Below are 68,297 nucleotides of genomic sequence, written 5' to 3' on the forward strand. Positions count from 1 at the left end.
AGGGGCTGTAGTTGCAGGTGTCCCTGCTGACAGCAGGGGGTGTACTAGGTGAGCCTTTAACCATCCCCACCCAAAGCACTTTGATTACCCACCACCCTCACTCGTGCCATGGCCCAAAGAGAACACTCTGAGAACCCTCTCCCCATCCTCCTCTTCTTCCTCTTGAGGCCCAGAGAAAGGCATATCTCACCCTGTGAGTCTGGCACAGGCAGCTGTAGAAACAAGATGGATTGTGCTCTGGTGTTTATTAACACAGCTATGGCCTGGAGCAAGGAAGCTGCTATCTCACCTGGCTCCCCCCACTTCATCAGGAATCCTGCATCAGAAACTGTCACCTCCAGTCACAGCTGTGCTTCAGGCACCAGAGAAGCCTAAAAGACTCTTGATAAGGATGCTGTGAGAGGCCTCAACCTGGAGCCATCAAGCAGCAACATGCAACAGCAGGGGGACGGTCCTGCCCTTCACCTCCTCTTCACAAACTTCTTTGTGACGGCGTTGGGGTTGAGGCGCCTCCTGCCAGCGCCCAGCGCCGCATCCCGGATCTGCAGGTTGGCAGCACGGCTGTAGACGTCGTTCTCCACGAAGGGCGAGAGCCCAGCGATGTAGTCTGGGTCGAAGACATTGGTCTTCTGCCTGGCCTTGCGGGACAGCCGCTGCTGTGGGAAGGGCTGGTCTTCCACCAGGTGAGGGTTGTTGGCATGCTTCCCTCCTTTTGGGGCTGGCAGTGGGTACTGTCAGAAGACAAGAGGTTGTTAAACCTGTTTCAGGAGGCCCTTGAAGAAGCCTCAAAGTCAAGTGGAACGTCTAGGGGACAATCACAGCTTTGCTTCAGCTGCCACCTGGCAAGGGCTCCCTCCAGCCCACCAGCCACAGGTCAGGCTCTCTTGTCCCAGCTGCTGTCACCCAGCACAGCACCTACAGTTACTCACCCTGAGCCCTCGGGGGTTCAGCACCTTGGGGTTGCGGGAGAAATGCATGTGCAGACTCCCATCCTCATTGACGCTCACCGACACCTTCTTCAACGTCTTGTTACCACAGTTGGGACAGAAAACCTTGGTCATGTCTGAGGTGGTCCTGCAAGATGGGGACAGAGAGGGTTTACTGCTTTCTGGACAACAGAATCCAAAGGTGTTCCTCCAGCAGGACCTGGCCCCAGCAGGCAGCGCACACTCACTTGAAGCAGCCGTGGCAGCGCAGGATGTAGCTCCTGGCCTGCCGGATCAACATGCCATTGACTGCCAGCACGTGGAGGCCCATCTGCAGCAACACGTTCTGCAAGGAGGCAAAAACCAGGATACTCTGAGCTGGGACCAGGCAGGAGCTTTACCTGGGGGCTGGCAGCCCAGGCAGCAAGAGGCTGATGGATGTGATACCAAGGGCCTCTGCAACGGAGGGAAGCAGCTGTTTTTTTAGGTACAAGAGGCTGTCAGAAAGCTGGTCTCATGCTGCCCAGGGGATTCAGCAGTGAGCTTCTCTGTCTCTCTGCTGGTTTCATCACCCCTCAACATTCACATCCCCTCAGCCCCCACCTTGTGCTCTTACGGGTGGAGCTGTTCTCAAGCAGAGCAGCACCCAGCACCAACCTGCATGGCGAAGTCAGTGGTGACACAGCCGACCTGGACATCTATAGGAGCAGTGTTGCAGTGCCCTGTATCCTGTTGAACTTGCTTGAGGTTGCTGGGGGTTATCCAGCCCTCATTGTCACTCTCATCCTCATCTTCCTCTTCCTCAGCACTGGCCCCATCCTCAGAGCTCTGGTGCTCCTCAGTGGTCTCAGGACTAACAGAGATAGCCTGAGCTTTCTGGTGGGGAGATGACAGTCAGCTGTGTCACACACAGCGCTCTGGTCAGAAAGCAAGGACAGGGAGGAGGCTCCAGGTCTTACCAGCAGCTCTTGCAGCTCCTCCTCGATGCTGGGCAGGGGGGCTCGCCAGTAGAGGAAGGAGCTGAACTCGTCCCTCTCAGATGGGACTGTTCTCTTCTCAGGGCTGGGCTGACTCTGGCCTTTTCCTGGGTGCTTGTGCTGTGGGGTACACAAGACAGGGGGCCCCTTGCCTGCTACTGCCTGTAGGCTCAATGGGGCCACAGCCCTGTCTCCAGTGGCATACTTCAGGGTACTGCATCACTGTCCCTTACCTTAGTGGGCAGGTGAAAGCCAGCAAGGTGCAGGGGGGCCTCAGGGTGCCGTGGAGTGGAGCTGAGCTTCACCTGGGGGAGTGGCATGGGGTGTCAGGGAGGTAACTCAGGCACAGAGCCCCATCCCTGGCAGTGGGTCTTACCTTGTCCTGGGGCTCCCAGCGGAGGCAGCCAAGGCCGTCAGTCTCATCCTGCAGCTGGCAGGTGAGAGCAAGAACCTGCAGGTCAGCAGCTGAGAGGCTGGGGTAGTCCCCAGTCTTCTTGGAGAACTCGGTCACTTTCGGGAGAAGAGTAAAGCAGAGAATGGTTTTGGTTGGAAGAGTTGATTAGCATCATCAAATCCGACTGTTAACTAAACCATGTCCCTCAGCACCACCTCTCCACAGCCTCCCAAAATGAGTATTTCACCACTGCCCTGGGTGGTCTGGTCCAGGCCCTGGCAACCCTCAAGAGGAAGAAATCGTTTCTCATGTCCAACCTCAATCTTCCTTGTGCAACTTAAGACTATTTCTTATCCTGTTGCTTGTTCTCCAGGAGATCAGACCAACCCCCACCTGGCTCCAACCTCCTTTCAGGGACTTGTACCACTCCAGAAAGTCTCCTCTCAGCCTCCTTTTCGCCAAGCTAAAGAACCCCAGTTCCCTCTGCTGCTCCTCACAAGATCTGTGCTGTAAATCCTCCAGCAGCTTCGCTGCCCTTCTCCTCACTCACTCCGGCACCTCCATGTGCTTCTCGGAGCGAGGGGCCCGGAAGAGAAGGGAAAAGGAGGGAGCCGCCAGGCCAGAGGGACAGGCTCTACGCTCCGTTCTACAAGCTCCCTACGTGCCGGTGAGGTACTCACCGAGGCGCAGCAGGTCGGGCCGCGGGCGGCGGAGGCGCAGCTCACAGGGTAGCGCGGCCAGGCGACGGCGCGTCGGCCTGTCGCGGATCTCGGCTAGGACCTCGGGCACGGTGTACAGGTTCTCCGCGATGTCCTGCGGGCAGCGCCGTCAGACCGGCCCGGTGTCCGCACTACTCCCGGTTCCTCCCGGTCCCTCCCCATCTCCCCCCACCCCAATCCGGTACCTGCAGCGGGGCGGCGCTGAGAAAGGCGCCGGTGTCGGCCACGACGTGCGGCACCCGCGCCACGTCCGCACCGCCCATGGCTCTGCCGCCCGCAGCCGCCACGCGGGACGCGCCGGGCCCGGGGCTGCTCCGCGCGGGGCACGCCGGGAGCGGCGGCTCCGCCACCCCGTGACCGGTTCCGGGCGGCGGTCAGGTGACCGCCGGTGTCACATGACGGCGCGCGCTGGAGCCGGAAGCGGGAGCGGAGTTGTTGCCGGTAACTCGGGCGGCGGGACGGGACGGGGGTTTCCGGTACGGCTTCTGCGTCCCGGCCGTCCGGGAGCTGGCTGGGTGCCCCGGGTGCCGGGAGCTATTCGGCCGCGGGTCCCGCTCGTACTGGGCCGGGCCTCGCCTCAGCGGGCCGGTACCACCCTGAGGTAGCGGGGCCCGCGCAGAGGTCTGACCTGGCCACCACCTCCCCGCGCGTCGCCCCTAGGGCGGCAGTCACGGCCCACAGAGCCCAGCCGGGCCTGCGGTGCTCTGGCCCCTCTCGCTCTCCCCGGCGCCCGCGTCTCTTCTGTTCGCCCCTCTTCTGTACAGGGCAAACCAGCACGCAGTGGCGGGGCACGACCCGGCCCGATCCCGGTAACGGCGAGGGGGGGTGTGCCCGGCTCTCGGGAGTGCTGCCCTGACTCTGCGGTCCCGCGGGTAAACGTTGCGTTAGCAAGAAGACAGGAGGGCTCTTGGCGTCGCCGGGAGGCGAGGCTGGGCCGTCGGTAGAGGGGAGCTGGGGGGGGAAGCCTTGACCTTCAGGAGTGGAGAGCCTTCGCGGGTGCGGGGCCGCCCCGGGCCTCCACCAGTTACAGGGCGACCAAGCAGTGAATAGAGCGGAAAGAGGATATGTGAGAGGAAAGCTGTGCCTGGGGACAGCTCTGAACATGGAAGGTGGTTCTGGTAGTGGGGAGGTGTTTAAGCTGGCCAGGAACATGTAAGCAAGGGACAGCAAAGTCGTGTAGGAACAGAAAAAGAGGATCTGGGGAAGCGAGCCAAGGTTAAAAGACAAAAGGACATGTACAGCCCAAGTGGGACAAGTCTGTGCTGTCACCTGGGGTGCAGGGGTCCGTTGAGGAAAACAGTGATCAGTCTGGCCTGGAGCCCTCTTCTGTCACGGGGCGTTCAGGCGGGTCTGTGAGCACAGACAGACATGTTGGGGTGGCACTGGTCTGTGACTTGCCTTTCGGTGGAGAGTGGCAGGGCTACAAGGGAGTAAGGTCTGGGGCTGGGAAAGGCTCTGTAAAGGCAACATTCGGTGATTAATGAAGCCACCTTCTCTGGCGGAGCTGTCAGAGAGCAACTGGGATGGTGAGGATTGTGTCCCTGTGAGGGCAGCTGGAGAAGAGGAAGAGCCAGCACCAGTGACTGTGAGGGAGGATCAAGGACCCAGAGTCCTACCGCTGTGTTTCTCACCACAGTAGCCCTGAGGAGCAGGTCACTGGTGTTGGAGTACAAGGTTCTTAAGGACAAGTTCACTGGTCTGTTGAACCCAGGGGCTGGCCAAGGGCTGGTGCAGGAGGTGCTACCTAAGGAACACTGCCTGGCCTTTTTCTGTGGGCCTGCTTAATGGTGTTAATGAAGTAAGTGGTGATGTGGAGCTGGAGAGTCATAACAAACACAAGGAGGAACAATATCCTAAGGGAAGGCCGAGGTGATCTGTGGGGCAGGATAATTGGGATAGCAGTAGCAGTAACAGGAAGTGCAATTAGCCTGGTGGAAGCCCTCCCTGCGTAAGTCAGTGCTGCTCCACTTGTGACGGCGAGGAGGTGGGTGTGTGTCAGCCTCTGGTCACCGCCCAACAGAGCTGACAGCAGGAGGTCTGATACCAAGTGAGGTTTTCCGTGCAGAGGTGGAGACTGCAGGGGGCACCGGCCAGGGCTTGGCTGTACCTGGTATGCTGGGAGGGATTTACCATGCTGGGGGGATGTGGGTGAAGTCACACAGGAGTCGTGTGGAGAGTGGAGAGCCCGGTTCACAGGAGGGGGTTTAAAAAGGAACGTGGCTTTGGGATGGAGCTTGGGATGGTCTCATGAGAGTGTGGGGAGAGGGCAGGGAGAAGAGAGACACGTCTGCATGGGTATGGATGGGGCAGGGACCCGGTCGTGCTCTTGCCTCCTCTTCACACGTCCCTCCCCCAGATGGAAGAGGCAGGCACTCCATGGTAGGACTGGGCAGCAGAGGTGCCCTTGTTTTTGATGGCCTGAGAGAGGAATCAGGTTTGACACTGTCTGTGCTCTCACTGATGTCCCAGACAGGATTTGAGTTCCTCTCTGCTCCTGCCCAGGAGTGGGCAGCAGATGCCCCCGCATCTGTGTCTGGAGTTTGCACAGACAGGGACCCTCCAATCCATGACCTTGACACCCACTACAGCTGTCCACACTTGGCACATCCTCTCCACCTCCTTTGCCTGGGAATTGCAGAGAGGATGGGTGCTGCCCGCAGGCTTGGGAGAGTGGTGCCAGTTGAGAGCCGTCTGCTCCCAGACGGAGCACCTCGTGCTTCTGCATGATTCGTGACCTCATCTTTCTGCTTTGTGGTCGGTGGTTTCAGCAGAGGCACCCAGCCACGTGTGCCACCGGCGTTCCTCAGTATTACAGCTTGTGTCCTTCCTACCCTTGTGGGCGACTCCAGGGGAGAACTGCAGCAGAAGGGGCAGGGGGAAGCACTGTGCCTGTGGCGGCAGTGACAGTGTGAGAGGGTGGTGAGCACCTGGGAAAGTGGAGGCCTGGGCTTATAGCCTGCTCTGCAGTGTGATCCTTCTCTACAGTCCCCATCCCCTCCACAGTGCGTTAGAGTAGCTGGGACCAACCTTCTGTGGGATTTTGATGCCAGGAAGAGGCCCAGACAGTTGATGAGGGATGTGGCTGTGTATGGACCTTCCTCTCTTCTACTGGTGTCATTGTCTTGTCTTTTCTGAGAGGTCCCTTACTTGGTGGCCGTGCAGGCTGTTTGTGAGGCGCTGTGGTTGGTCAGCAGCACAGAGCAGGGCATGAGATAGCTGAAGGCTTTGGAGAAGGCTCTGTCCTTGTGCTGGCTGCAGTCATCAGTGACCTTTGGATCGGGGTGAGCTTCAGGCATGCAAATAGTGTGTCCAGGGAGCTAAGCACTGCTCAGCTTGCTGTCTTCAGGACATGGTGGTGCTGTTGAATGGGGGTTTCTCTGCCTAGGGTGCAGCACTGCTATTGTCTGCAGTACAGCGCTGGTTTATCAGGAGAGGGAGCCTGGTAGAGGGAGCCCTCTGCTCTAGTGAGACCCCATCTTCAGTACTGCGTTCAGTTTCGGGCTCCCCAGTTTAAGAGGGACAGGGATCTGCTGGAGAAGGCCCAGCAGAGGGCTGCAAGGATCATTAGGGGACCAGAACACTGCCCGATGAGGAGAGGCTGAGGGACCTGGGGCTGTTTAGTCTGGAGAAGATTGAAAGGGATTTAATAAATGTTTATAAATATCTGAGGGCTGGGGGTCAGGAGTGGGGGGGACAGGCTCTGCTCCCTCACTCCCTGGGATAGGACAAGGAACAATGGATGGAAGCTGCAGCACAGGAGGTTCCACCTCAACACAAGGAGGAACATCTTTTCTATAAGGGTCCCACAGCACTGGAACGGGCTCCCCAGAGAGGTTGTGGAGTCTCCTTCTCTGGGGACTTTCAAGGCCTGTCTGGATGTGTTTCTCAGTGACCTGAGCTAGATTATGGTCCTGCTCTGGCAGAGGGGTTGGACTCGATGATCTCTTCCAACCCTTGACGTCCTGTGGTACTTGTGTGCCTGTCTGTTGCCGAGTTGCTCTGCCATGTGGCCAGGCTGCTTTTGGACCGAGAGGGGGTGACCTGTGATCCCAGTGCCACCCTGCCTTCCCTTCTGTGGTGGGAGTGGTGCTGAGGTATCTCCTTTCTCTCTGCTTCCAGCCGGGGGTGATGCCATGGCTGCTGCCAGTTCCAGCAGGGCCAGGGCTGGGCCGCCCAGCGAGAAGTCTCAGCTCTCTGTGAAAGGTGAGTTCTGCCTCCCTGGAGGTGCAATGGAGAGTGGAGATTCTGGGTGTGTCTTGTCCAGGTGTGTGCTCTGCCTGAGCTCTGGGCTTGGAGACCTTCTAGGGAAGAGAGGGGGCTGGGGGTGACCAGTGCTGCTGTGCATCCCCTGGGCACCCAGGGAAGCAGAGTGGCCATCACTTGGGTTCTGCAGCCATCAGGACGTGGCTCCGTGGCACTGCCGCGGAAATGGCCACGAGGTGGCTCCTGTCCCCATGAGCTCCGTTCCCTGGAGCTCCATCCTCTGGGCCTGACCTGGGAGGTGGCCTTGCCTTCCTTGGTGGGTGCCTCTTTCCAGCAACGACCACGAAGTCCATTTGCCCCACTTTACCCACAGTCCTAGGCAGAGTTTGTGTGGAGCATGACACTCCTACAGCCCCCAGGTGTGAAGCCGAAGCGTGGGTGAAGTGGGACGGGCAGTGGTGAAAGGGCTGCCCATAGGAGCACTTGGATCTAGCCATTGCTGCTGCCAGGAGAATCTGTCCTTGCTGCCCCTCTCCCCAGAGCAGTTTGACTCTGCAGTGAGTTGTGCCCCTCCCCGAGCTGGCAGGGATGGGGAGTGTGGGTGTGTGCGGAGCAGGAGCCAGGGTCTCCCCTGCATCTGCCTGACTCCCCTGCTGTTCCCCCTGTCCAGTGGTGTCTGTGAAGCCCAAGGTGCAGAGCCGCCCGTCGCGGATGAACTGCTTTGTGGAGGTGGCAGGTGATGGCCTGCCCAGCGAGACCAAGAAGACTGGGAAGCAGATGGGGAGCTCTGAGCTGCTCTGGAACGAGATCCTCATCGTGTAAGTGTGCCATGGGGCTGGTGCTGAACCTGAGCTCCCCAGTATACCCCATGTCAGATGGGGTATGTCAGAGATGTCAGAGATCTTTGCTCCCCAATGAGGATGCTGCTGGGGACAGCCAGACTGGGAGGGTGGCAGGGGGGAGGCCCTGTGGCCTTGCCTACCTCTCTTTGCTCCCTGGCTTTGGCAGGCTGGGCACTGCCCTCTCTCCCAGATATGGAGCAGAGATGAGGCCATGTTGATGTCCCTTTTCCCTGGTCTCTGCAGGAATGTCACAGCTCAGAGCCACTTGGACCTGAAGGTGTGGAGCTGCCATACCCTGTGGAATGAGCTGCTGGGCACCGCCTCTGTCAGCCTCAGCAGCCTCTTGAAGAGCGGTGGGAAATGTATGTATGAGCTGGACCCCACTGGGGCCCTTCAACCTTTGTCCTGGCTGAGGTCCATGTGGGTCCTGCCACATCCCCTGCCCGTGGGTGTGTGGTGGGAAGAGAGGTGGTGGCCACAGCAGCTCCTGTGCTGTCCTCTGCCCCAGGAGGGAACGAGATGCCGTTGTGGGCTGCCTGTCAGGGCTGGGGTGTGACGGAAACTATACCTCCATTAGCCAGGGTGCTGCAGCCTGCATGGAAACACAAACCCCTCAGCTATTTGTGGTCACCAGACTGTGGCTCATGACAGCAGCTACTGCATAAAGGTGGCCATTCAGGGCTTGGGCTGTGCAGGGTTGGAAGAGGTTTGCTCTGTCTTTTCCAAGCAAAGCTTCACCACTCACAAGAGACAGAACTGGTACTGAGGTGGTATTGAGTGCTCTTGCCTCAGGGAGATATGGGGCTGGTTCAGACTCTCCCCTGTGCTGGGGGCTGAGGTGAGCTCCTTTCCCTGGCACTTGCAGATGCAGGCTACAAAACCTGTCCCCACTGTGGTCTCTGTGACGGGCAGGCTGCCATTCCTGTGGGTGTCACCTCGTCTTGCTGGGACAGTGAGGGCCATGCAGGGTGCTCTGCGGCTGCCACCACCAGCTTGCAAAGCCTGTGTGGACCTGAACCTCCACCCCAGGCAGCTGCAGGGCTGGGGCTGCCAGTTGCTTGGGCTGCTGTTGTATAGCAGTCTGCAGCGAGGGTCTCTGCCCCAGGGCTCCTTCCCCTGCAGCTCTTCCCAAGTTGTGTGAACACCCCCTCTGTGCCATGCTCCTAGAGCCACTGCTGCTCCCACCCTACCTGCCTGCTCCTGGGCAGGGGCACAATCAGCTCTTTCATTAGCAGCTGTCCCAGAGGGCTGTGTGGAAAATGAATGGAAAAGGCAACTGGCTGTGCTAGCTCCTCCGTTTACATCCACCAGAAAAAACGTGTCAGATTTTTCCTTGACACCGTGGGCTGGGAGGGAGGATTCTTAAAGCTGCAGAGCCTGCCTTACTCTGCCAGAAAGGTACTGCCCAAGCCATGTTCTCTTGTCTAGCCTGGCATCTGCTCCCTCCTCGACAGACTTGCTTCTTGGCCTTTGAGATTTGCCACAGCTCCAAGACTTCTGCCAGTCCCATGGGAGCCTGCACCCCTGGGAGACTCCTTCCTTAAGGAGAGGGGAGCCAGGCTGGGGAAGTGACCAGCTCATGCATGGACATGCAAGGGGCATTTCAAGCCATCCCAACTGGGACACTTCATGCCCTAATGCAGCCTGTGATGCTCTGCCTGGGAAAGGAAACAAAATGCATGTGCCTGGAGCTGCTGGCAGGGTCCCAGCCATCCTCTCCCCATCCTGGGAATCAATTGTCAGGAGTGTGCCTTCCCCAGGGCTGCTCCTGCCTGGCAGCAGACCTAATTTGTTCCTTAGTTGGATTTGTTATGGTTCTGATGAAGTTTTTGGTAGGTTAAATTGAGTATAGCTCTGGCTTTTGGTTTATGTTTCTGTAACTGTTCTGCTTGGTGTGGAAGGATTGTTCTGGTTGTCTGCTTTTGGACAGGAGTAGAGCTCTCTCTGCCGGTGATGTCTGTGGCAGTCCATTGCCGGTCAGCAAGACACTGCAGCTCTCCCTATTCTTTCTGTTGACTCTCCTGCCAAGCATGTCTCTCTTCAGGTGGAAGAGTCTCAGTTCTGAGGCTTGGAGGCTGGAAAAACAGTTCAGTGACAAGCCTGCTCAGGCCTGAGCTTCCAGGGAAATGGGGAGAGCCTGCTGGAGCTGACAGCGAGCTGTTGGATAGGAGCTCCTTCTCCAGGCAGGTCCAGCCTTGCTTTGGGCTCGCAGCGCTTCCCACTGCTTTGGCAGCTGCCTTCGGGGCCTCTCCTCTGGCAGGCAGCACCCTCCCACTTTTGGAAGGGATTGGCCAGGGAAGAGGAGAGGTGGGTAAGAATGGACTCAATCACAGAAAACGAGCTGGAGCCTTCCACAGAGCCGACCTGCTCCCAGGGCTCACATAAAACAGCTCATTTGCGATGGCACAGCCCCCTGCCCTGGCCCCTGAGCTGCTGCCTGCTGCAGAGGCACTTCTTTGTTCCTAGGCTCCAGTAGCTCCTCCTGTGAGGCCCAAGGAATGTCCCTGCCACGGTCTGCATGGAAGCCCATATTGGGCCTTGCTGGTTTTCGCTGGTCCCACTGTGTGCTGGGCGCTGGGTGTCTGAGCTAGACTGCAGCTCATGCACAAAAGCTTTGGCTTGCATTGCTTACTGCTCCACTTGCCAGTTACATCAACAGGCTCCTATTCCTGAAGTGGCACCACATGCCAGGGCTTCACAGGTCCTGTGGAGCCTTTTCGTTCTCTGCTGCTCCAGGCAGAGTTGGTGGAGTTGTGGCCTTGCAGGACCCTTTGGGAAGCCAGCAGCAAACATTGAAGCTGCAGAGATGCAGCCTCATCATGGATGTGCTATCAAAGGAGCCCTGCAAAAGCTCTTAGTGAGGAGCTGTGGAGGCAGACACATGGCATGGCTGAGGTGACTTTTCAGTGAGCTGGGCAATAGTCCTGTAAAACTGGTTGTCCAAGCTAGTAAGTCACAGCAGGGGTCAGACTGTGTCCATCCTGTGTCACCCATCAGCATCCTACAGAGCTGATGGGACTATAACCACCAGGGCTGTCTCTGTGCCCTGGCTGCTTCCAAGCTTTCCTTGGATGGGAGGGTCACTCTTGGTGCCCAAGTCATCAAGCAGGCAGAGTCCGTTGGTTCCAGTCCTGCTGTGCCCTGGCCAGGCTGTTTTGCAGCTGGCCAGCAGTGCTGCTCGGAGATAGTGGCTTTTTGGCTTTCTGTGCCATCTTGGCTTCCCTCTCAGAGCTGTGATGATTCAGAGGAAAGAAGCAGAAGTCTGAGGTCCTCCTGGCAGATAAATGGAGTAGGACACAGTTCACTCTAGTCTGCTGGTGGCTGAAATTGGGTTAGCAGCATGAGCAAAGCTTTTCACTGCCTGGAGAGACTGAGGAAACAGTAAAGATTATCCCTTCCCTAAATTGTGGGTTCCATCTTGGTTTAGGGATAGCTGTGGCAGGGTCTAACTTGCCCCCTGCTTCTTTTCAGAGGGACTCTAGCCACATCCTGGAGTCTTTACTTGAGCTGCAGCCATGCAGAGGTTAAGCTCCTCTTAACTTGCTGAGCAACAGAGAGGTGGGTGCCATTGGTGGTAGCTCAGGAGCCCCAAGAATCTGGCACAGCTCATAGCTCCCACTGGGGCTGAGAGTGTCCCCGACGGCTTTTCCTGCCCTGCCTTTTTCCAGTGCCAGGGTGTTTTCAGGGCAGAGTTCTGGCTCTGGGATTTGATTCTTCTGTAGATTGAAGGAAGGCAAGAAAGCTGCTCTTGGGAGCATGTGGTTCTCAGCGTAGCCTGAAGGATCTGCTGGTCTTCTCACTGCATAAGCAGCAGTCCCAGGTGCTCCTCGGGTGACAGTGGAGCTGTCAGAGTGGCCACTGGCCTTTGCATCCACTGCAGCTGGGCAAACTGGGCCTGGGGAGCTGAGCAGGTGGGAAACGCAGTCCGTCTGACAGCCTTCCTGGCTGCCTGCGTGAAGATGGAGCCACCCCTCCCGGGGAAGAGGCAGAGTGGGTCTCCCCCTCCTGCGTGGCAGCTCTGCGGCGGTTGTGCCTATGGGTGTCAGACGCGTGGTTCCTGGAGGTCCCGGGGCGCCTGTGCTCGGCCCGGGGCCGTTATCGCGCTGGCTGCTACCGGCCTCCTTTCGCGGAACCGTAAATCCGCTTAATGGGCTGGGTGGGAATTGCAGCTCACCTCTGCTAAATGGGAGCTCTGATGCTGCGTGCGGGGCACTGGAAGTAGCTGAACTGAGACCTTATTCAGGACCAAATCACCCCCCGACCCCCTCCCAAAATAATAATAATCCCTCTGACATTCTGGCTGCCGGCGGGACAGAGGCAGCCTTTGTGCTCGGCCATTCAGGGGACCCTCTGTTGGTGCGGCAGCAATGTCCCTTTGTGCGTCCCGCGTGCTGGACGGGGACAGTGAGTGGAAGGTTCTGCTCGTGTTTATTTTCTTTAGAAAAGCTGAAGGGGGTGGAGGGGGGCAGAAGGAAGCCGGCTGGGAGGTTCATGTTCACATCCTCCATTTGGAGACACCTTGTCTTTGCTGCGGCGCTGCCACCCCCTCGGCTGGGAGCCTGCACAATGAGGGCTTGTGTGGCTCCGGCGGGGAGAACGGGCGCTCGCAGAGGGGGTGAAGGGACCCCCAGAGCGTGCGGGCAGGGCTTCCACACGGCTTGGAGACTGTGCACATTCCTATGGCTTGGAGCAGCTGGGGGAGAAACAGAGCCTGGATGTGTCCTGGGTTTTGGCTGTGCTCAGTAGCATCTTCTGTCTCAGGCTCTTCAAACGGTCTGTGAGATCAGTTACCCTTGGAAGCAAACTGAGAGCAACTCCTTTAGGCAGATGGGTAAGACCAGGCTTAGCAGAATCCCTTGTCTGATGGGTAATGAGTGACAGGCTTGGGCTCCAACCTCTGTTATGCCCCCACTAGCATGTGCTCCTGCTGTGCCGAGACCTGAGGCACAGAGGGGCCATGTGCTGCCTTGGCACTGTGAACCTGAGACTCTCTCACAAGACCCATGAGCAGAGCCTGTGCTACAGCCCTGTGGCGCTGGGATTGGGGATGTCTGTTGAGTGTCCCATGGGGCAGAGACCACTTGGAAGAAGGGGGAGTAAGTCACAGCGCGGGAAGTTCTCCCTCACGGTGCTGGTCGACTCAGAAGATGAATGGCTGCCAGCCATGGGCCAGCACACACAGTGTGAGTGCTGTGAGCAGCCCGGCCTTGTGCCAAAGCCCTTCTTTGTCCCCCTTTGCAGTCGTGCGAGGCTTCCAGTGAGGAGGAACAGCTCTGGCCAGGGAAGGAGGGCAGGAGCTGCTCCCCAGGCTGCTGCAAGAGCTGCATTGATACTTCTGGTCTTCTCAATGGCCAGACTGGTGCTCAGCAGCACCATGGTCTCTGCCCTTCACCCTGCCCTGCTGCTCAAAGGCTGGGCTGGCAGCCAGGAGCTGTAGTTGCTATTTGGGTGGTGGTTGCACATGCTGGGACTCTTAACGACGTGTCTCACCCTGGATCTAGAGGTGGATGAGGGTCCGTGGGGAGCCTGTTCCCATCCTCCTCCTACTGGCAGGTACCACACCCCGTCCCCGCAGTGGACTGGGACAAAGCAGGTTGCTGGAAAAGGGTGTCATTGTGTCATGAGCAATCTCTGCATAATAAAAATATTGTTTGAGCAAATGAGTCAGGAAGCGTCTGGGCTGCTGTCCCAGGCTGGCGCAGGGCAGGGTTTCTGGCCTGCTGTGGTGGAGCTGGGTGTTTCAGCCCCTCTGGCTCAGCAGGCATTGCCACCATGGGGTGAGGGCTCTGTCTGCCCCTGGGCACTGAGAGGTCTCCATTGTCTGTGGGGATGCAGCCCTGGATCTAGGAGCTGGTTTCAGTGTGACTGGAGAGGGCTGTGGGTAGGCATGATGGCAGCCTCTTCAATCCATGTCTTTTTCTAGTGCTGGGTGCTGGTGGCTTCCCAGTGGCACTGGGGAGAGTCCTTGCTGCTGCATCTCTGCTGTAGAATCACAGAATCTTTTAGGTTGGAAGAGACCTCTGGGATCATCAAGTCCAGTCAGCAACCTAGCACTCTGAGGTCAGCAGTAAATCATGTCCCTTAGCACCACATCTCTGTGGCTTTGAAACCCCTCCAGGGATGAGGACTTCACCACTGCCCTGAGCAGCCTGGTCCAGGCCTTGACAGTCCTCAAGGGGAAGAAAATGTTCCTCGTGTCCAACCTGAACCTCTCCTGGTGCAACTTGAGGCCATTTCCTTTTGTCCTGTTGTTTGTTCCCTATGAGAAGACCAACCCCCACCTGGCTCCAACCTCCTTTCAGGGAGTTGTAGGGACCCAGAAGGTCTCCCCTCAGCTTCCTTTTCTCCATCCTGAACAACCCCAGTTCCCTCAGCTGCTCCTCACCAGACGTGTTCTCCAGACCCTTCACCAGCTTAGTCTGCGTTCTCTGGACACACTGCAACACCCCAGTGTCCTTCTTGGAGTGTGGGGCCCAAAACTGGACTAAGTGTGAGATGCCACAACACCAGAAGCTGTCAGGAAGCTTTGGAGGAGCTGGGAGAGTAGTGTGTGTCTGTCCTGGGATGCAAAGAGGCAGAAAGCCACAGCTCTGTGTTGGTGAAATGGGGCACATGCTGGTTCTTGAGGCAGCTGCTAGGTGCCCTGCCATGTGGCACTGTGTAGCTTGTTGGCTTCTGTCCCCACTGCTGCAGCCTCTCACTCCATGCCCAATGGGAGAGCAGCAAGTGATGTTCCTGGAGCTGTTACCCCTGAGCAAAGCCACAATGTCCAGCTGTGCTGAGTTGCTGAAGCCAAACTGGCTCACATAGGAGGGGAGTGGAGCTAGTTGCTGTCCAGGAGCCTCCCAGCTCATGCCACCCACTCCAGAAGCTTCTGTGAAGGCAGTCTGATGCTACAGCAGTGCATTTGTGTTCAGTGGAGCCGATACATGGTGATGAGGATGGAGGGATGTGCCTGGAGTTTGCTGCTCTCCTGGCTTTTTGAGGTGGCTTGAGGATACCCCCAATTCTGACAAGTGCTGCTAGCTCCTCTGCAGCAGGCCAGGGCTTCAGGCATTGATGGGCAGGTAGCTGTCAGCATGCTGTGTGTTGAAGGCACCTGACAGTGGCCACACCTTCTTGCCACGTGTGTCACGTCAAACCGGCTGAATCCTTCAGCTTTCCTGCCACCATCTTCCCCACAGACCTAGCTCCTGGATCTGTGAGTGATGGTGCTCTGAGCTGTGTGGCAGGCAGGGGCCTTGGAGCAGCTCCACCCCCTTGGAGGGACCTCCCTTTCCTAGCAATGGCTGGTTAAGGAGGATCTTTGTCGGGAGCTGGTGGTGGGGCTGGCCAGGTGTCCTCTGGCCAGGTGTCCTCTGGTGGTGCTGGTGGATACATGTATGTGTGAGACCAGTGCTGATGGTGCTCGTTGGGACAGCTGGTCCTGAGGGAGTGGGCCCTTTGTCCTTTGGGGCTGCAAGGAGGCCTGGAGGTGACCAGAAGGCTGATGTCCTGTCCCGTGGGGGAGCTGGGATGGTGAATCCAATCCGTCCTCCATCATGTCTGGCATCCCAAGTGATGGCCACTCGGTCTCTTTCTCGATGTCCCCTCGTCTCCCACAGTGGAGAACAGGCAGCTGACCCTGGACCTGCAGACGGAGAACAAAGGCAGCGTTGTCTCTGGCGGGGAGCTGACGATTTTCCTGGACGGGCCTGCTGTTGATCTGGGAAGCCTGCCCAATGGCAGCGCCGGGACGGAGGGTGAGTGCCGCCCAGCTCCATCCTTGGCAGGGAGAGCGGCAGGGCTGGGAGCGCAGCCCTGGCACCTCTGCGCCGGCAGCCTGCTGCTGGTGGCCACCTCCTCTTCCAGGTAAAGCTCCAGCCCCTGTCTGCCCTGCTCCCGGGATTGAGCACAGGCTTCTGTGGGAGTGAGCGTCGGCAGGTTTTTGCCTTGCTCTCTGCTGACGTGAGAGGACTGGACCTGCTCTAGGTTCTCCGCCAGCTTCCCGTGCAGCTCAGCCCCTTCCTTCGCTGTCCTGCATGGGCTGAGAAACAGCTTCTGTGTTTAATCTTAGAATCAGACTGCTCTGAGCGGGAAATGACCTTTAAAGCTCATCTCATCCAAGCTCCTGCAGTCAGCAGGAACATCTGCAACCAGAGCAGGTTGCTCAGACACCCAAAGACCCTGACATTCAGTGGTTCAGGGATGGGGCATCTTCCATCTCTCTGGACAACCTGGGCCCGAGGTCTCACCATTCTCAGCATAAAAAATTCTCCTTTCTATCCAGTCTGAATCTCCCTGGTTTAGTTCAAACCCAGCACCCTTTGTTCTGTCACAAGAAGTCCTGCTAAAAAGTCTGTAATGAACTTTCTGATCAACCCCTCTGAGTACCAAAAGGATACAAGAAGTTCTTCCTGGATTCTTCTCTGCTTCAGGCTGAGCAACCCCAACTGTCTCAGCCTGTCAGTGATGAACCACTTAGAAAAAGGGTGTTGGGGCTGGTGTCTGACCCATTGGGGCTTCCAAGGGAGCAAGTAGAGCTTAAGAAGGCGAGCACTGGTGTGTGGAGAGGATATATAAGGAATACAGTTTTTCTTCATGTTTTCTTTACCCCTTCAGGGTCCCAGCTGCCTGGACGAGAGCCCAGCAACGTGGCTGCAGCTACAGAGGGCAGACACCAGCCTCCTAGTACAAACTGCTTTGGAAGCAGACCAAGGTAAGGGTCTCATACTGACACCACTGTCAGTCCATTGCTGGGTGGTTACTGCGGTGGTGGGGCAGATGTGAAGTGTCTGGATCATCCTTGTGAGTGTACCTCGCTCCAGATCTCCCAGTGAGCCCTCAGCAAAACAGCCCATAGGAGGTGTGGAGCAGGGGTGGACCTGCCAACCTCCTGAGGGACAACAGCACTGGAAGATGGCCACACACCTTTCTTAAATTATCCTTTCTCAAAGAATATCAGGTCTGTGGTGGCTGAGAGAGTTTCTGCCGGTCTCTGCTGGCAGCTGAAGGAATGGTCCTTCTGGGAGATGTGGGGCAGGCTGTGACCAAGGCTGGACTGCAGGGGGCCCATCGAATGGGGAATATGGAGACCCCAGCTCTTGCCTTGAGCACAGCCTTGGCTGGGCTGGGAAGCACAATGTCCCCCTCTAGGTCATGGTCACAGGACCTTCTGAAGGCCCAGGTTGAGCAGGAGAAGCAGAGCTGCAGGGAAATAACAGCTGCTTCCAAAGGAAACGAGCTGCTTGGGCAGCAGCCCATCCTGCTCCTGGCATGCTGCCTGCCCTTGCCTCCTCACTGGGCTGGTGTGGCTGAGCACTGCTCCTTTTGGAGCTGTGGTTACGGAGAGACGTGTCACACTGTCAACATGGAGCTGAATTTAACACCTATTTATATTTCCAAAGCGTGGCAGTGGCCCAGCAGGCTGGACAGCTGCTCTGGTTAGAAGTGTGCCCATGGGGCAGGCTGCAGGCACCCTCCCTATGGCAGGTTCTGCATGTCACAGGTGTAGGAGTGCTCTCAGCAACAAGCCCCACACCTCAAGCTGTTCATCTGCTGGTCACATACACGGGATAAACAAAGGGGAGAAAAGGTTTGGCACTAAAATGTGACCCTGTGCTTCCATACCCTGTGTTTGTCTCCCACTTGAGGAAACAGTGGGGTGGGAAATGGGGAGCAGGTCACTGAACACAGTTTGTGCTCCTTTGTTGTTGTCTTAATTCTTGCTGTCTAGATGTTAAAGCCTTCTAAAGGGCAATTGCTCAGTGTCCTGATTGGAGCTGGGCTTTGCAGTCTCTTAGCAGCTATCAGTAGGTGCTACTAGCCTGCAAAGAAAGTTCTAGTTTGGGGGGCTTAGCCTGATGACTGCTCACTTCTGGTCCCTGACTGCTTTCCCATCTCCTGAAAGTGTCTGCTTTTGATGTCCTCTCAAGCTGCAAGCATGCAAGAGAAGTGTAGTGAGGTCTAGCCAAGTACTTCTTCAGCAGACTTTCTGAGCCTTCCCCATTAAACATCCCCTGGCTGCTCTGGTGTGAGAAACCTTCTGGCAAGTTTTCAGTTCATCCCACACTCACCGGAGGTTAGGGTTGTTCTGGACATACTGCCACAGTTTGATGTAGGACTGCTGCATGTGGCAGAACCTTGCTGAAAGCATGCTCACCGTGGAGGCTGCTGCCTTCTCCAAAGTGGAGTGCAGGTCCTGGGAATGCTGTTTGATGTCTCCTCTGTTTATAGGCAGAGATGTGTTTATTTTCACGGACTTGGTGACGGATGCTGGCAAACCTGCCTGCAGAAAGAAAAGGGTCATTCTTTGCTTCTCAGCTGTTTCTATGCTGTCCCCTCGAGGGAACCTGCTTGCTCAGGGCTTCTCTTTCTTCTCCTGGAGAAGTCTCATCTTGGGATTTGCTGCTAACCTTGGTGATGGAGTGTGAAATTCCACAGCCCTCTGTGCTGAGAGAAAACAGAGCCCAGGGGTCCTGGCTGGAAGCTGATGCCCTGGGTGCGGAGAGAGTTTCCACAATCCCCATTTGTCCTGTGGTGGCCAAAGGGGGGGCATTCTTCTGGCAGCGGGGAATAAAGTAGCCTGGTTTGCTGCTCACCCTTTGGGGAGACTCTGGCTGGTGATCTATGTAGGGTGTGATGTTCCAGGAACAGCCAGGAGAAACTGCTGTCATCTGTCACCAGCTCTGGCAAACTCAAGCAATGTCCTCCATACACTGTGCTTTGTGTCCTCTGCTTGTGTGATATCCACAAGTCACCACTCAGCTGGTGATGGGCATCCCTGAGGGAAGGCAGGAGATGCTCCTGGGTCACTCACATCAATTATTTCCCTCTATGAAACTGCCCTGCAAAGCCTAATCTATGGCTGCAGGATGTCCCCTGACATGTGGCTTTGGTGTGACACAGCAGCAGCAAAAGACCAGGGAAGCTGGGATCACCAGTCACAGCCCTGGCACGGGAGAGACAGGCAGTGTCATATGGTGAATGCTCTGGCAGACAGACCAGGGGCTGCTCAGGGCCTTGGAGAACAAGGTGTGTGTTGGATCTTGAGTCAGGTGGAAGGTGGTGGGTAACAAGAATAACCTGGGTTTCTGGGTTTGGAGGTTCAGAACCAGGCTTGGGGGGGGGGGGGGTAAGCAAGGCACTTCTTTGGTTACACATCCCACTGCCATAGGATTAGGAAATGTTCCTCCTGCTCCACTTCCAGGGTGGTTGTACACAGGTGGCATCTCTGCTTCTGGCACAGCACTGTGTGCTGGGGACGTGGCTGCCTCCTCCCTGCTTTGCAGGAGCAGGAGGAATTTCTCAGCTCTGTGTTTTCGGAGCTGGCTCCCAGCTGTGTGTTCTGCCCTCCCTTCTCTTTGGCCGCAGTGATCTGTTGCATTGAGTGAGACTGAAACTGGTGCTGCCACCTCTGCTGGTGTCCTGCCAGGACCTTCTGGCCACAGTAGCAGGAGGAGGTGGCTGTTCCTGGGTTTCATGCCCAGGGCCCACGTCAGCCCTTGTGGCATAGGGGTTCTGCCTTGGCAGAAGATGGGGAACTGAAGGGCTGATGTCACTCTGGCTCACGCCGCTTTCCTCTTTGGCATCATTTGCTGCCTCTGCCTGTAGCCCAGGAGGGGCGATGGGGCAGAGCACTCGATGGGGCAGCCACCCAAGATCCCCAGTTGATGGGGAACAGTTGAGTCTTTCCAGCTGCCTGGTTGATGGATGTCGCACCGGCGTGGGTGTCCCTCCATCTCCATCCCACTGGTGTGGCCATGAGAGGCTGTTCCCATCTGCGCTCTGCCTTGTTTTCTCCCTCCTCCTATTTTAAGAGCAGTCTCCCGGCCCCGCTGCTCTCACGTGGCCTGGTGGGGTTTGTTTCCAGGCATCTATTAAAAGACAATGCCCAGATGGGAGCACTCGTAGGAGGGCCGGGCTGGGCAGCACGCCGGCTAATTCAGGCCTGGTCACCCTGTGCGGCGGCTGGCAGCCTGGAAACATCCTGTTTTGGTTTCTAAAAACTGTGGCCGGCTCTGAGCTCATCCGTGCTGAGAAGGGCAGAGACCAGATCAGTCTTGGGCTCCAGGGTTTGTTTCTGGTGGGCCCAGCTCCTGCCTGTGGTGCCACCTGTGCACGTGTCGCTGGTCAGGGCTTGGGGGCCATGTGTGGGGAGATGGGTCCTGGCCAGCTTTCAGGAAGCGTGTGGCTCTGGTGTGCCCCACAGAGCCCCATGGCTGGAGAGTGATGGGCAACCTTCACCTCTTGATCAGAGAAAGAAGAGCCTGTTCTGCAGCTGCTCCAAGTCCCCAGATGCTGGTGGCCAAAGCAAACCCTCAGCACATGGTGAAGTTTTGGGGGTATCTGGGATATCTGGGGTGAGTTCACCTTCTGAGAGGCCCCTCAAGGAGCCTCCGTGCAGGGCTGCCCTCCTGAGGAGGTCCGTGGCTTCTCTGCATGTCACAGTAGCTTGGGCGGCTCCTGCTCACGGGCTTCTCTGCGTGTGGCTCTTATCTGATCTATTTTCAACATCCATCCCCCACTTTCCCATGTCTCCTCCTGCTCCCAGCCTTTCCTCTGCCCTCTGTCATGAGCCTCTCCCCAAGGAGATCAGCTTTGGAGCAAGTGGGAGGAACCAAGGGCTTGCTGAATCTGGTGAGGGTGGCATGACTGATGCTGTGCCCTGTCACTGCCAAGCTGCCGTCCCCTCCCAGCTCCAGCCCTGAGACGTGGGGACACTTTGTGAGTTTTGCCCTTTTAAGGGGAGAACTTGGCTGGGCCAAACCAACTTCTTAATCCCTGCGGTCCTCACCCTCTGTGGTCTCTCTGATCCTGGGTGGAGGTGGCTGGGGTTTTCTTCTGTTCCCCTAGAAATGAAGTATCCCCTCTCCCGCCCTGCCCCGACCCCTTCCCCACTTGCGGGAGCAACCAGGCTGCTTGATGTGAAAATTCAATTGCTTCCTGAATGACTTTGTGTTGCCTCAGGGGCCCAGGGTGTTTGAGGGGAAGAGTTTGCTTTGAGAGTGCTGGAGCCGCTCTGCCTACTGATGCTGGGCTGCCCTGGCCATGGGTACATGGTGGCAAGGAAGCTGCAGTGTGACAAAGAGGGAAGGCCCCTATGAGGAATGGAGCAGCTGCCTCTGAACTGGTCACAACTCGTGCTGTGGTTTAACCTCCGATCTTTTCCATCTGCTTGTTCCCTTCTTTGTTGGTGTCTGTGTCTGTAGCAGCCAACACTGGCACTTTCCTCACCTTTGTGGAAGGCTTGGAGCCATGCAGGAGGCACTGGTGAGGGTTCCCACCATGGTGCAGGAGCTGGCACTGGGAGTTTTACTGCAAGGATGGCTGGAGGAAACCACAGTTTGGTTCTGCAAGCAGGATTCTGTCCATGAGTGTCCAGGGCTGTTCCTTAGCATGTGGAGTGGCCAGGGTGAGCACCCACAAACAAAATCAAGTTCATTGTCACCCTGGTTACTCCTCTGTGGGACTCTGACACTTCCAGGACCCGTGGGCAGGCTGGAAGGTCCAAGTTCAGCACAAAGTTCAGGGCTCTGCCAGAGAAGCAGAGGCACATGGCTACATCCTGAGGGAAGACTGATGGCTGAGCTGGGGGAGAAGCAGTGTACGAAGGAGCCAAAAAGGCAAGGGAAAGGTGTTTCTTTGTGGCCAGTGCTTTGTCTCAGCTGCCCTGCTTTGTTGCCTTGCAGGACACACCGACATGCAGCTGGAGTGGCCAGGCAGAGCTCAGGGAGTGGAGAGCAAAGTCCCAGCACCAGGAGCCGGCACCGGCAGCAGGCCAAGAGCACACAGCACACCAGCATGGCCAATGGCACAGCCAACGGCACAGGTGAGACTGTGGAGGGGAGGTGAGGGGACAGAGCTCAGGTCTGTGTCTCCAGGGGGAAAGTGAATTTCTCATAATGCCTCTCGTACTGCTTGGGAATCTCCTCTCTGTGAGTGGATCGATTTGTTTTGATTTCCCTTTTGATAAGCTGGGCAGCTCTGCAGAGCACCCAGGCAGGATCTGGTGTGCCTCTCGTGAGTGACTTCTCTGACTCATGTCTGGAGTATCCCTGATAAGAAAATGCTGCATCCAGCTCCAGGACTTCAGCAGGATACTGGGACAGCAACACTGCTGATTCCACAGTGAGAACAGATATCACAGATGAGTGGACTCTTTTCAGCATTCAGTTGACTTTTGCCTGTCAGTCTTTGGTGAAAATGCTTTGAGCCCTTTGCCTGCTCAGGTGGGAAAAGCAGCTGCCTGCAGAGCACCAGAAAAAGCACAAACCCATCTCTCAAAGTGGGCTGATTCTTAACACCAGAGGTTATGTTTTGGAAGGTTTCTTGTATCTTCTCTTGGGTTTGTTCACCAAGCCATAAAGACCTCCTGGAGCAGGGACTGGGACCTTCTGAGTGCCTAACTTCGAAGCCACCCATGGGTTATCTGTTTTCCTTCTCTGGGTCTAATGCAGCTGGTTAAGCAGTGCAACATTGCCTGCTCTCCTGCACTGCTTTTGCAGGCAGTGCTGTCTGTCCTGCTGTTGTCAGAAATAATTTTGGTTTTGCCAAAACGCTTGTTGGGAGTGGGATGGAGGAGCAGAAGGTTGACATGAAATGCCGCCCTTCAACTGTCACTCTTGGTCTGTGCCCCTTTCTCCAGGGCCATAGCTTGTCTCTGCTGCTAGCTGTGGAGCTGTGTTTGGATCAAATCCTGTGCAGTGTACCCTGTGTCTACTCAGCCCTTCCAGTGTCCCCTCCGCTGAGGACAGAGGTTTTGCTCTCGAGTAGTTTGGCTCCTTGGCTTTAGTTTCTTTAGAATATGTATTACTGGCCTGGCCCCAGTCTCCCCAGTGGCTTTCCTGCTGCGCTGTCCTCATCACCACTGACCACTCACCAGCCTGTCTCCCGCAAGTGCTGTCGGTGAGGATTTTACACTCCATCAGGAGATGAGTGTTTCAGGTGGCTGGGATTAGTGCTGGACACCCTGTCCTGTGCCTCTAGAAACCATCCTTATCCTCCTCAGTTTAGTACATATTGGTGACGTTTCCACTGGTTTTGAGCAGACTGTTGCAAGAACATCCCTGTGACACTTGTCACACACAGCTGCACTTTCGTCCAGCAATGAAAGGAGATAGTTTTACAGCCTGTGTTGTCCACAGCCACATTGCTCAGCCCTGTGTTTCCCCTGGAGCTCTTCCTTACCAGGTGAACTTTGGATCAGCTTTTCCTTTGCTTTGTCTTGGACTGAGATCAAACTGATCACAGTGTAGCTACCCGAGTCATTTTGCAGCTTCCCTTTGAAGATTGGCACAACATGGTTGAGCCTTCTAAGATCACCTTTTCCAGGGCTAGAAGTGAATAGAAAAGCTGAGCCTTGCAGGACTCTGGTGGAAGCTGTAGCAAATCTGCTGCTCTGGAAATCTTCCTCATCTCTAGATGCTGCTTGAGGGGCTCCTTTTATTGCTGATGCTGAATACCAGTATTCCTTCATGCTGAAGAATGCTGTCCTGCTACCCTCCAGCTATAAAGCAGAAGTGTCCCAAGCAGTCTGCCTCTTCTACAGCATGTCTGTAGCTCTTCAGTTATCCATCTGGGAGGATTTATACCATTGTGAAGTTTTCTCCTACAGTATTTCTAAACCCTTAGGCTCACAGACATGGCTTTCTGTGTTTTTCAGCTCTAGCTTGTGGAGCTCATCTGCATTCCTTACTTCTTTGTTACTTCTGGCTCATTTGTTTTTAATCCTTTTGGTTTGCCACTGAAGCCAGGATGCCTTGTAGCAAGAGTTACCCTCTGCTGGGCTGCCAAGTCTCAAGGGTTTTTTTTCTATCTATCTAATAAATATTTGTCAAACTATTCCTATTTCATTTATTTTTTGCCTGCATTTTCCTTGTCCTCAGTTTTCTTTGTAATCTTCCTTTCTTCTGCCTCCTTTCCCATTCTCTGTTTCAAAAGTTCTGTGGAATCCAGCAGTGCTTAGCTCTTAGCAGTGCAGCTGACTTGCTGAGCCTGGGCTTCCCTCTTGCCTGGGAGCAGAACAGTGCTGCACCAGCAGTTTCCCAGCTCCTGCTCATTACCTGAGTTTGTTACTGGATCAGCCATGCAATGTGTTTGTGAGTGCAGAAGAGCTGCTGAGCACAAATGCAAGGGCTCTTTGCTTCAGTCTTAGAATGAAGGAAGTTCCCCAGGGATGTGACTGATAAGCGATGGAGATGCTGCCTTTGCTGAGAGCACTCTGAGTGCTTGGGTGGTGGTGGTGGCTGCTTCCAGGGCTGTATGGCTGCTGTAGATCACACAGGCCCCTATTACCATTTCTGGATGCTAATGTCTCTGCCCTTTGCCTGTCTAGTGAACGGGGATGCAGCAGGTGCTGCAGACACCGAAGAGGAGAGGCCAGTGGTGGGAGCGAGCGTTACGAGCCCTGCAACGTCCAGCACAGCCGACAGCTCTGTTGCTCCTGCCCTTCCTGCTCTGCCCAGCTCTGGAGAGGCAGAAGAGGCAGCCCCCAGCTCCAGTGCCCCACCAGCCCGGGCAGCAGTGCTGGCCCTGGATGCTCTGCCCCCCGGGTAAGCTCTGCCAACTCTCAAGGCTTTTGTTCGTTGGACAGAGCCAACACAGCAGAGTTCCTATGGCCCTTGGGGAACAGTTCCTGTTTGCTTCTTGGCATAACTGTAGAAGGATGACTGGGAGGACATGAGCAAACTGGGGTGCTGTTGGTGCTGGAAAGAGGATGTGTGACAGAGGGCTCTGTGCTGCAACCAGGAGTTGCTGGAAATGTTGATGGATTTCCAGTGTGATAGGGATTGGGAGGAATCTGTGAAGATCATCTAGTCCAACCCACCTGCTAAAGGAGGGTGACCTAGAGCATGTTGCCTAGGGTCACAATGTCCATGTGGGTTTGGAAGCTCTCCAAAGAAGGAGACTCCACAGCCTATCTGGGCAGCCTGCTCCAGAGCTCCAGCACTCTTAAGTGATGGCAAGTAGCAGAACAGAGAGGGTTTGAGGATGCCTGGCAGGGATCCTTGTGCCCCACTCAGCTGGCACAGCCTGTCATCCCTCAGCTGACCCATCTGCATGGGCCTTGGCTATTGTGGATTCCTTCTGTGAGCTGTCCCTGCTCTGGATTTCTGGGATAACAAACAATGAATCACATCCCTGTGGCAAGTATCCAAGCCCAGGGCAGCAGCAGAGCCCTCTGTTCTCCTGATGTTGCTGAGGGGACCAGTCTGAGCAAAGTGCTTGAAAGAGGGAGTGTGGATTTCCAGGGAGCTCCTGCTGAGCGGGAGGGCACAAACATGCATCCAGAGGCACTATGGAGTCACGGACTACTGCTAGGGAAGGTGAGCAGGATGCTCACGTTGCTGTGCCTATTCTTCTTGCTGGTGTGGACACTCTACATCCTCCCCTTCCTCTGTGGGATTTAGGAAGGGGCCAGGAGCTGGGGCTGGCTAAGCAATGCTGATGGGCAGGCTGGCTCTTGGTGGGGGGTGTGGGCAGGCTCTGGGCTCAGCCCTGCTCTGCTGCAGCTGGGTCCTTCTCCCCGTGTACTTCAGCTGCCTTTAGCTCTGGGCTGGAAAAGCCAAGTGGCGCAGGAGGGGGTGGAGGTGGCTGTGTTTGGTGTGCAGGGAGCTGTTTGTTTTCTTTCGGCTGAGGCGATGCCTGGAAGGTCAGGGCCTCGCCGTGTGTCAGTCACAGGTAATTAGGGCTAACGGCTCAGTGTGCCTTTGTGCCCTGTCTGAGGGCTTCTGTTCTCCAGCCTGGGCGCTTCCTGTTTCCAGGCAGCTGGAAAAGTCCAGTGCTCTGAAAAAGGTCTTTATTCCACCCAGAGCTTGTGCCCTTTTCTGCTTCTACCAGGTAGACTGAAGGTCTCCTTTTCCCCACCTCTGCACAGCTCAAGGTGGAAACAGGCTGTTGTTTCTTTCCTAAGGTGGAGAGGAGCCCATGGGGACCACACAGTTAGGGTTTCTGGAGGCTCAAGGTTTCAAGTGCTGCTTTTTAGGACCTGCCAGACTTGTATGGAGTTCCACTTCGTCCAGCCAGGTAAAAGGGCAGCCCATGCCTATCTCCCTGCAGTGCCCACACATCAGAAAATCGTTCATGTCAGAGCAGGGAGGATGATGAAGCTGTTGTGCTTTGGGAGGTGGCTGGAGAAGAGCATTGAAGGCAGTGAGCCATGCTGCAGGCTGAGTTTATGGAATTTTCATCTCTGGAGACACCTTTGATTGTAACCTTTTGTATCTGTCCTTCCTTGTCCTGGCCATAGGATCTGTAAGGGGGAAGAGGGCAACAACTTTCCTGCATGTGCTTGACCAAGCTGCAAGCTTGTGCTCTGTGGCTGGGTGGAGACCATGTACCAAAGTCTTCCCAGGTGAAGTGGAACAGAAGATTGAGTCCATTGAGGTTTCCACAGTGTGAGCCCTCCCCTGAGAGCTGCTAGACCAAGTTCTGAGCTAACAGGGATTGAACAGAACTCTGGTCCTGGGATAGTATGAATGAGCTCCTGGGGATCTCTTGAGACCAGATGATTTTCGGCTGGCTCACCACACCAGGGTGTTGCTCTGCCTCGTGGTTTGGGGCCTGGCTTGGGAGATGGGGATGTGGCTGGCTAGGCTTGGTGGAGGCAGCAGTGTCTCAGGCAGAAGGGAAGGGATGCAGACTGCTTCAGCTCTGTGAGCAGCATGCTCTAGGGAGCAGTGCAGGAAAGCCCCTTGCTGGCCTGGTTCCATGGGGATGGCTCTGCAGAATGCTGAGGAGCCTGAGTGATCACTCCTGCTTTTTTGCTCACAAGAACCATGTCCCCTGCAACACTGAAGAGCTCAAAAGCCATTGTGTCTCTTCTGCCTGAGCCCTGCCTCATTCTTTGAGTGTCTGCTTTCACCCATGGGAGCATGGAGAGCTCATACTGGGCTTCCCTTCAGCCTCTGGAGGGGTAGCAGCTCTTCTGAGCTGCATGCTGGTGGGTGCAGTGAGCCCCAGCCTCCCTGCTTGCACCAGGCTGCCTGCAAATGGAATCTAAAGCAGCTGAGTTCAAGTGGGGATTCAGAGCTATTTATTCTGCTCAGATCACTGCCTCTGAACATCTGCACCAGATGTGGTGGGCACAAAGGCATCTCTCACACAACTGGGAGTCTGTTCTAGGGGCTGGAGGGTGCTGGAAGGTGTTCTGAATAATTCCAGCCCTGGCAGTGCCCAGAGCCTCCTTCACATCCTCCTGGCTCAGCACAGCCCCTTTCCCTGTGAAGCCAGGGAGCATGTGTGGCACTGGAGCAGCCAGTTGCAGCAGCTGGTGCCAGCACTCAAGGCCTTTGCCATGGAGTGGGTGCCAGTTCTCATGTGGGGGGCTTCAAGGGGGACTGATAACAAAAAGGGGGAGGGCAGGAGAGTTGCTGGTTCCAGCATCTGGTTCCTATCAGTGATGATCCTGCGCGGGGGACAGACGTCGCTAGCAGCAGGTACGCATGGGGCTGTCTGCCGCACAAAGAGGCACTTCATGCAGCCTGGCAGAGGCTCGGCGCTGTGGTTTCTTACATAAGCAGGGCGTTTGGTTTGGACTGCAGGGCTGCCTCAGCCCAGCCACTTCACACCATCCTCAGCTCTGTGTCGACTGCCACTGCAAGCCTTGAGAGCAGCTAGCTGGAGCCGACACATCCTGTGCTTTGTGGTGCACGTGGGTGACAGCTCCCACCATCTGCTGCCTGCTACACCACTCATCTATACCTTCATCTGCACCACTGATCTTCCTTGGTGGTGGTGATGTGTCAGCTGGCATGGAGAAGGAAGACCAGCTGGGTTTGGGGTCCCCAAAGGAAGAGCCTGCTGTTGTGCATCTCCCTGAGCCATGTCCCTTGTGAGGTGGCAGATGGGATGGAAGGAAGCCTGTGGAGAGCTGAGCAAGGTGGTCTGAGCAAGGATGGGTTGTCCCCAGAGCTTCTGTCTGTGGGCTTGTTGCTGTGTGTCAGCAGCATTAGCAGCTCTTCACAGCTTACTGTTTAGGGGCGGTCATTCACTATTCACAGGGTGAGGCAGCCCTCAGCAGATCTACTTCTCATATCACCAGCTTGCTGCTGAGCTGAGGAGTATGTGAGTTTGTCATCTGTTTGTATAGGGTGTCAGATGGGGACAGAGGACATCAGTTAGTAGCTGCCACTAGCAGCAACTGACTGCAATCTTGTATGACTTTGTGCAGTCACCGGAGCACCCAGAGGAGTATCTGAGGGATTCAGAAACCCTTTGCCCTCAAACAGGTCCTCATCATGGGCTTGAGAGCCTCAGAAATGGTACCTGAGGACTTGAGAGCCTCTTATCACAAAAGGACTTCCAAGCCCTCAGATCCACGTTGGTCAGAGAACCTGTTATTAGTGGATCTGGAGGACGTGTCCACTCCCCTAACCACTGCTGGCACCATTGGTTCTGTGTGCACAAGGCTGAGGTCTTGTTCATCTGTGCAGTGCCACATGTCAGTGTGGACAGAACAGGTGGGACATCTGGCTGGGGCTGTCCTTGCTGTAACCAAGAGGAGCTGCAGTCTCTAGATCCATCCAAAGGGGCTGTTACATATAACTGACTTCAGAAAGATGATGCTTAAAGGGTTTTCACAAGATGCTGACTTCTGCAGAGTCTCCTGAGCAGGGTTGTGCCCTGGAGTTGTGTTTGTGAGTAGCATTCCTCCACCTGAGCCTTGTGCCTGGCCCACATCTGTTTGCTGATGGTGATCTGAAGCTCCTGCAGTGCCGATCTAGGAAGGGACTTCATAAAGCTCTGCCACAGTGCACAGCTCTCCAGCCAGCAGCACTTCCACAGCCCTGCCATCTTCCTGAAGATGTTCAGGAACCTCTGCTGTCCATCTCATGGGGTGGACATGCTTATATCTTCAAGAAATCCCAGCTATGCTGGTTGTCTCTCTAAAGATTTCAATCCTTTCTTAGCTGTCGTGGTGCCTTTAAGCTCAACAAGCTCTGAGTTCATCACTGGTGAACAGGAAGCTTCAGGCGTTTCTGCTCTGACTGACAACACCCAGGGCTGCCCAAGGATAACCCAGGAAAAGGCTGAGTGTGGGGCAGAGAGACAAAGGCTTCCTGATGCCAGGACAACACCAGGTGGTGCTGGCTCTGCTCTCACCAGGTCGTGCCTTTGGATGCTGCTATGCTTGGGAGCCCCTTGCTGTCAAAGGTCTATAGGCACAATATGTCCTGCCTTAGTCTCCTTCAGAGATAACCACTGGTGTCTCTAGAGCTGTTCTAGGGATGAAAAAGATCCAGTGCTGATGACTAGTGGCAACATCTGCTGATGCTACCTGGTCTCTTCAGATGCATTAAGTCTCCAGCGCTAGTGAGAAGCACAAGGAGTGAAAGGAACAGCTCTAATTTGGGTCAGACAATCAGCCAAGTCCTGAGCTTGACATTAATGTTCCCCTCTTGCTCTCAGGGAACTGGCTCTCCTCTGAGAGTACAAGACCACCTCCTGCCCAGGGCAGAGGGGTTTTAGGCTGTTGGGGGACCCATCCGATGACACACTGCCAGAACGGAAGCTCTCTCCCTGTTTCTGCCTTCCCACCTATGTCAAGTGCCATGTGAAGGCTATGATGGTGTGTGATTGTGGCTGAGGTCATCATCTGGTGGCCTCATCATCCCCTGTGGAGGTTTCAGGGCAAGCAGGAACCGTGTAATCCCAAGTGATGGGGCATTAATGCCTAGAGTGTCTCCTTCACATGGCTGCTTGCTCCTGCAAGCCCAGGTTTGTTCCCCTGCTGTCACACAGAAGCTGGTATATTAGTTTCCAAGGGCTTTTTGTGGTGATTAATTGAGGCTGAAGATTGAATCGGGAGGGAGATTTGTGGGAGTAGAAGTGGAGCAGGAGAGCACTTTGTCAGCAGCTGCTGGCTCACCTCTGTCTGTTGCAGAGTGAGAGCTGACAGGAGAGCATGGTGCTCCACACAGATTTTCATGATTGAATGGAAAGCAAAGAATGGTTTTCAGTGTGGCCATGTACAGCCAGGCCCCCCGGTCACTCCCGCTCTCCTTCGGGGCCACCTCTGACCTGAGAGCCCCGTGGCCGTGCCGTGGTTTTAAGCACTGTCTGTCAGCAGTGAGCAGGAGTGCTGCCAAGGAGAAAACAGCCTCAGCCCAAGTTCAAAGGCTCCCCTTTAAAAATGTATTAAGAGAAACCAAACAAAAACGAGATCAAAACCTCACAGGACATAAAACTGACCCTGTGTGAAATCTTACACTGACCCTGTGTGAAATCTTATGCCAACCCTCCCACTTTCTGGAGGAAAGTAGGAATTTCTGCTCCAAGTGTTGCCTGTTTTCAGAAGCTGGTTGCTGCAGCTTCTCTCTGATAGCCTTGACCTAGCAAGGCAAACAACTGCTGTGCAGACCTGCAGCTGTCCTTGATTTTCAGGAAAGGTTAGGACACCGTAGCTAGGCAGTGATCCACCATATGCAGCTCTCTGGATGTTCTTAGTAATGAAGTGATTATTAATTATTCACAGCTTGCTGATCCATGGTGGGGGGCTGGGCTGCACAGCTGCAGTCCCAGTCTGTGGGCACACACATACAAAGTATTCCTAGGGAGGCTTTTGGGGCATGATTAGAAGTAGGCAAAGGTACCTGCACAGTCTCTTGTTCCTACAGGTAGCAAGGTTCCAGCTCTCACTACCCAAAGGGGTTGAGGCTGCTGGATCCCTGCTGCTTGTTCCAGAAGAGCACATTTCTTCACCTCTGTTTGAGAAGAGGACAGGCACAGCTTCATCAGTCTCTGGTTTCCTCTGTGTCCTCTTCTGAGAGATGCTGCTCTCCCCAGCTGTCCCTGGAGTGGTATGTCGTAGGGCAGACACCCAAGAAGTCCTGCAGCAAGATGCAGTTGCTCTGGCTGGCATCACAGGGGGCAGCTTGCTTTGGTAGCTCCATCTCAGCCAAGGTTTGGTCTCTGTGCTTGCAAGTTCCAGCTGTCTCATGAGGTTTTGTCTTTTTTTTTCTTGCAGGTGGGAACAGCGTGAGCTGCCTAATGGTAGAGTCTACTATGTAGACCATAATACCAAGACCACCACGTGGGAGAGACCTCTTCCTCCCGGGTAAGGCAGGAGCAGCCAGCACCTCAGATACCGAGCTAATTTGTTGTAGTAGCCATGCAGTGTGTGCAAAACTGGGGAAGGTGGCAGGAAGGTGTTTGCACTCCTGAAAAGCAGTAGGGTGAGCTGCCCAAGTGTTTGCTGGCCTGAAGGCATACCCTTGTATGCTTAGAAAGGTTGCATCAGCGTTTGTGCAAAGGAAAATGTGTCCCAAGCTGCTGTGTTGTGGCCTTGGTTAGAGGGTTACTTTTTTAAGAACTCCGTGGAAGTGACTGAAGACTTGAGCAGCAGCACAGCTTGTGAGTAGGGAACAGGGGTGGCACAGGGTGCCAGGAAGGGAGCCAGGAAGAGGAAGAGGAGGATGGGCTTCATATCTCCTGGAAAAGCGGATGCTTCTAGATGAGAGTTGAGCTCCTGGTGAGCAGAACAGGCATGCCTAGTGTGCTCCAAACCTGGGGCCGGACCCTAGGGGCCACTTATGTTCTTAGTCACTCTGGGATCTGTTTGTGCCGAGTTCTGTGAGGCCTGGAGGACACACTCTGCAGAGCTCATGTCCTGGAGAGCTGTGCTTTCGTTTGCAGGAGTAGCAGTCTGCAGGTCATAAAAGCTGTACACAGCCTTGGGGGCCATGTGCTTTCCAGAAGCTTGTTGAATTCTCACCTCTTTGTGCCCCTAAAAGCAGAGAACTGGAGACAGCCAAGCTGTTGTTCTCTAGACTGAGTTTGTTCAGGGCTGAGCTGACCGACGTGCTCTAACTGCCAGCATTAATGTGTGAAAGTGAAACGGCCCTGCCCTGTTCTCTGCGGGAGCCTCCAGGTTCCCGTGGGCACACACTGCCTGCACCTTAAACTGACATTTCTGCAGCTCCTTGCTGATCCTGCAGCAGCTTGAGATCTGTCTGGTGGTAAAAGAGGGAGGCTGTAACCTGGAAAGGTAGGTGTGGGAGGACCCGGGTGTGCTCCTCCTCTCTCAGAAAGGTCTCTGGCCAGAGGTCAGCTGTTGTGGAGGAATTCTCATAGCAGCCTGGTGTGAACTCTGCTAGTGTCTTAGCAGCTCATCCACGGCTTCATCTGCTTTGCAGAGTGCTGCTTCAAGTCTTCTTACTGACCTTCTTTATTTTCTTTTGGTGGATCTTTGCCTAAAAGAGCCCCTTCAGCTGTGAAGCTGGTGGTTGTGCTGGAGCTGAGAACAGAGCCCTCTTATTAAAGGGTATCTCAGTCTTGTGAGAGGAGTCGGAGAGCCTGTGTCTGAAGCCAGCCCTGTAGTAACAGAGTGAAATGAAGAACCGTTGGGTCCCTAGCTGGACTTCTGAGCCTGACAGCTCTGGAGAACTATGAGCTGCTTTTCTCACACATGCTTCCAAACACAGCCATAAATCCTCTGCTGAGCCATTGCATGGGGAGCATGAGGGGAGCGTGCAGCTAGAGAGGTGGCTCATAACCCTGTGCCCCTCTCAGTCATGCTTTCAGCACATCCTGGGAGAGCAGATGGATATTCTCAAGCTGCTGCTGTGCGTCCAGGGCAGCCCTCAGCTGAGGACAGTGGGAGGATGGTCTGTGTACCACCATGCTCTATGCATTCTGCTGTGCCTCCTGACCCCTTTGAGGCTTCTTTCTGCTGCCTTCACACCAGCGTTTGTTCTGAGTTGCCACACAGCAGCAGGCGGCACCTGCTAGCAGGACCTCCTGAACTGCCTGAGTAAGGACAGCCAGTGACATCTTCCTCTGGTGTCTCCAGGTGGGAGAAACGTGTGGATCCTCGGGGCAGGTATTACTACGTAGATCACAACACCCGGACCACCACATGGCAGCGTCCCACGGCCGAGTATGTCAGGAATTATGAGCAGTGGCAGTCCCAGCGAAACCAGCTCCAAGGAGCCATGCAGCAGTTCAGCCAAAGATTCCTTTACCAGGTGAGAGCCAAGGCAATGGTGATGGTGATGAGGGTCTCACCTGGGCTGGCCTGAGACACATGGAATGTGGGGTCTGTCAACTTGGTTAGCTTAGTAGAGCAGGACTCAGACTTGAAAGCCTACGAGCTCCTCTGCTGTGTGCAGAGAACCGTGTGGGAGTAACTTGCTTTTTATAACACAGCTTCCATGACCTTGAAGAGTGGTGGGAGGTGTCCTCAGCAGCCTGTCCGTGATGTCCCTTCAGTGCCAGCATGGCTAGACACACGTTTTCTCCTGTGGCTTCCATCAGACAAGCTGACCTGTGAAGTTAGCAGAACTTGCTGTGTGCTCCAGGAGCTGAGCATACGCCGGAGAAGCTGTGGGAACCTGCTCTGTAGTGGAAGGGGAGACTCCTGGGAGTGAGGTCATCTCTCCTTAGTTCTCTGTTGGGCTGAGGATGGTGTGAGTGGGTCCTGGGTGGCAGCAGGAGGCAGCAGCAGTAGCTGCAGGCCAGGGGTACAAGTCGTGACATGGTGAGGGCTGCAAGAGCCAGGGACCAGAGAATGAAGGGCATGAATGTGCTGAGCTTGGTGAGCTTCGTCCTGCTTCCTCCACTTCTTCCTCTTACTCTTAGTTTGGGCTGAGCAACCATGTTTTGTTGCCTCTGGATCGGTCTCTTAAGACCTGCTGGGCAGAGACCACTTTTGTCCTGGCCTTGCCTTTGCTGCTGGAGCTGGGACTTGGCTTATAGCAGCACTGAGCACCCTCTGACAACTAGGATGGTGCTGGTGCCTGTTCTGCAGGGTAAGCAGTGCTTGGGAATAAGCCAGGCTGGAGCATTTCCACCACCTGGAGAAGTGATGTTTCTGTGTTCTCCATGTCAGCTGGCCATGTCCCTTTGCAGAGGCCATGCTGTGGTGCAACACATGGCTGGAGGGAGGTCTAGGGGGGCAGGTGTGAAGTCGTGTGGGCAGACCAGAGTGACCATCTTCGCGTTGATGCTTACCTCCTCTTGAAGGGAGCCAGGAGGCTGACATGTCCTGACAGCACTGCTAGCACTGGTGTGAGCTCTGTGCTCTGGTGAGAAGCTTTGGTGCTCCCTGGGAAGGGGATGCAGAATCCATCCTATAGTGCCATTCTGTGAGGTGCAGTCAACAGTGTGGGAAACTGCTCTACCCTTTTCCTCCCTTTCCCATCTCTCCAGAGCCTTTCCAAGCTTTGTGGCAGAAGCTGGACCCTCAACAGCTCTACTGCCCTTGGCACATTCACAGGACCACTGTAGAGGGGGGCACAGGAGGGGGCTTCACCAGAGGCCAAACAGGGTTCCAGGCCTGTCACTCAGCCCATCCTCACCATCACCAGCCTTGGAGCTGCTCCAGTGCTGTGCGACTTTCCCTGGCCAGACACTGTGGAGCTCAGAGGGAGGGACTTGTGCTCCAAATTTAGCCTGATGAAACGATCTTAATTCTTGTTTCAAGCTCTGCTGCCAGTGGCAAAGGATCTTGCTCTGCCTCCCTCCCTGCTTTCTGCTTTGCCTTGCCCTCCTGTCTCCATCACCCACCTGCCCTCCTACCTAGGAAGAGGAAGGTGGGGAGGTGATGGGCAGTGCTGAGTGATGTAGAGCCCTCTCCATGAAGCCCTTGACAGGGCCAGGATGCAGCCAGGGACTGCTCTGCCAGGAGTGCTTGATGCTGTTCTGCAGGCTGTGCCCACATTCAGCATCCTATGCTCCACGGGCTCTTATTGGCACAAGAGGCCAGGTTGTTCCCAGGGGCTGTGGAGAGCCTCACGGCTGCCTGTGTCTCTGCCCTGGGCTCTCGTGTCTGTCTTCTTAGTTTAAATCAGTGATTTTTTTGGCCACAGTGAGGTGATCTATCTGCAGGTGACTTGGCTGCACCTCTGGGTAGGGAGGGAGCAGGACCCCAAGTCCAAGGCATGTTATGCCATGCTGCCTGCTGCCAGGGCAGTGTCTCCTGCACCCAATCCTGGCATCTGGAGCCAGATTCAAGAGAAAGCTTGAAGTGGCACTGTGTGTGCTGGCTCCAGTGTGCCTCAGACATCCCTCGGGTGCTGGGCTGCTGTGGGGCACCCCAAGTTTGGATGCTTGTCTCAGAGTGTGGGGCACTAGGTGCACCCTGGTACCCCAAGAAGGCACCCATGCCTGGGACAGAGGCTGCCTTCTGTTCCCGGGCAGAAGGGACAGGACAGGGCTGGCTGTGGGTGGCATTTCCTGTGCCGGGACTGACTGGGATCCCCAGCCCAGCACGGAGGACTGGGATTCTGGCCGGGCTGGAACTGGATACCGGCCCCTCTCCAGTGGCGGGGCGTTAGGAGGTGCAGTGGAAATGCCTTGTTGGTAGCAGCGTGGTTCTCAGTTCACTGTTTAAAGCGCCCTCAGGCCTCTTTCTGCTCTCAACCCCGACTGGCGGTGCTGCGCCTGCCTCCCCAGGGGCATGGAGACGGCGGAGCTCAGGCTCACAGGGCAGCCCCCCAGCCTGCCTCCCTAGTCTTGGGGCGTCCTCCAGTTCAGACGGGGCGATGGCCACTGGCCCTGCCCACCCCGAAGAAGAAGAAGAAAGGTGCTTTGTGCCGTGGCCCCCAACCTGCTAGGGGGGGCAGCGGGGCTCGGAGCCGCCCGTCTGTGGGGATGAATGTGGCCTCAGTGCGAGCATCCCGCACCCCTGGCCCTGCCCGGGAGGAGGGGGCCGCCATCCCGCCAGGAAGCGCTGGGCGTGGACACGGCTTGTGGGAATGATTTCATTGGAAAGGCCTGCGATATTTTTTCCCCTCTTGTGTGTGGTTCTTGGAGGAGGCTGGAGGTGTATCTGGTGGCGACGGCCGGCAGGAGCTGAGCAGCCGCGCACATCTGGACCCTGCTGTGCCCAGCCCGCTACCCTTCGTGCGGCACAGCCCCTGCTTGCCACCCCCTTGGCTTGCCCCAGCCTCTGTTTAGTTTGTGCCTTTTTTTTTGTCTTTCTTCCCCTCCCCTCCCACCCGCCTTGAGTGTACAAGGGTTTTTTTTTCCACTTCTCTGGGAGCTGCAGGCCAAGGGGAGGTGAGTGGGAGCGTGGGAGTGGGGGCTGCCCAGCTCACCTCCGCACTCTGCTCTGCCCAGACCTCCCTCCTCAGCTTTTCACTTTGTGCTTTTGCCCTCTCTGTTGTCTCTAGTCATCTGGAGCTCCATCCGACAATGATCCTCTTGGTCCCCTTCCTCCTGGCTGGGGTAAGTACTGAGCTGCCTCACCTGCCCACTCTGCTCCCGATGGGGGCAGTCCCAATGGGGACCCCCTGTCGCCCAGACCAGGACCCCACCTGCCCTGTGGGGAGGATGGTGCTGTCAGCAGCTCCTTCTCCCCCATTGCTGGCATCAGTGGGAACGGTGGCTGAGCCTGTATTCCCCACGCTCTACTGCGTGTGGGGCTGCATCTGCCTGTGATTAGCATGATCTCTGATTTGAAATCCAGCTTTTTTTCCTTCCCCCCTTCTTTTCCTGGAGGGGTTCCCAGTCTCCCTCAGCTGCTGAATCAGAAATGCTTGTGGTTATTCTTTGGACAGGGGGAGAAGTTGGGGATCTAACTTTTCACTTGTCCCCAGATCCCTCCTCTACCAAGCAGAATCCATCCTGCTGCCATGTGTGCCTTCTGGGATGCTCTGCTCAGATCTGGGAGCTGGGTCTTATGGGGCTGGCTCTCCTGCTCCCATGGCTTAAGCATCATGTGCCAGGACCTTTGGAAAGGTTCCTGTGCCATTCCCAGAGCAGAGGGCCCCCTTTCTTTCCCATGGCAGGAGCATCCCTGGGGAGGGCAGGCTGGGGTGCTATTGGGTGCAGATGGGCTGTACCAGGGAGGGCAAGGGAGGGGTTAAAACTGCGGGAAGCTGGACAGAGGAAGAGGCCCAGGCTGCTACTGGGATCTCCAATGGCAGGGGCATGATGGTGACAGTGTCCTGGAGCCTTTGCTCTTATCAGTGAGGAAAGGGGCCCCATCCACAGTGTCAGTGGGGGAGACTGTGGGAGGCACAGCTCTGTGTGAGGTTGAACACCTTAGGGCAGGGATCTCCAGGATGGATGGGGTCTCCAGAATGCATAGAGTCCCTGGGATGGATGGGGTCCCAGTTATCTGGGGTCTGCCAGAGCCACGGCATGGGGGCTACTTGTTGCAGTTCGAGAATGGGATATGGTAAGGAGAGCTGTGGTGGCCAGGGAGGTGACAGGGGAGTGTGCGTGCAGGGCATCCCTGGCAACATGGAGCAGAGCCCTGCGTGCGGGCAGTGACGCAACACATGGAGGGGTGTGTGTAGCCTGTGGGGCACTCGTGTTGGTGGGGAGGTAGTGAGCATGAATGGGCGTGCACTGGCAGAGTGGCATTGGCAGACAGCACAAGATGGGGTGGGTGCAGGCACCTGAGGGCTGGCAGACTGGGGACCTGGGTGCAAGATCTTCCCACCAAGATACATGGTACACAGCCATGGGTGGGAGACTGTTGCTGTTCAGGGTAGGCAAATAGCACGAGGAACATGTTCTGGGAAGAGGGTGTTCATGAAAATGTGTGTGGCATATGTGGGAAGTGCAAGAAGCGTGTGAAGCTGTGGCATAGATGGGGGTCTATCAGTGATGCTGGTGTTACTGGTGTGGCTGTGAGGTGGGATGCATTGGAGGAAGCGCTGGCAGATCCTCCCGGAGGGATGCCATGCTTGTGGAGCTCTGCGTGTCTGAGGAGGGGAGGGTGTGTGCTGCCTGCCCAGTGAGGTGCGTAGCTGCTTGTGCCAGCCTGGCAGCATGTTGGCAGGGCCAGACTTGGCTGTGGCACCTCCGTGTATGCTGTCCTTGAGGGCACTAAAGGCAGCCAACCTTTCCTGGAGGTGCAGCAGCTTGTGCACATTGAAGAAATGCAGGATGGTTTTTACCTTGCCTTTTCCAAGTGAGCTGCGACAGTGCTGGTGGGGAGGCGGGTCAGGGGGAGCTGACAAACTTCTGATGAGCTGGGAAGGGGAAGGTTGTTCCCAGGACTGCACACCAGTGCAGACCAGGGCTCTCCAGATAACGCTTCATCTCCCTTTTCTCCTAGAGAAGAGACAGGACAATGGGCGAGTCTATTACGTGAACCACAACACACGGACCACACAGTGGGAAGACCCCCGCACGCAGGGGTAGGCAGCTGGGGCGGGAGAGCAGGGAGGAGGCTTGTGCTTTCAAAAGTTGCTTGTGATGGGCCCCTGAGTGCTGAGAGCTGGCAGTGGCAGGGGACTGAGCCCTCAGTGGGTCCTGTAAACTGCATCTTTGGGGAGCTGAATGCACCAAGAGTTGCAGGCAGCACTAAAGCCTAGGAGGATTGGACACTGAAGCCTTTGGCATTGCGAGGCAGCTATCTAGCTTGTGGGAGCTGAGGGTGGAGATGAGGAAGTGATGGAGAAGACTGTGTGGGCAGGAAGAGGTGCTTGCTTCTTGCTTGCTTGTCATCTTGCTGCTGGGCTTTGCTTGAGCTTCTGAGAGCTCTGGGTTGCAGTTCTCCAGAGACCTGTTCGAGGTCTCCTCTGAGGCCACCTCTCCTGCAGACAGAGTGGAGCTGTAACTAGCCAGTGCTGACTGTGGCCAAGAGTGCAGAGCAGGCAGAGCTTCTGTCTTGGGATGCAGACAGGCAGTTTCGTATCCCATGCCATGAATTCTTCCTTTTGCCTGGCACGGAGCTGCAAACTGAAGGTGATCCCCAAGGGCAGCCATTCAGAGAACCACAGTTCAGGGGAAGAGATGCCCGAAGTGCCAGCCCAGTGACCCCTTCTTGTTGGCAGGATGATCCAGGAGCCGCCGCTGCCGCCCGGCTGGGAGATGAAGTACACGAATGAAGGCGTGCGCTATTTCGTGGACCACAACACTCGTACCACCACCTTCAAGGACCCACGACCTGGATTTGAGTCTGGGTAAGTGCTCTTGGGAGCTGGCACTGGAGCTGCCTGATTGCAGCTCTTGCCTTCCCGTGGCCACAACATGGAGGAGGGGAGTGGATCAGCTGTTTTGCAAAGACTCTTAGCCCTGGATTTAGGGCCTCACATTTGAGTGTGACAGAGAAGACCTGCAGCCCAGAGGTCTTCCTTCTGCCTGGCAGATGATGAGGGAGCTGGAGCTGAGCCACATGTTAGTGGGGCTGCTGAGCCAAGGCTTGTACTGCTTTTGCAGGAGCAAGCAAGGTGGCTCCCCGGGGGCATATGACCGAAGCTTTCGTTGGAAATACCACCAGTTCCGCTTCCTGTGCCATGTAAGTACAGTGGCTGAGGGGTCCCAGCAGCTTGGGGTGTGCTGAGCCACCAGGCTGGGTGGATGGTGAATGGGTGCGGGCAAAGAAAGCCATAGTGCCAGCCTGCACAAAGCCTCGTGTCTCTGCCTTGCTTGTAGTCAAATGCATTGCCCAGCCACGTGAAGATCAGCGTTTCCCGGCAGACGCTCTTTGAGGACTCCTTTCAGCAGGTGAGGTGGTGTCAGGGCCACAGAGCCCGAGAAGGTGTGGAGCTGACTCCTACACCAGCTTGTGGTGACACTTCCCTTTGCCTCTGCCCAGATCATGAACATGAAGCCGTACGACCTGCGCCGTCGCCTCTACATCATCATGCGAGGAGAGGAGGGCCTGGACTATGGGGGCATTGCTAGGTGAGCGCTGGGGTGCTAGACTGTGTGCTGGCCTCTGGATGGGGCTATGAAGGCAGTATGGGCCCAGGAGTCTGTCCAGCAGTTCCCAGCCTTGGTTCCCCACCTGCTTGGACAGAGGAGCCAGGAGGTCTCCAAATGGGAAAGAGAGAGCGTTGAGTTCTGGGAATAGTGGAATGCCTAGAAGTGTTTCTGTCTCTGGCACAGAGAGGGCTGCAGGACCAGGCTGGGGCTTTCCTGCTGCCTGTGGTCCGTGGAGTTGATGGATCAAGTGGCTGCTTCTCCCTGCAGTCAACAGGCCTGGTGTTCTGTGGTGTGCTTGGTGTGTGCCATGGCAGACGTGATGGGATGCAGTGGCTATGAGCCTGCAGCCTCACTGCCTGCCCCAAGGGTTGTTACCACGCAGCACAGGCTGCGCCTTGCTTGGATGTGGGTTCCGTGTGTCCATCAGTCCTGTGACGTGCTCGGGTTGTCTTTCTTGGTGCTGGGCTAATGCTTCCTCCTGCTCACTGCTCTTACCTACTCCTCCTGCGTGTGCTGCTGCCCCTGGCTCTGGTGCAGGTGCTCCTGCTCTCCGCCTCTCTCCGTGTCCTGCCAGTGGTTTTACCCTATGGTAGGTTACGTCATGCTGTTCTACCACAGGGTAGAACCACGGACGGGATGCTGGGGCTGCCTCTGCGTCTGAGGATTCCCATCTGCCTGTGCGGCCCGGGGAGCAAAGCCAGGATGGTCCCTGTCCCTGTGCTGCTGTGGGCTTGGGGTGGCCTCCTGGGGGAGCCTGTGTGGGGAGGCTCAAGGTGTGTGTACACACAGCCTGAATGGTACCTGCTGGCATCCATGGTGCTCCAAGTGGGGCCTCCAGCAAACAGAGCTGTTTCTTGGTGGTGTTGCCAGAAGCCCTTCACAAATGATGCATAGCACTCCTGGGGTGGAGGACACCCTTGGCAAGTCACACCAGGGCCCCACGCTGGCCCCAGGACCCTAAGGAGATAGGTGCCTGGTTTGTGCTGCGGAGGCACACAGCTGTCCCCTCCATTGGGGCACAGCCTCTCTGGGCACCCTGGCTCTTCGGGCCCCTCATCACCATGTTCCCCCTTCCTCTTGTCCCAGGGAGTGGTTCTTCCTACTGTCCCATGAAGTGCTCAACCCCATGTATTGCCTTTTTGAGTACGCTGGTAAGAACAACTACTGCCTGCAGATCAACCCTGCCTCCTCCATCAACCCAGACCACCTCACCTACTTCCGCTTCATTGGCCGCTTTATTGCCATGGTAAGAGCCTGAGGTGATGGGGTGAGAGGGACTGGGGAGACTAGGGGAGACAGGGCTCTTCATCTGTGTCCCCATCACAGAGCAGAGTTCTTGAAGGGGACAGAGGCGGTCAGTGGGAAGAGTGGCAGCTCCACCTGCCATGGCTGTGCTCAGCTTGGCACTGTCACCCTCCTTGAAGCCCCATTTTGCTCAGGGGTGGGTCCATGGGAAGCAGACCATCAAGGGTGCTGGTGTGGGGTGGTGCATTTTAAATCCAGGGCATGGCCGTGAGGCCAGAGGGGACCTGGTTTCCCAGGAGCTGTGCGGTGGGGATGGCTCCAGGTCCTTGGCTGCCACCCCAGGTGCTGTCGGGGCTGCAGCTCTGGGGACTATTTTTAGCCCCAGCAGTGTGAGATTTTCCAGCTGCCCAAGCCCCAGAGTGGCTCCTCCCGTCTGTCTCATTTTCCCCACGACCGACATGCTGGTTGTCCAGCCCTGGGCTGGCAGCATAGGTGCCAGGGGCTCCCAGAGCCTGGGGAAGGGTCCCTGGTCCATGGCCCTGCGAGGGGTGTACAAGGTGACTGCATGCTGCTGGGGTCCCTGCGCTGTCCTGCCCTGCCCTGTGCCTTGCAGGATACCAATAAAACCCCAGACTATTACTCACTGCTGGCCGTTCTAGACAAGCGTCTGCATTATTTTTGGCTGCCTTTGCCTTGGGGCTCCTGGAAGCCAGGGATTCAGGGAAGCCACAGCACAGCTCTGTTTAAACAAGTGCTCTTAATAGAGCTGTGAGGGGAGAAGGAGACGAGGTGGAATTTGTAGTGGGGAAAGGAGAGGGCCTGCCAGCACAACGCACCGGCAGTGCTGCTGTGGGGGAGTCAGCTCCTTCCCACTGTGCTTCCCAGCCTGGAGAGCTGTTGGGGAGGTCCCTTCCCAGCCATAGCTCAGGGATCCCAAGAGAGATTTCCTCTTGCCCTATGGCTGCTGCTTGCTGGGGCATCATCTCACCTCATGGGTCTACCTGAGGTCCTGTGTGACCCAGCATCACCTCCACACCACAGGCTCTGTACCATGGGAAGTTCATTGACACGGGCTTCACACTGCCCTTCTACAAGCGGATGCTGAACAAGCGGCCCACACTGAAGGACCTGGAGTCCATCGACCCCGAGTTTTACAACTCCATTGTCTGGACCAAGTGAGTGCCCCACGCTCCTTCCTGTCCCAGGCCTGTCCTGCTGCAGAGGGCAGAGCTCTTCCTCTCCACAGTCTCTCACTGCTGTGGGTGTCCCCATCAGAAATGACATCCTGTGTCCTTCTTCAGGGAGAACAGCCTGGAAGAGTGTGGCCTGGAGCTGTACTTCATCCAGGACATGGAGATCCTGGGCAAGGTGACCACCCATGAGCTGAAGGAGGGTGGTGAGAGCATCCGGGTGACAGAGGAGAACAAGGAGGAGTACATCATGTGAGTGTGGCCATTCTGAGGCCCGTGTGGCTGCAGAGCAGTGGTTTGGGAGCACAAGGCTTGGGACGTGGCTACTTCCCTGGGCTACGTGGCCTGTGACAAGTCTGGGCTGGCGGTTGGCTGAGCTGTGCTGTGGTCTGGCTTGCTGCTGGCTGGGCAGTTGCCAGAACTTTCAGGAAAGAGGAGAGGGGAGAGATGGTGAGAGTTTTCTCCTGTCCTGTGGCTGGGCTGGCTTAACGGTGCCACAAACATCTTTTGGTGATGGTGGACTGGGGCCAGGGGACATGGTTTGTACACCTTGACATCCTGATGGCTTCTGGTCTGTGCTCAGGGCTCTCCCTTGCTCTTGGGTTTGAAAGAGGAGAGAAACCCACTAGTGGGAATTGAGGACACCTCTGGTGATTTGCAGGAGCCCCTCCTCATGCACCCTTACAGCTCCCAGGGACCTCCCCACCAGCTGAAGGATTGGTGGTGGGGTCTTCTGCATGCTGCATCAGTGGTGCTGGCTGCCTGCTGACCACCATCTGCCTTTCCAGGCTGCTGACAGACTGGAGGTTCACACGAGGTGTGGAGGAGCAGACCAAGGCTTTCCTGGATGGTTTCAATGAGGTAGTGCCGCTGGAGTGGCTGCGGTACTTCGACGAGAAGGAGCTGGAGGTGAGCTGGTGCCTTTTCTGGTACAGGGAAGTGTAGATACTGGTGCTTCTGGCAATGGCACGTGGCGAGAGCAGAGCCACATGGGTTTTGTTTGCACCCTCTGCTCTGCTGATGGGAGTATCCACCCAGGTGCTCAGGTCTCTAGGGGATTAGCAAGAAAATGTCTTGGAGGCAAGGAATTCCTCCCAGACATCTCCACTGCTCTGTACTGGAGCCTGTACCCTGTGAAGCCTGGCACTGGAGGGGCCAATGCTCCAAAACGTGGGTGCAGGGCCCCTCTTCTTTCCTACTGCTGACTGTTCCTGTCCCCAGCTGATGCTGTGCGGCATGCAGGAGATCGATATGAACGACTGGCAGAAGAATACCATCTACAGGCACTACACCAAGAACAGCAAACAGATTCAGTGGTTCTGGCAGGTCAGTCCCAGCGCCACCTGGGATCATCCCCTGCCCAGGGCCTGGGGTGGGCAGGGTTGGCATGGGGTGAGCAGCCTCACAAGGTGTCAGGAAGAACAAAATACAATGATGAGCACACCTTCAGCAAGCAGCATGTGACTGTGGCTGGCAGAATAGTGGCCAGTGTGATTCTAGCAATAGCTGCTGCTCTGAGCAGGGCAACAGGAGCAGATGATGTGTCATAGACCTCTGTCAGTTCAGACCACACTGCTCCATGCTGGCCAGGACAGAAAACGGGGTGAAAAGGTCTCTGAAGGAAGGCAAGGCTGGGCAGAGTGGCCCCTTGGGATGACTCACCCCTGAGGGTGCAGGGCTGGAGGTTTCTCTCAAAGGTGGCTCTGGGGAGACCTTATTGTGAGGACAAGGGGTGGTGGATTTAAACTAAAAGGAGATTTAAACTAGGTGCGTGTAAGAATTCCTTCTCTGTGGCTCTGAGCAACCTGCTCTAGTTGCAGATGTTCCTGCTGACTGCCTGAGGGCTGGACAAGATGACCTTTAAAGGTCCCTTCCCACCCAAACCAATTTATGATTCTCTAACCCAATGTGCTGCACCCTCCTGGACTGTGTCCAGGCCTAGCTGGCCAGAGGATGTGGGATGCTGGTGGCAGGAGCCATGCTGCAGGACAGTGCCCCAGGCTCAGCCAGGCTGTGGGCTTGGGGGTGACCAGGGTCCCACTCTCCTGCCATGTTCTTATCGCAGGTGGTTAAAGAGATGGACAATGAGAAGAGGATTCGGCTGCTGCAGTTCGTGACCGGGACCTGCCGCCTGCCTGTCGGGGGCTTTGCGGAGCTCATTGGTGCGTGTTCCCAGCTCCACCTGGGCAAGGGCTGCTGGGGAGTGGGACTTGGCTGTCCGCTGCAGAGAGGACAGCAGCCATGACGCCAGCACCATGACTGAGTTCGATAGCAGGCTGTAGCCAGACAGATTCCTTAGCCATGAACTGTGCCACCACAGCCAGCTGTGTCAGCTTGTCAGCTCGTTTGGAATGAGATTGGACTTTTGATTTAATGTTGAGTTTTGTGCAATGAAATCTCCTTTCCAAGCAACCACAGCATGGCATTATTCTGCCCTCATCCTTTAATTTGCTGCTTTCTGGGGCCTGTACCAGCCTTTGCCTTACGTTCCTGGAATCTGTATCAAGCTAACCAGCTAACTTAGCCCACTTCTTTATTCTTGCTGGCGTATTAATTTTTTTTTCCAGCCCTCTGGAACCTCTCCAGCATTCACAATCTGTTAAAAAGCGACCTCAGTGACTCAGATTTCCTGAGCCAGGTTCTTAAAAACTGTTGGAAGGACCCACGCCATCCTGTGGGTCTGTGGGTAAATACATTGTAGCACTTGATATATTTAACCACTCTGTAAGGCACTGTGCTGCTACCTCTCAGCTGTGAATAAGCTTTTCAGCCTCCTCCTTTCCTGTTCCTCAGACGTCCTCCCTGCAAAGGGCTCAGAGTAGGCAGTGAGCTGCTGCAGATTCAAGCCCCACTGTGTCTCTGGGATCGGAGGGGTGCGTGATCTGATGTCTAATGGCATGTTGTAGGGTTGGCTTTATGAGCTCCTGGTCATGTAACGAGCTTTGCTGTGCTCATAATTAACAGGCAGCAATGGGCCCCAGAAATTCTGCATCGATAAAGTTGGCAAAGAGACGTGGCTGCCGCGGAGCCATACATGGTAAGTCATTTCTCCTCGGCCCTGCTGAGAGCATGTGGGGACAACTGTGAGCAGCCTTTCTGGGGCTGCACAGGCCCCCAGTGGCCTCCGTCCGCTCCTCTTGCGTTCCCATGGGATGTTTCTGGCTGCAGCTGCCTTGGGGAGGAAAATTGGGATGCTGGTGCTACTCATCAGCCTCCGCTGTCTCTCCAGCTTCAACCGCCTGGATCTCCCTCCCTACAAGAGCTGTGAACAGCTGAAGGAGAAGCTGCTTTATGCGATTGAGGAGACGGAAGGATTTGGACAGGAGTGATGGAGCCTTGGTGCTTTCCTGGGATGGGGAGGGCCCTGGAGCGCTCGGAGCCCAGCGCCGAGCCCCCTCCGCGGGATGGTGCGCAGGCAGCTGCGGACGCCGTTGCTTTTGTTCCCGTGTGAGGTCTGCGCCGACGCAGCCCTGGGGGGGACAGGTCCATGTGTCTCTCCCCAGACAAATCTGAGGTGTGGCGGGAGGTGGACGCAAGAGCCTGGTGAGGGGCAGGCGCTGGCGCGGAGGGGACAGGGTGAAGCCCTGAGCCTTGGCAGGCAGCACATGGTGCACTCAGGCTCCCGAGTCCCCGCTCGCAGACACGCTGAGATGAGAGCTGGTTCTGGCACAGGCTAGTTTTCCCCCTCCTGATGTTTTCTGCTTTCTCATTGCGTTTTAGTATGTGCAGGCAAGGAGGGAAAGTGAAATGGCCCTCATAGTAACTCTCAGGTGGTATTCGGGCCCCATCCTGCTCCCAGCAAACTGACAGGGAGCCCCCAGTTGATGCTGCTGTGGCTGATGCACCACACGAGGGCTGGCACAGACTCTTCTCACACTAGACCTGTGGCTGCCTGGACCTGGGCTCTGGCTGATCATGTTCATTGCGTGTTTCAGTTTGCAGGCATGTGGCCCTGTGCAGTTGTAATGAATAGTGAAGTGGTTTGGTGCTGGGAGCTGGTGCTCTGCAGCAGCCTTGGGGGCTCTAGCCACGTTTGGGGCACATCTGGCCTTTGCCTGGTTGGTGGGTTCAGCCCGATCTCCCTGTGTTCCCTCCATCGCTGGCCACACTGGTGGCAGGAGCCACCAGAGCTGCAGGCGAGGGCAGGATCAGGCCTCTGCCCCTCACCTGGATGCCACCTCTGCTGCTGCTCCCTCCCCACCTCCCCAGTGTGCACGGGGAGCCGGACCCAGAGGGGCGCTGGTGTACAGAGCTGTCCATGGAGGGAGGCTGCAGAGCTGGGACGCTGCCAGAGCTGACTGGTGACCGATTGTTTTGTACCACACCATCCTGCCTCAGCCACCCTACTTCTTGTGCAATAAACGATGAGCAGCTGCCGAGGTGCGTGTCCCTGGGCTGGTGTGTGGCACTGGGGGCAGCCAGTGCAGCCTCCGGGGGGATCTGTGTGTGAAGAGCTGGTGATGGGTGCCCAGATCTTGTCCAGAGGGTCATAACTAATGTGTTATTTGCACACACACTGCACAGGAGGGTCAGGCTGGGTGCAGTTTGCCTGCCTCCACCCAACCTATAATCATGCTCACCTAAAAATATCTCTGAGGCTGTTTGCTGGAGCTGGAGCTGCCTCCTTGTGCCACCTAGACTGGGCACTGGTGGGACAAAGTTGGTACTGGTGGTGGTCAGTGAAAAACCCAACAGGGCAGACGTGAAGAAACCCACTGTTGGCATCACAGCATCCAGTCACTTTGCCATGGATTTGCTTTTCAGCAGCTGCTTGGTTCTTTGTGTGGCATTTTGGTGCTTTTGGAGTTATTTCTTCAGAAGCAATAGGAGCTTGTGCTGTGCTGTAGGAGATCCCAGCCCCAGCTGGTGCCTGTCCTGTTCCAGAACTGTTTCTGTCATTATGGGTAGGCTGCTGGCAGTTTGCACTCTCCTGGCACTGGCAGCAGCTGATGGTCTGATCCTAGGAAATGGCAGGGGAATGGGTGGCATCTTGTGCCTAAAAGAGGCACATCCTCCTCTATCCCACCTCTTAGGAGATGCTACAGCGTGCATCTGTCCTGCCCCTTTTCCCAGGAGGGCAGGGAGCACTGACCTGCACTCTCTCCCTGTTGTCCTAGTGAGGGATGGTGACCGATGTCTATAGTTGTCCCAGAGATGCTGCAGTGATGAGCCTGTTACCATGCCACCTGTGAGCCTTGCAGAGCAAGAGACACAGACTGACAGGGGTGCTGTGTGCAGAGCTGCCAGCCCAGGTGGGCAGCCAAGCTGGCTCCTTTGCTGGCATGGTGCTGTGGAAACTGTCAGCAGCTATGTGCAACCTGTGCTGCACCAATGGGTGCTGAGGTGCCTGGGGACTGTGAATAGCACCAGGTCAACTACAGCTGTCTCTGGGGCGTGGAATTGGCCGACTTCAAGGAATTAACCCTGAAACATGGAAATGCACAACCACACACTGCAAGCTTTGTCTAGCAATGGCCTGACAGGTTACGGTAGAAAGGGAAGATTTCTTCACAGTCACCTCCTCACCAAAGCAGGACCTCAGCTTCTCTCATTTCTGCCCCTGGAGTGTGTTTGTATGTGCTGTGGGTTTCTCTTGTTGAAGGGTCAGGTACCAAACCAGCCAACCCAAATCTTATCACTGGCTGGCTAGAAAGGACAGCATGTAAAGAAATGACCCCAGCACAAGGCACAGCTAGAAGACACCAGCTGGTAGCAGCCAGCCTCCTTGCTGGTCCCTCTGTGGTGCTGCTAGTGCTCAGCACCTCCTCCTCAGCTCAGAAACGTGGTGTGAGCAAACCAGCTCTCACGCATAGTGAAAACTCATGTGGGCAAGACAAAGGCCTAATGAAAACTGACACAAGTGGAAATCCTCAGCTGGTGGCCTGAAAGTCCCTGAAGGTGCATAGGAGGAAGGCAGCGGCGCACTGAGATAAACACACACAAATTCTCCCTGGGTTCCCTCCTTTCTTGCCCCAGGGCTGAGAGCCCAGCTGCCAGGCACTGCTTGCTGGGACAGCCACCAGTGTGAGAAGATCTGCCCAGCCATGTTAGGATGGACACAAAAAGCAGACAGCAGAGCACTGAGCATTTCAAGACAAGAACCCAGCATCATCCAAGTCATTTAGTTTACAAGATTTTTAATTTACAAATAAAAAAACTACATTTTACTTTTTCTCCTTTTTCTCCTCTTTCTTGACATCACTTTTCTCCTTCTCTTTCTCCTTCTCATCTTTTCTCTCCTTTTTACTCTCTTCTTTTTCCTGTCCTTCCTTCTTCTCTGCATCCCTGTTGGCAATCTTGTTGTTGATAAGGTTGTGCAGGGCAACCACAGATCTGATAAGAGAAGCCAGGTAAACGACCACCATCTGGTCGTTGGTCTTCAGATAAAAGGCCTTGACAAACTCTTGCAGGTTGACATCTGGCAGCAGGTTGAAGACATCCTGAAGGTGGTAGATGATCTGGTGATTGATGGGGAGTTTGCCCACGGCTACTTTCTCTAGGTAGCTCCTGATGTCCAGAAGCTTGGAGTTCAGTCCCTTCAAGCCATGGACCTGGTTTGTGATCCGCTGGGACAGAGTGCCCACCGTTGTATCCTTGATGTCCCTGAAACACCCACCACAGGAAGAAGCAGCATTAGAACAGCTGGACTCTGCATTCTCATTAGCACTGTTGAGATCTTTCCATCTTAGAAAGAACCCAGCACCATCTATCCTGTCACAACAGGCCCTGCTCAAAAGTCTGTCCCCAGCCTTCCAACCAACTCCTTTAAGTACTAAAAGGCTGCCAGAAGGTCTCCCTCTCTCTCCAGGCTGAACAACCCCAACTCTCTCACCCTAGCCTCATAGTGGAGGGCTTCATTGTTCGAGCCTCTGGCCCATGCCTCTCTTGTGCTGAGGACTCCAGAGCTTGACCCAGTAATGGAGGTGGGGTCTCTCAGCAGAGCAGAGGGGCAGAATCCCCTCCTCCCCCAGCTGCCCACACTGCTGGGGATCAGCCCAGGACATGGTTGTGTCTGGACTGGGAGCACACATTATCCTGGGGTCTCAGCTCTTGTCCAGCTTTTCAACCCCCAACACCACAGAGCTGCTCTCCAGCCTTCATCCCCAGCCTGGATTGACACTGGAGCTTGCCTTGACCCAGGTGCAGGACCTTGCATTTGGCCTTGTTGAACCTCATGAGGTTCACACAGTCCCACTTCTCCAGCCTGTCCAGCTCCCTCTGGATGAATCCTATCCCTCAGAAGTGTCACCTGCACCACTCAGCTTGCTGTCATCTGCAAATGTGCTGAGGATGCCCTCAACCTCACGATGTCACTGATGAAGATATTAAATAGCACTGGTCCAAGTACCCTCTCAAAAGCAAACTGATGTGCACTGCAAAGTAGATCTAAACTAGCTCCTCCGTGTATGCTGTCTTTGGAACAGTATTTGCAATGCCAGTTAAAGTGCTGGAGAGAAATAAACAGCAGGATTTCTGGCTAGGGAACAGGCAATGGGGATTGTCTAAAGTGACTTCCTGACTGCAGAGTTCCCATCCCCTCCTGCCCTGTGAGGTGCAGAGTGACTGGAGAAGGCTGCACACACCTCCACCCCCTGCAGCTCTGCCAGAATGCCTGTGTCACGTCAGTGCACAGGCAGTGAGGGAATGTGCCAAGCCAGACTGTGAAGTGAACACGCTCTGTGGATCTCAGCAGCATGTTCAACAAGCTCTGTGTTTCCTCCCAGCAGCTGGGGCTGGGAGCTGTCAGACGGAGCCAGGCGCGCCTCCAGGAGCTGCTTGCCGCTTACCGTAGCAAGTGTTCCACACCGACCTCCTCTGCCTCCTCCGCTCCGATCTCACTGGTCACGTGCTCAAACGTCTTGGAGGTGGGAGTGCCATCCTTCGGGGGGCAAGGACAGAGGAGACAGGGTCAGAGAGTGCTGTGGCAAGCACAAAAGTGCAGCCAACCACCCAGCCAAGTATCACACGTAACAGTGGGACAAGCTACACCATGTCATGATGTGAGATTAACCAATGCCTGTTTCCAGGGCCAGGAATTTGCCCCACTGCAACTTGTAATGGGGCAAACTAGGTGACTGCCACACAAGATCTGAGGGGAGAAGTCTGTAACTTAATCACAAAGCCTTTCAAACCCATGTAATTTCAGCCAGAGTATGAGGAACTGTTAAACAAAACCAGCATATTGGTTATATACAGCCCACAGGACACCAGACAAGAAAGAAAGGCTCTAGTTGGATTTTTCTTGATTTAATTAGTGTCACAAACTGTCCTAAGCTCAGAGTTGCCAGTAACAACTTCTTTTGCATATTCTGTAACTTCCAATTCATCTATTTTGCTGGAACAGACTCACTAAGCATATTTTTCCTGACACAACCTTACTACATTTTGGGACACTTGTTTTGCCCTCCTGATACTTGCTGTCAGTCGAAAGTATACACAGAGCCAGGAAAAAATACTAATATGGTGCAACCACATTAAAATGATAATTTTTACACTGATGATTAAGGAAGATATCCACAAGATTCACAGGCTCACTCTCCCAAAGTGAATTTTACCCATGTGTTTTCAAACCCAGTATCTGGACCAGTTTACATCTGAAAACGGAGAACACCCCTGGCATTACTGTGAATTCACAAAACTAAGAACAAATCCTGCAGGAGCAAGACCCCAGTACTAGGTCAGCTTTTCTAGTGTGGGGGCTCAGAATGGCAAAAGGAGCAAACTTTGTTATATACATTCAGAATGTAAGTGAAATGAAACCATTAACAATGAAAAGCTAGAGCTTCATTGTTTGTCTGCACAGTGTTGCAAGCAATTAGTAAGCATTGCTCATACCTGACCTACCTACTCAGCACTGGAAAGGCACAAATGAATAAGCACAGAATTACTCAGAACACCTCTGCAAACAGGCTGATGTGTCAGAGTGACACTTTAAAAACGCCCCAATCTGTGACCTTCCTCATGGCCACCAAGACAGGAAGCATCATCTAAATCACGCAGATAGCTGGAGCTGTGGAACTCCCTAGGTCAAGCACTGGTGGATGGAAGCTTTATTTACTAATGGGATTCAACCCCTGGTTTCAGCAGATTTTGGCTGCAAGTCACAGACCCTCACTAGCAACAAGTGCAACATCCCACATATAAAAGGCAAGTAGGTGCCATGGGCTTTGCAACCTTCTAGCAGTAAGGGAACCCAAAAGCCATTCCTAGGAAAAGGCAGAGCAACGTTAAATACTCACATCATGAACTTCTTCAACTGAAATATAAGCTTCTGTGGGCAGACCCAGGTCCTTTGGCTTTACATCAATAATCACCAACACCTTAAGGAAAAAGCAAACATTTCAGGACACTGAGTTTCTTTCAAAGATCAGGAAAACGAAGCCCTAAGTCAGCTCCTCCCTCCCCAGCAGTGGGAAGAAGAACGTCAGCTGCTCAGAGAGTTAACTTCAGGCACTGACAAAAGACAGCTGGGGCTGCCTCAAAAAAAAAAAGGTCTAAGTTACTCCAGCACTTTACAGGTCTTTAACATGCTCTATCACCAGTAACCAAGGTGAGGAGGCAAATGTTCCCAATTGCCCCATTTAGGAAGAGAGAGGGGAAACACCCCAAATCTAAAAGTGCTACACTTACAGAGTTAGGACAGTATCTCTTCATCAGCTCATTGATGGCGATGTCATTCTTGTGCAGTTTAGGGCCTGTGTGGTACCAACCAACTATTCTTTCTCTAGCTGAGCAAAACCAGAAAGGATTCCAAGTCAGAACCAAACAGTGAGACAACAGCACAAAGATTTAGGCAGAGACTGAATCAGCAAATCAAGAGTGAAAATCTGAGGGACGTAGGAGATGAGTGTAAAGCAGGAGGAAATGAACTACATTATGAAAGAAACTTACATGACTGATGACAGAGAACACAATTACAAAGACTAACTGTACATGTCACAGCTTACTAATCACATACATTACCTTTACTTTTAGGTTATTAACTAAACAATTGGGCTGTTTTCTTATCATTTATTGAACTTTGCAGATACCAGGATCTGAGAACTTGAAACTGGAGACATCTAAAGATGCAAAACTTCTAGAAACACACTGTGTTGTGAAATAGACAACTGGTCCCAAGGCTAAGGAAATTGATGGTTCTGACTGAACCTTTAGCTCTGAATTCTGAAGCAGAGCCATAAAGACACTTTAAAAAGTGGTGAAGAGCCACCAAGTGCCTACCAAATGTAAGCTTGTAAAGTTTACATTCCTAAAAATTAATTTTGAGGCCCATATGGACAGAATGGGTTAGGGAGGAGAAAGCTCTGCAATTCTTCACAGATAGGGGCACTTCTGAAATCCGAGACATTCTGAAGACACAAAGCTGTCAGGAGACCTGGGGAAACTTGTGAGGTACAAATTAATGTGGCAAGGACACAAACTGCTTGCACAAATTAACCATGGAAAACCTGCAGTGAAAGTGAAGCCATGCAAGGAATTAGCAGAGAGTGGCTTCTCAGGTGAGCAATTAACTCTCCAGCTTACTACAAAATCACCTCCCCATTCAGGGTCTGGAAAGTTTCCAGGAGCTTATCCCTGACTGCAGGGAAACCTCTTGACTTACCGTTGACCTTCTTAAACATTCCATACATGTTCTCCAGGTAGTCATGGTCTAGAAACCACACAGTATCATCCTTGTCATCCTCATCAAAAGGTACTGGGGAGAAAAACATGAGTATTTAAGAATCCAACTTCCATAATGAAAACGTTTATGGAAACAAGGGCTTAGGGTATCTTTGGCTGCCAAAGAAAAGTGGATGGCAATCAGTTTCAACTACTCTGCACCACTACGCTGCACATGCTTACCTGCAGTGCTGGACAACTTGCTCAGGCTGCCCCATAATTCCTAACAATTTAGGATTGAGGAATGAAATGCAAAGCACTGCAAGGGTAATCCTCTGTGGACAACATCAAGCATCAGAGAGAAATCCTCCCACATAAACAAGTGTGCAACGTCATTTGATATGACTAAGTGAACATTTCAGCAGACTTTAGACCTTCCAGACCAACATCAGTCTGCTCAGAGACAAACCAGTTTTGAGTGTGGAAGATGTCATCAGTGATTTTATAGACTACTGGAACACCAAGGGCAACTTTATCGTTTAAGCAAACTATTTTGTCAGCTAGTGTGTATATATATGCACACAGGCTCAATACTGAGAACAAAGACCAGTCTCAGTCTTTTAATTTACAGATAAAGTAAGACTCAAAGTTGAAAGGCTCTCAAAAGGACAAAAAAAAAATATCTCTTTTGAATTCAAATGGAAAAAGGTTCCTCTAAAAACTATGGGGAAAAAAAGTAGTCCATGCTTGGGAGAACTCAATATAAACTGTGAAACTCCAGAGATGAAGAGAGATCACTTTGCTTTGTCAGAAAGCCTCCTGGGAAAGAAATGATCTAACAAACACAAATGGGTGAGCAGAAGCCACACGCTCAAGAACTTGTACTGTCACATGTAAGAAAAAAACTATTTCAATGCTATTAACACATTTAAGGGAAGAAGCAAAGAAGCAAAGCTAAAGCATACATCAAATCTGCAGAGCAGCAGACAGCAGCTACTTCTGCAGGCCATGCTGAGACAGTGATCACTCAGCTGAGGTCAGCAATGCCAATGCAGCAAAATATTCATCGGAATTTTCAGGGACTTTACACGCAGCTCCTGACATATTCCACACTGCACAGTATAACAGGGAAGACTGCCTGAATTTGGTACATTTTTGACAGCAGTTAGCATTTTCTGTTAAGATACAGGCTGATCTGCATACGGAGGGCACAGTATGCGCTCTGGTAGGGTGGCTTAAACACTCCCAAGGCGTTTCATCTACCAAATAATGCAATAGATTTGAAGAAGGGCAGGACGCCCAAGCTCACCTGCAAAACTGTTGGACACATCTAGTATTTTTTTCTGCCACGAGCCCAGCAGCACACCAACGACTCTCTTCTGATTTCCAACTTTTCCTATTCTAAATGGAAAAGACTGTCAGCTCCTACCACAAGAAGCCTGCTTCAGGAAAGAAGGGCACAGTGGAGCAGTTTCTGCAAGCTGAGCAGTGTGTGTGGTGGCACAGAAGAAGCGTTGCGATAGTTGTGTTACTGATTGCTACTTTCCATCCAGAAAATGGGGGTCTGGTGCCCTCAGCATCAAACCTCGGAACGCAGCAATGCAGGAGGAGTACTTCTGGGGGGCCCATACCCCAAACCAGGCACTACTGCATCCTCTCCGCAGGACAATGGCTACGAGAAAGTGAGTAAGCTCTGCGGAGCTGCTCGATTTGCTTTCACAATAGCAGGCCCGTCCGCCTGCTGAGATTTCAGTTTTCTATTCCTGACATTAAAACTCTTGGCCAGTTGGGGCAGTTAAGTCAAATTAGGCATAAACCACACTAGGTGTTTAGAGGAATGGCATTCACACCCCGTTCAGCCTGCCGCCGCGTTAGGAACAAACCCCACTTCTGCTTTACCCTTGTTTTCAGGAACAGGACGTTGTTTCCCAGCCCCCTAGAGCAGCGGAACGGGCTGACTCCCCCGAGACCCGACTGCTCCCCGCCCTCCGACTTGCCTCTCCCAAAAACACCGGCGGCAGCGGCGGGCGGGTGCTCCGGTGGCTTCTACAGGCCGTACTCCCGCAGCCACCCCGCGATCGCGGACCCGGGCTCCAGCGACCAGCGCAGACCTGGGTGCGCCGCTGCCCTCCACGGCACAGGCTCTCCCCCAACTCCATCCAGCTGCCGCGAGGTCTCCCGCCCCGCTCCCCTCCCAGCCCCGGGCCCCTCCTGGGCCCGGCTCGGCCCGTGACTCAGCGCCGCCAAAGTCCTTCCCCGTCTGTGCCCTACCTGTTGAAGTGATCGACGACGCTGAGCAGCACCAGCGGGTGCACGACCACCCGGTCCACCGCCAGCTCCGGCATGGCGCCCGCCCGGCCCCGCTCCGCCGCCAGCCCGGCCCGACCGCCCGCGCCCGCACCAGGCCCGCTCCGCACCGCGCCGCGCCGCTCCCAGCCTGCCCCGCGCCGGGGCGGGGCCAGCCGGCGCCATCTTGGCGAGGTCGGCAGCCTCAGAGCACCATCTCGGGGAGGTCGCAGCGCCAGGGGCGCCGCCGCCATCTTGGGAGGGTGCCTCTGGGCTGCCGGCGGCGCGGCGCCATCTTGGGCAAGCGGCGTAGCTCCGCCCGGAGGCGAGGGCCGGGCCAGCCGAGCGGGGAGGCGGCGAGCAGGCGGCGAGGGGGCTTCGCTCCATGGCCTCCGCGGGTGCTGCTGTGGTTCCCCACGGCGCGTCTCGCCTGAGTGGCGCTGGTTCCTGTCAGCGAAGGGAATGAGGAGGCCGGGCGGGAGGGAGGTGGAAAGTCCCTCCGAGCCTCATCCACCTGCTGACTCAGTGACTCGCAAGAGTGTTTGCCCCATAATCCCTCCAGGAACAGAGGTTGCCGGGGCCGGCCGGCCTTCCCCGGCTCCCGCTGCTGCTCTTGTGAAGATGAGTGTGGCATTTGCCTTCTCCCACTTGTCAGGAACGGCTCCTAGTCACCATGACCTGTCCAAGAGTGAGAGCAGCCTCTGAGTGACGATGTGAGCTTACCACTATCACTAGGCCGCAGGCTTAAAATGCAGAGGTACTGTCTTCCCGTCACGATAGAGAGTGAAAAGCGCTAATGGCATATACAGAGTGGTATCCTCATCTCTGTGTGTCTGCAGCTTCAGGAATACTTGCATCCTTGAGCTAGAAGAAACTCCACCACCTTGCCTCTCGTTCCAGAGCTTCAGGTAACTTCAGGGTTCTCAGTACTGCAGCGATAAGTCTACATAAATAGGAAATAGTCTTTATTACTGTTAGTGTTTGGTTATTTTTCCCCCTTCTTGCCCTCCTCCCCCCTGAGGACAGTGTTAGGCTAATTTGTTTTGTAGCCAAACCCAGCGTCTTTCAGCCTCTCTCATTTTTGTAAATGTTTCTCCTCTCTGGAGTACAACTTTCCTGGTTCTAAAGGAGAAAAGGACTCTAAAGTAAGCAGAGTGCTTAGGCTGAACTTTGCACTTCATTTCTAGCAAGAAAATAGAACCTCAGGCTGTTAACTCCTGAATCTAACATGTAGTTAGCATGAAAAATGGTGGCAGAACCCTTGAAGATAGTCTGACTGTTTTCAAAGCATTAGAATATCCCTTATTTTCTACGCTTACCCCGTGCTCTCTTCAAATACCTAAAAGGAGGTTGTAACCAGGTGGGGGTCGGTTTCTTCTCTCAGGCAATTAATGACAGAACAGGAGGACACAGTCTCCAGCTGTGCCACGGTAGGTTTCGGATGGATGTTAGGAAGAAATTCTTCACAAAAGAGTGATTTGCTTTGCAATGGGCTGCCCACGGAGGTGGTGGAGTCACCATCCCTGGAGGTGTTTAAAAGGAGACTGGATAAGGCACGCACATAGTGCTGTGGTTTAGTTAATGAGGAGGTACTAGGCGATAGGTTGGACTCGGATGATCTAGAATGTCTTTCCAACCTGGTTCATTCTGTGATTCTGTTACGTGGTTTTTGCATGTTTCTCAGGCCTGACCGAATGACAGTATTCTGGGTGAAACCCAGAGTTTTGTGTTGCTGTTTAGCACCTTTTAACACTTCGCAATTCAGGAAAAGCAGCAGTCGAGGACAAAATACGAGAATTGGAGACCTCTGGTGGAGTTTTTCAGACATTACAGCCTTCGGTGTTGCTTTGAGGGAAAAAAAACATTTCTGACCGAGTTTTAAGAGGTTTTTTCCCAGCAGAGGGAGATATCTGACCATGAAATTAAAATACATCCAGTGTTCTTGTAGCTTGTTTTATCAATATACATATAAAACTCAATGTTCAAATTAACTAGTTCAATAAGTAATTTAGTTCATTGATTTTTGGGCATATCCTAAGTGCCATTACAAGCTACGGATATTTTAAATGCCATTACCTAATAGAAGGAATGTTTTAAGCACCTTTTATTGATTTTATTACTGCTTTATTTTGCTGTCTTGGTTTAAAATCATTTTAACCACTCTGTAATCAAGAAGAAATATATCGTTGGTGAAATACAGTCAATTTCCTAAAAACCTTTGACATCGTTAAATAAGGAATTACAGTTGTTAAATCATGTCAGGCAATAACCAAGGGACAGAAAAGATATAAAATTTGGAGCAGTGGGCCAGCATACCAGTAAGCTGTGCTGACCTTTGGCATTCAGACTCAGTATGTGACAATCACACCTCAGTTCTGTTCTTGGTTCTTACATCAGTCAGAAGAGATTTAGAATCTCAGCATGCCAGGAAGGTTGTGGAAGGATAAGGGAGTATGATCTAGAGACAATTAAGGGGCATTTTAATGACCTGCTGTGACTTTTTGTTAAAATTACTCTCTAACTTAGCACATCTGAAGTTTCATTTGCTGGATTGTATTGCTGGTAGTTTAGTGTATTGATGTTATACACAAAAGGAGTAAATTGAGTCTGCTCACGGAGATTTCAGTTACTTCCTTTCCCAGCTCTTTTGACTTGAGAAGATTATCAGTATTATTGAGCTAATCAGCTGGTAGATGCAGACTGGGAATACAGGCAATATGTTGCTTAATCAAAGAATTGAAAAGTAAGTAATGAATGTCGGTGCTCAATAAAAAACAGCTAATGAGTTGATCGCATTGATGCTTGCTGTAATTTAACTGCAGAGTGGCAAACATTAGTCTTTTGTATGATTTGGCTCAAGATAGCTGTGCCAAAACTCCTAAGTTTAGAGGTTCTGCAGTATGCCAGCACCTGAAACTGACCTGAGGTAGGGAGGGAGCTGCCTTTTGTCCTTTAGATGAAACAAGTGATTCCATCTTTAATTATTGGACTTTTATTTGTTTAAAACAAAACAACAAAACTAACCAAACAAAAAAAATCCACAACAAACAAAAAAAAGCCCAACCAAACATAGAAAACAAAACCAAACCTCTGAACTTACTACTACTGTTTTCAGATGTTTAAGAATAGTTTCTGGTTTGAAAAAATGATTTATTAATCATCATAATGTAGTTGAAAAAAATCAAATTAGTGATTATAAATGTTAAATCAATGACTAATCTTCCTTTAATAAGGACCTTGCTAGCCTCAAGAGGGGTGTCAACAGCAGAGGGACATTGCTGTGTGTGGGGAGGTGAACATTTGCTGTACCTGACCTGCTGTCCTGTTCCCTGCATTGGACAAGAAAGTTCATTTGCAGAAAGTGAATGTTATCTCGAATGGTGCCACCTGTAACTTTGTTCTGAATTCACTTTTGTTGCCGTTATTCTCTTCCTTTTGATCTGTTAGATATTGTAAATTCTCCTCAAGTGCAAGTGCAACTTTCTGGTGACTCAGGAGGACATCTTTGTAGGCTTTTCTGAACCAGGATGTGCGACTGACAACTGCTGTGAAGCAGCAGGAGGAAAACTGTTGGTACTCGCATTGAGTGGTTTCTACATCTTTTGTTCCCCTCTGCCCTCTTTTTCAGCCTTGAGGAATCATACTTCTACTTTAGAAATCTCCCTTCTGTCAGGAATTAATATTCATCCTTAAACTGTGAAGTAATTAGATGCTTCAGAAACCTGGGGTTTATTTCTGTGAAATGTCCTAGGTCACATTTGGGCATGGATTCTAACTAGTGACACATTGTCCAGGTAGCCATGAGGCGTAGCTTCCTGGAAGCTCTGCTTGCAGCTGTTTTCTGACTTACCTAATGCTGCCCTATAAAACCACAATGACACAGCTAAGTGACACTTTCAGTGGCTTACCTCTTGCCTTCTCCTTTGTCTGTCAATATTGGGAGAGTGACTGAAATTTTTAAGTGGGGAAAAAACAAACAGAGGTAATTCTGTTGGTAGAATCACAGAAGAGTGTGATGGTAGGGAAGGCATTAGTTTACTGAATCCATTCAATTTGTATTTCTAGGTGTTCTTTTGAATAAGGAGAGTTAGAAACATCACAGTACTTTAAATGAAAACACCAGCATGGCACAGCAAGAATGGAGTTCATCCAAGCTGTGAACTGAGCCTTGCATGGCTGCATGATGGGTTACACCCTTCAGACACCAGCCTGCTTTCTGTGTAGCTCTTGATGTGTGTTTTCCTATCCTGTCTGAGAAGGAGCTGCTCTTGGCTGCCCAGCAGCCTCTCCTTGGGAAGAAGGGTTTGATTATCTACATCACAGAGTCTTTTTGCAATAAAGAGGGTCCTTCTCTGCCTACCTGAAAGCCAGAGTGCATGGAGGAAGGTGGCATAAGCAATCAGATGATGGACTAAGAGCAGGGCAGGCTGGAGTGCAGGAGGGTAAATCATGCAGAAGGCAGTAACGCCACAGCCCAATTTGGTTTTCTCTGTAGCTTTCCAGTGTTTGATGTTGATAAGTGACATGCTCGGGACTGCAGAAGATCTGCACATCTGGGAAATATTGCTGCTGTATAATTTTGATCCTAATTTGAAATGACCCTTATTGATGTGCTCCTCTAACACTCAGTGTTTAGAGAAAAATTCTACTTTAGATTTCCTAAATTGGGCTGGGAGGGAACCAGGCAGTTAAAGGGACAATGCTCACCAATATGTGTTTTCACTGAGATGCCTTCTAAAATGTGTCTCAAATCCAGTCAAGAGAAGCTTGGTTCAAATGTGTTGATAGGTTGTTGCATAATACCTTTGTGTGCCCAGTTTGAACAGGAAATACATTTATTTCCCTATAAATATGTTTAGCTTTGTCTAAATCACTGTGGCTTCCTGTTAAGATTTCTTTGGCCAGGGTGTGCCATAAACTGTTTGAGAAGGAATGATGCTGCCCGGAATTGGATAACACAAGGTGTGGAAGCAAACCAGAAAGCTACCCAAAAAGTTAATTCTCTTGTTTTGGTTAAACCACAATTCAGTGAAATGCTGATGCTATGCATTCAATGCATGATGTCATGAAGACTATCCTTATCCAAGCTGCAGCTTGCTTCTGAAGACCTCCAAATAACCATTTTCCCCCATGTCTGTTCTAAAATGGAATCTCCAAAGCAAGCTTTTACATCAGCGATTATAAATCGATCATTTCCCTTTGTGATACTGTCTTTAAATATTTGTGTAGTAGTCATTTGTTTCCCTGTAGGGCAGTTACTGCTTGGCCAACAGCTACATCTGTAAGTAGAACTAGTGCTACTGCCTGCAACCTGGGCCATCTGTAAATACCACTGTAACTCCTGCCAAGGGATTTAAACCCTTTTGTCCATAGGTGTGAGTTAGCTGGGGACTTGTATAATCCTGTCCCCACAGTGGAATTTTGGGTTGTGCCTCTTGCACCTAGAATCACCACTTGCTTTAGGTAAAAACAGTTTGTAGAGGTACTGTCAACATCTAATGTAAATTCTGGGACAACCTTTGCTGTTTCGTGTTGTACGCACCTGATGTCATTGCCCTGCCCAGACCTCACAGGATATAGAAGTGCCAGAAAAAAATTCTTTTTAATAACTAAATCACTGACTCTAAGTTTTGTATTTCAAAATAATTTGGTTGTTTTATTCTGCTGCCTTACTACAAAGTGATTTTTTTTTTTTTGAGTGGAAACAAACAGTTAAAAGAAAGTACAACAGGTTCTAGTCATACTCATTTTTCCACACCTTGAGGACTAGCAAATTCTTTAATATGAGATTTTATTTGTACAAAGCAAAACTTCAAAACCACTCAAAAGCTTTCTTATTAACTGCTGTCAGTCCTTTGATTTACAAGGGCAATAAAGATCTAGAGGGGGCACATTTATCATGGAGTTCAGCACACCAGGAGCCATTTTCTCAAGCGGTAAAGCCAAGTGATAAAATGAGTTCTTTTGTTCTATAACCAAGACACATTCCCTGGTTTTAAAAATGTGTGCTGGACTCCTTGGCTTGTAGTTTGGCTGTGTTCCTGTAAAACATTTATAAATAATGAAAAATGGCTAACGTGCAGATGCTGATGATGCATCTGGAAAAACAGACTGTCTGAAAGGAAGAAATTCACTTTCAACTTTGCTTTTTTCTCTGACTTTTCTCCCGTGCTAATTCCTGTATGGATTTTAATGACACTTTTAAAACTAGAGGGGTGTTCTGCTCTTTGGGTTTTATTTATTATTTTATTTTAAGTGGGCATATACCTCCATGCGAAGCTAAAAGAATTCTGCTCAGGAAGTAATAAAAAAATACTCTATGTAAAATAAAAAGCCATGTTCATAGGGCATGGTGCCATTCTGCAAGCGTCAGTCACTTCTCTGTTTCCAAACATGTATTTGAGTGGCTTTGAGTGCTGTGCTTCAATGTTAGGGAAAAGTTTCACTCCTTGTCTAGACCCAAGTGTTGATGTCTTGAATGGGCACTTTGTTAACAGACATAGCTGTGTGGGAGGAACTCTCTGTGAGAGCAAATGTCCTTGCATGTGAGCAAGGGACTCAGAACTGACTAGAAATTGAATATTGCAAAAAGGGAATTTTGTTTTTTCTATAGAAAAACTGCTGCCATCTGCAGGCTCTTTCTGGGAGAAACGTGCTGCTGCTTTCTCTAGGTAGCTGATGGAAGTTCAGTGAGCTCCAGTTATGTTGCACAGGCACCACTGAAGTAGAACAGACTTGCAAAATGCATTTTCCAATATAACGTTGACTGTAACAATCGTTAATTGTAAATGTGAAACGGTGTGAAGTTGCTCGAGATGTTTTGGCTTCACTTGGGTGCTGTCACAGTGTATAGAGGAGGGAGGCTGAAGGTCAGCGGCGTTAACTTCCTTCGTATTGAAATCAGCACCATGCTCTGGTGCCCATGTGACTGCAGCAGCACCCATTTATCCTTGAGTCAGGCACATGGTGATGGATGGGCTTGGAAGGTATTTTGGACAATAGCTGTTTCTTTGGGTTTATTCTTGGTTTCTTTTATAGACAGACCTATAAGAAGTGCTGTGCTGTAAGCTGAGTGCGCTCACAGACCATGTAGCTCTCCAATGTGGCTTATGGAGAAAATCACTGACCAAAGGGACCAAAGGTAGCAAAGGTAGCTCTGTCTGCTGCTTTTTCCTGGCCTGTGCTCAGCATCAGAATTGTAAATGAGTGTTAGAGCAGAGCAAATTAGTAGGGTTGTTGTCAGAATAAGAGTTGTGGGGCAACACAAGTCTTGCCAAGCCTGTTTATTACTCTTAGTAAACACTTTTCAACTGTACAGAGTGTGTGTGGGACAGACAGTTTTTCATTTGTATTCTACATTAAATAGTTTGGATGTAGGACTGGTACTGTTATCAGCCTGATTCATATGCCCATGAAAGCATATGACTGAGAAATTAAAGATGATGTTTCTCTGTGGCTGACTCGTGGTAGTTACCCTGTTTTATGGCATCCAGAAAACCCTACCATAGCTGCTGCACTAACTTGTGGAGCACTTAAGATTTGGCTGACCTACCATGGTAGTCAGCTGGAGCATGGGGCTTTGGCAGGTCACTTTGCTCTAGTTGTATGTTGGCACTTGGTTTTAGCGAGAAAAGACATAGTCTGGTGGCCCACCTTTTTGTATACCTCTGTATGTTACTTCTGATGCTTCTATTGTAAAACTTTGTCTCTGATATTTAAGGTCAGAAACTGTAAATGTAGTGTGTGGTGTTTTGGTTTGCCTTCTTTTAAACTGTGGGGCCTCTTGTACCGCAGTGTTTTGAAAGATCCTAAAGCTTCGAGCAGAAAAAAGTGGAAATACTTTATTTTATGAAGCAGTTTTGGGGTCAGTTTTTCTAAAATGAATGCTTTTATGTTGGATAGTTTAAAGACCATCTGTTAACTGAAACCAACCGTAAGTGAAGTTGCAGTTATGGTTCCTATTAGTCTTGTATCTTTCCTATTAGTCATGTATGAAAGAATACAGAGGCATCCAGCAGAACTCAAAACACAAATTGAAAGAGCAGATGTTGAAGCTGTTGGCTTGTTGCTTTGCTTTTACAGGAGCGAGTAATTATTAATGGATCACAAAAATACTGTAAGCCTAGTTTTGTCAACTCTTACCTAGAATCAGAATCACAACTGAAGATGTATTTCTGAGTATTGTGTATCACAGTTGAAGATTGGAGTGTTTCACTTGGAGACACTGAAGAGGGCTTTAAAAAATAGCTCATGAATGTTATGTCTGGAAGCATACAATGAAAGATAAAATACAAAATTTTAAATAGTTACGCACTTCTGGTCTCTGGAGGCTCATTTATTATGTTGTCATGGTGAGCAAGAGTGAAAAAAAAGAAAATAAAAAGGCCGTTCCATGGGTAGTTGTGACTTATTGGTAGTTATCTTTTACAAGAGTTCCATGCTGACTTAAGTAAAGATCTCTGAGCAAAGAAACAAACTTTATTTTTCAAATAAATTCAGCTGAGAGCTCACAGCCTTCTCTGACACCACAGTGAATTACTATTAGTGTACACTGCTGTGAGAATAACACTCACTGCTGTTTAACAACAATGTCTTACCATGGAATTTCAGAAAGGCAGTAGGAAAATGAAAGGCAGAATCGAGTGCTGAAGCAGAATTAAACCAGTCCATCCTGAAGCCAGGATGCTTTCATTACTCCTGTAAGTAAGAAGAATTAATATGTGCTGTCTGTGCTGTTCCACAGGATTTGGCTGACAAATTCTTGGTGGCTTGTGGATGTTAAGCAGCAGATCTTCTCTTGCCTGAATAAAATCTCCTTTGGTATATTTCTTTCAGACCTTTTCTCTTTTCCATTCTTAAACTGCAGTCAGACACCAGGAATGTATGCAGTTTGGTCTGCTGTGGAAAACGTCCATTGTCATGGATAGGGTAATTTTTTTATTGCTTCTGTCATGATGGAAGATGATGTGTGGCACTTGGTAGATAATGGGATTGAAATAGCTGGAAATTAACAGCCATGGGCTTTCTGTAAGATTGTTCAAATAGATTGTCCCCGCAAAGTTGTGAAAAGCCACTAAGCAGCATTTGGCTGTTCCGTGCTCCCTGTCTTCAGAACTTGTGGGTGCTAAGCCTGTCCCATGTGAGCCTTCCTACTGCTGGAAGATTTGCTTGTAATCAGGGCAGCAGAACAACAGAGACTGCTTAGGATTTATGAGGTTTGTGTGTGCAGTTTGGGATCTGAGGTGTCTCCTTTGGATCCTGAATTTGGGAGACAGGACAAAGGTCCATCAGGTGTCACAGTAATCGTTGTGAAGGCACAGAAATACCTCTGGAAAGAGCAAATCACTTCATTGCTCTTAGGGGCACAGCTATTGACAAAACCCAAAGTGCTGACTACCAGTCCATGGAGAGCATCTTTGAGAAAACCCAGTTCTGAGAAACCTCAGTCTCTAGTCCAGTGGAGGCTGCAGGCTGGATGTTAGCGGGTACTAGGCTTAGACTCCGAAAAGCAGTGAAGCAGCAGTTGATATAAGATGGGCACTGATGGGAGGACTTTCTGATCTAGTCTGGATACCTGAAGAGTTACCCAAATTTAGCATGGTTCTGTGTCAACAGCTTTGTGCCGTAAACATGATATACCACCCACTAATGTTCTTTAAATGGCTTCCTTTTGTGGGAGCAGCAGTCCCTGTGAAAGATGCTGGGACCAGCAGAAACTAGAGAAATCCTCTTTCATACTTTGTCACCAACATGGCTGCTCCTCTTTTACACAGACACTGCTGTTTTTAATAGGAGACTTCACCACCTCTACTGATCCTGATACCCAGTTTGTCACTATTTGAGAGTAATGCAGTAACACCTTATTCCAGCAGACAAAAGTGAGTTTGCACCATTTCTCTGTAAGCCCGATATGGAAAAATATGGAAAACGATAAAACAAACCTCCTATGGCAACTATTTTCTTTCAGATAACATGTATTTTAGGATAGCATTTACAAAGGCTTTATTGGTGCTGCATTTCAGTCTTCCAAAACTGTTTCCATAACTAACAGAAGCTTAAAATGTATTTACTCTGTCAAGGCTTTAATATTGAGCAATTACAAATCCTATGTAGCCTCAGTCTGCTTTTATAGCCCAAATTTAGTGTTGTTCTCAGTGCTGTGTTAATTATGTTGTAACAAAACATCTGTAATAGGGATGTCACATTTGTTTTCTGTACCTTCTCTGAAGCTACCACTGATGCCATGAAAGCAGCTTGTAGCTGCGTGCTGCAAAGTGAATCTAGGGCTTGCAGCAGGTATGTGGCCGGTCTGCCCCTTGCTCTCCGGTCAGCCTGATGTCTGCTGCTGCCTTCTTCTCTTGGTTTCTGCTCTGGCAAGGTCCATCATCTACACTTCTCCATTTCTGCCCAAATCTGACTGCATATGCCCAGCTCAGCCAGTGGGGAGACCAACCTAATGCAGGTCTTGGGGGAGAGATGCTTCTCATTTTCCCTTGCCCGTTCCTTTCTTCTCCGTGTCATTATTATTTCATAGATTAATATCTGTAACATTTCTGATTCTGGAAAGCCTGTCTTCTTGGGCAGAGACCTCCAACTGGCTGACTAACTGTGGTGGAAGTGGCTATTGAAATGCATATGTGTTCCTGAACATGTATCTGCTCTCCTTCCAAGTGTCTCAAATCCTCTTGTTTCCAGAGGAACAACAGAACTTTTAAGATGCAGTGAATGATTTCTTCAGCTCTGCCATCCTACTTGTGTCAGGTTGTACGCAGTTTGGTGGTTTTAATGTGTGGATTAAACACCAACATACATCTAGAGATACATTAGTAAGTAAGTAGGTCAATGTAAATATATTTTTTTTACTTGAATCTGGCCAAATGCTGATTAAAACTGTTACTCTATGATCGTTAAGAAAACGGGGTAGTTGTGTCTTGATTTTTTTTTAAAGCCTTGATTATCATTATAGTGTCTTTTTAAAGTCTATTTTGTTTATACATGTACACAAAAAATTCCAGGCACCTGGCATCTAAAGAATTTCTTCATGCTTAATGGCTTTGGTGTTACCCTGCTGGTGTTAATGGTGCTGACTGGGTGTTGCGAAGGGTGAAGTTTGGGGACTTCTGTGTTCTAAAGGAGAATGTGACTGGGTGTGTGGCTGTCAGTCTGTAGGGTTTAAAGGGTGCTGATATTGAAACAGGACAGACTTGTATAGTACTTTCAGGATAGATGGATGTTGCAACCTCAAGAGATCTCAGTCCTATTTGGAGTCAAAATAGTAACAATAGAGAATAAAAAAACCCTCCTTTTGTTTAATCTTGCTTTGAATATTTGTTGTTACTTTTTGTTTCGTTGTTTTCAGAAGAGTCTTGAGGCAAGAGAAGAATAGGGTGTGTGTATCTATGGGTATGAATGTCAGAGAAAGGAAGAGTGAAGAGTTCTGCATAGGGGCCTTGGATCAAAGGGCCAGAGTAATTTAAACTCAATGAGGGCAACCACTGTGCAGGGTGGGATATAATCACCGAGTGGTGAACTCTTAAATGACTTTTGTAACTGATGAGCTGATTGGTGTTCAGGTTTGGTTGGGTTTTGGGGTTTTTTTGTGTGTGTGTATGTGGTTTTGGTGGTGGTTGTTGTTTTTTTTACATAAAGCATGCTTTAATGGTGTTGCATTGGGGAGACAGTTACCCAGCTTCTGTTTCCATATTAAAGTGATCTCTGTCACATTTGTGAATGTAAAAATGCATGAGGTTTTACTAAAGATCACTTCTTAGCTCATGGCCAAATGTCATTCTAGCTCATCCATTCTCAGCTGCTGGTGATAGTCCTTTTGATTTCCCTTTGCTCATAGGATTCTAGAAAAGGTTAATTAGTTATCCATTGAGCTTGAGAGAGGAATAGTTTTTTAGACTATAATATTAAGAAGTGTTCTGTTGGGGTATGAAGGTAACACCACAAGGGGGTACTAGAATTTTATCAAATTTGCCTTGGTAAGTTGTTTTATTAAGGTGAAGTGATTACAGCCTGCAGAGTTAATTTTAATATGCTAATACACCACAGCAAGTTGGAAACTTAAATAAAATGATACAATTAATTTAAATTTACAGAAGGTAGATATGCTTGGTAAGGTCATCTCTATGTGATAGTAAAGCTTCATATAGGCTTTTCAGACATAGAAGTCAGTTTTCAAGCAGCAAGCTTCAGAAGATTGCTATGTGCACTGTAGTGACCTTTGCACAAGGCAGCAAGTATAGTTCTGCAAAAACAATGTTCTAGGAAAAGTTCATTTTCATGTGACAAAAATAATGCTTCAGTCAGAGTACAGAGAGCTAATGGAAGAGATATGCAGGCTTTAGTGCCTGTATGAGGGTGGAAATCTCTCAGGACTTTTGATTTGCAATGCAGAGGGCTGAGGCCAGCTGTATGAGATTCAACAATGCCAAGTGCTGGGTCGTGCACTTGGGTCACAACACCTCCATGAAATCTCCAGGCTTAGTGGAGCGTGGCTGAAAGCTGCCTAGTGGAAAAGGACTTGGGAGCATTGGTTAGCAGTGGCTGAAGAGGAACCAGCATGTACCCTGATGGACAAGAAGGCCACCAGCATCCTGGCTTTGATCAGCAGGAGAGTGGCCAGTAGAACCAGGGCAGGGACCATCCCTCTGTACTCAGCACTGATGAGGCAACACCTTCAGTACAGGGTTCAGTTTTGGGCCCCTCACTCCAAGAAGGACATTGAGGTGCTGCAGTGAGTCCAGAGAAGGGCAGTGAAGCTGGTGAAAGGTCTAGAGCACAAGTCTCGTGAGGAGCAGCTGAGGCAACTGGAGTAACTCAACCCTGGAGAGAAGGCTGAGGGAAGACCATGCGGTTCTCTGCAACTCCCTGAAAGGAAGCTGGGCCCAGGTAGGGGTTGTTCTTCTCCTTAGTGATAGAACAGGAGGAAATGGCCTCAAATTGCACCAGTGGAGGTTTAGATTGGATGTTAGAAGAAAATTCTTCCCTGAAAGGCTTCTCAAACACTGTAACAGGCTCCTCATGGAGGTGGTTGAATCCTTGTCCTTGGAGGTTTTTAAAAGCCGCAGAGATGTGATGCTGAGCAACATGGTTTAGCACCAGAGTTGGTGGAGTTAGAAAATGGTTGGACTCAAAGATCTGTGATTCTATTAAAAAAAAGCAGCCTCTGTTTTTCCACTTTTAGCAACGCCATCACTCTTGATGAATGTGTTTTAGCAAAAAGTGAATCAGACTTGCTGCTGGGCACATGGATGCAGGACTTGCTGAGACTGGGAAGAAGTGGTCATTGCTCTTGTTTTATTTTTGAAGCAGAGAGTA

General features: G+C 52.5%; 3 protein-coding genes across 5 annotated transcripts; 1 reads left to right on the forward strand and 2 right to left on the reverse strand.

Moving 5' to 3' along the window:
• Positions 1-228: 228 nt before the first annotated feature.
• On the reverse strand, positions 229-3,287 carry NOB1 (NIN1 (RPN12) binding protein 1 homolog). Its single transcript, XM_064160208.1, has 9 exons — positions 3,202-3,287; positions 2,978-3,110; positions 2,280-2,413; positions 2,137-2,208; positions 1,886-2,023; positions 1,584-1,802; positions 1,175-1,272; positions 930-1,074; positions 229-731 (listed from the first exon to the last, which is right to left on the reverse strand). Exons 1-9 carry the CDS (start codon positions 3,277-3,279, stop codon positions 462-464), a joined length of 1,287 nt encoding a protein of 428 aa, XP_064016278.1. The 5' UTR covers positions 3,280-3,287; the 3' UTR covers positions 229-461.
• Positions 3,288-3,318: 31 nt separating this feature from the next.
• Positions 3,319-46,462, forward strand: WWP2 (WW domain containing E3 ubiquitin protein ligase 2). 3 transcript variants are annotated; one of them, XM_064160204.1, is made up of 24 exons: positions 3,319-3,457; positions 7,136-7,219; positions 7,890-8,037; positions 8,305-8,423; positions 15,666-15,803; positions 16,663-16,759; positions 21,732-21,871; positions 24,377-24,593; positions 31,010-31,099; positions 32,834-33,008; positions 36,156-36,210; positions 38,054-38,135; positions 38,775-38,903; positions 39,160-39,238; positions 39,376-39,447; positions 39,539-39,627; positions 40,735-40,894; positions 41,935-42,068; positions 42,195-42,335; positions 42,872-42,992; positions 43,305-43,409; positions 44,149-44,245; positions 45,048-45,120; positions 45,313-46,462. In XM_064160204.1, the coding sequence occupies exons 1-24, from the start codon at positions 3,412-3,414 to the stop codon at positions 45,410-45,412; spliced, it is 2,691 nt and encodes an 896-aa protein (XP_064016274.1). In that variant the 5' UTR covers positions 3,319-3,411; the 3' UTR covers positions 45,413-46,462. The 3 variants fall into 3 exon arrangements, with proteins under 3 accessions (XP_064016274.1, XP_064016275.1, XP_064016276.1); XM_064160205.1 differs by lacking the exon at positions 3,319-3,457 and adding an exon at positions 3,458-3,492; XM_064160206.1 differs by lacking the exon at positions 3,319-3,457 and adding an exon at positions 3,826-3,888.
• Positions 46,463-48,203: 1,741 nt separating this feature from the next.
• PSMD7 (proteasome 26S subunit, non-ATPase 7) lies at positions 48,204-55,090 on the reverse strand. The gene is made up of 7 exons (XM_064160209.1): positions 54,957-55,090; positions 53,995-54,086; positions 52,687-52,779; positions 51,714-51,811; positions 51,323-51,403; positions 49,871-49,962; positions 48,204-48,686 (listed from the first exon to the last, which is right to left on the reverse strand). Exons 1-7 carry the CDS (start codon positions 55,028-55,030, stop codon positions 48,248-48,250), a joined length of 969 nt encoding a protein of 322 aa, XP_064016279.1. The 5' UTR covers positions 55,031-55,090; the 3' UTR covers positions 48,204-48,247.
• Positions 55,091-68,297: the final 13,207 nt, after the last annotated feature.

Source organism: Pogoniulus pusillus, chromosome 20 (genome assembly GCF_015220805.1).
Source record: "Pogoniulus pusillus isolate bPogPus1 chromosome 20, bPogPus1.pri, whole genome shotgun sequence".
NCBI classification, from domain to species: domain Eukaryota; kingdom Metazoa; phylum Chordata; class Aves; order Piciformes; family Lybiidae; genus Pogoniulus; species Pogoniulus pusillus.

Coding starts and splice junctions, on each gene's coding strand:
- NOB1 (XM_064160208.1), bottom strand. CDS start 3,279: ATGGGCGGTGCGGACGTGGCGCGGGTGCCGCACGTCGTGGCCGACACC. Junction 3,111..3,201: donor TCAGCGCCGCCCCGCTGCAG/GTACCGGATTGG, acceptor CGCTGCCCGCAG/GACATCGCGGAGAACCTGTA. Junction 2,024..2,136: donor GCTTTCACCTGCCCACTAAG/GTAAGGGACAGT, acceptor TGTACCCCACAG/CACAAGCACCCAGGAAAAGG.
- WWP2 (XM_064160204.1), top strand. CDS start 3,412: ATGACGGCGCGCGCTGGAGCCGGAAGCGGGAGCGGAGTTGTTGCCG. Junction 21,872..24,376: donor TGGCACAGCCAACGGCACAG/GTGAGACTGTGG, acceptor TTGCCTGTCTAG/TGAACGGGGATGCAGCAGGT. Junction 44,246..45,047: donor GGGCTTTGCGGAGCTCATTG/GTGCGTGTTCCC, acceptor CATAATTAACAG/GCAGCAATGGGCCCCAGAAA.
- PSMD7 (XM_064160209.1), bottom strand. CDS start 55,030: ATGCCGGAGCTGGCGGTGGACCGGGTGGTCGTGCACCCGCTGGTGCTG. Junction 51,812..52,686: donor AATGTTTAAGAAGGTCAACG/GTAAGTCAAGAG, acceptor GGTTTTGCTCAG/CTAGAGAAAGAATAGTTGGT. Junction 48,687..49,870: donor GGTGTGGAACACTTGCTACG/GTAAGCGGCAAG, acceptor TGGGTGTTTCAG/GGACATCAAGGATACAACGG.